The following is a 65,457-nucleotide window of genomic DNA, read 5'->3' as shown; positions in this document are numbered from 1 at the left end:
ATATTTAAACGTTTTTTAGGCAGGGTTTGTTTTATTATGTGCCTGTGCCTGTGTATCTTGTACACACGTCTGTGTGAGTGTCACTGTGGGTGCCCTGAAAAGCCAGACTAGAGTTTTAGATTCCTTGAAGCTTGAGTTACAGGGTTGTGTGAGCTGTCCGACGTGGCTGCTGAGAGCCAAACTCTCAGCTCTTGATTAAGCAAAAGCTCTCAGCTGCTGAAGCAGAGCTCCAAATCGGCTGTTTGTTTGTTTTGTTTGTTTGTTTTCTGCTAAAGAATCATTGATTAGGGAGATTAAGGGGTTAAGAGTACAGACTGCTCTTTTAGAGGTCCTGAGTTCAATCCCCAGCAACCACAAGGTGGCTCACAACCATCTGTAATGGGATCTAATGTCTTCTTCCGGTGTGTCTGAAGACAGTGACAGTGTACTCATATAAATAAAACACATCTTTTTAAAAAAAAAAAAAAAAAAAAGAGTCATTGATTAACTTTTGTATTTTTATGGATTTAGTTTCTGTGCCTCTTAAACTATGATATTATTGATCTGTGTATATGTATGTGGGCAGGCCTATGGAGCTCATAACAAAACTTGCAGGAGTCAGTTCTCTGCGTGGTGTGGGTCTTTGGGATTGAACTTAAGTCAGCAGGCTTGAAAGCACGTGTCCTTACCCACTGAGCCACCTCACCAGCTCTGCAGTTTTAATTTTTGCAAGAGTGCCCACTGCATTTCTGCCACCGTGGTTTGATTATAGGTTTCCTAGTTTCCATTCTGTGTTATTAAGAGCATAGGAACTTAAATATTATATCTAGAGGTGGTTAACACTAGATAAATTGGGGGCTGAAAGAAATGGCTCGGTAGTTAATAATACTTGTTGCTCTTTTCAGAGAGCACCTTTTGTGTTCCCAGTTCACATATGGTGGCTCACAACAGTCCATGACTCGAATTCTAGGGGATCCAGTGCCCTCTTTTGGCCTCTGTGGACACCAGGCAAACATGGTGAATATGGATACATTTAGGCAAACATTCATACACATAAAATTATAAAACAATATTTTTAGTCATTAGATGAGGTCATTGGGATGGACCCTCTCACAGTTGATACAAGTTGCTTTAGAAGAAGTGAGAGAAAGGCCAGAAAAAAGACATACAAACACATATGTCCTGACTCTGGCACTCTGAGTTGACTTGGAACTTCGCCAGTAAGGTTCTGCTAGCCTAGTAGAATGGTGTCTGAGTCAGTGCGTTATTGCTGTGACGAGACACCATGAACAAAGCAACTCTTATAAAAGAAAGCATTTGATTGGGAGCTTGCTTACAGTTCCGGAGGATTTCTCCGTTATTGTCAGGGCAGGGAGCGTGGCCCTGGAGCCTGATCTGAAAGGAGAGGGGGAGGGGAGGAAGGAGAGGGGGGAATGGAGAGGGAGGGAGAGAGAGAGAGAAGAGAGAGAGGGGGAGGGGAGAGGAAGAAGAGGATGTGGAGGGGGAGGGGGAGAAGGGAGAAGGGGAAAGGGAAAGGGGAAGGAAGAGATAGAGAGAGAGACTGAGCCTGGTGTAGGCTTTTGAATCTTCCAAGCCCAGCACCACAGTGACACACTTTTTCCAACAAAGTCACACTGTTGATCCTTCTGATCCTTTCAAACAGTTCCATTCCCTAGTGACTAACTATATGATCCTATGGTGGCCATTCTTATTCAAACCACCACAGACAGCATGCACTGATAGCTTCTGCCCTGGAGAAGTTGAAGCAGGAAGATAGTGACTTTGAGGCTATAATATGGTGCCTCAAAAGCTCTCCCCCACCTTAAAGCAAAGCTAAACAGAACAAACCCTGCTTTTATTGTAAAATTGAACAGGCCTTTCATGGGCTACACAGATATTACCAGTGACTCCTAGAGAAGAAGCTCTGAATTGACCCTCCAAGCCTGCTGCACAGCCAAGGATCATGTTGTATCATATTGTCTTCACCATCCCAGCGCTGCAGTATAAGCAACACTGCCATGCCAGGTTTAGTTCTGAGGACTGGATCCAGTCTCCCTAGGTAACAATCCTGGCTGTCATGGACCGTACTATGTAGACCAGGCTAGCCTCAAACTCAGAGAGATCTGAGTCACCAGGTCCTTTTACAATCTGCTCGCTCCTGCCATGTGGGTCACAGGCTGGGCAGCAAGCACCTTTTCCACCTGATCCATCTCACTGGCCCTTCAAACACACTTTGATCTGGAAAGTTGCCCAGAAACATCCTTAGACTCCCATAGCAAGGTTATAGACTTGGTTTACTATCCCCTGTGATACCACTCGTAGGAATTTTTCCTCTGCGGTCACCAACTGCTTCGCCTTATCTCTGACCAGTGCACCAGGACTTCCCTAAGCTCTGATCTACTTAAAAAAAAAAAAAAAAAAAAAAAAAAAAAAAAAAAAAACAGCTTCCTTAGAAACACTTTCAACACTATAACTCCCAGAGCCACCAAAACATACACTTGGCTATTGTTGGCAGGTAAGAACAGGTCTCTCTTGAGCAGCCCACACCCATGACTTGGGTGTGCACTGTTCTTTTCAAGGTTTCCTTCTCTCTACTAATGCCTTGTTTAAAGGCTTTCTTTTCTATCAGACTGACTTATTTGTGTGTGTGTGTGTGTGTGTGCCTGAATGTACATATATGCACCACATGTTTACACATATCCACCTATTTGCACACACCCATGGGGTCCAGATGATAGTCGGATCATCCCGGAACCGGAGTTACTGAGCCCGTGTGGATGCCGGAAGTGAAACTCTTGCAATCTGTGAACTGACATATCACAAGCTAAGCTAAGCTAAAGTGAACACTCCAAGGACGGGAGGAGTGGGCTGTCTGAAACACGAGAAGCAGTTTAGTCGGTTCTGTGTCAAGGATTTTAAAGAGGTTTCTGATATCTCTTTATCCATTTTGTGCGTGGGTGCACATGTGGAGGTCAGAGGATGAGGCTGCAGGAGGCTCACCTCTCTTTCTTGCTCAGTGGCTCCCAGGGATTGGACTCAGCCCATTTAGGCTTGAAAGCAAGTGCCCTTACCGGCTGAGCCATTCTGCCAGCCCTTTAAAGAAGCTGTCATGAATATTTATGTGGTGGATGGCATACTTGTGGTGACCCTTTTCTCTATCTAAAATTATGGTGAGGCTTTTGAGGTTCCCCTTGGATCTCCCTTTTGAGGCTACTTCCTCCCATGATCTCTACAGAAGGGAAGGAATATCAAAACCACAATGTAAATGAATGAGTGTAAATGTATGTGTGGGTGCCTGGATGTATTTATGTGCACTGGATGTTTACACATATACACACACCTATTTTGAACATTCCCATGGGGTCCAGACAATAGTTGGATCCCGTCTGGAAGTGGAATTAAGTTACTGGTGTTTATGAGCCCGTGTGGATGCTGGCTAACAATGACCAGTCTTTTGTGAACATAGTTCCAAGCGAATTAAATCTATCTATAGTTGCAAGGATGTTTAATCAGCAACCATCTTTTCTGACCCTCTGGGGACAAAGGTCTCAAAAAGTGGCTGCAGCATTGCTTGGCTTTCTCCTCTTTCCTCCCTGGGGTGATCTTCCTGGAATGGGTGAAGGCTTTCTTAGAGGGTGTTCTATCTCAAAGTTCTGTCTGTTCCAAGTCCACGCTTCAAGAGATGGGAAAGGGCAAAAGCACTTTGTGCTTGTGTGGGGCTTCCCCAGGCAGCTGGAGCAGGCCAAGACTGGCCTTGTTGTTTGTCTGTCCAGTCCCCACCCCACTCCCAAACCTTGTCCTTCCTCTTATCTGATCAACTGGGCGGGCTAATTACTAGCTACAAGCTTCATTTGCCTTTCTTCCTTGTTCTCAGACAAGGCAAACTTCAACATTCTTTTTAACACACATTGTCTCCACCCTGACACAGTCTCTACCAGGGATCACTCTAATAGACCACAGACAACTTGAAAATTGTTGCCAGCTTTTGGGAGGTGAAGGCAAGGGGATGAGGAATGTTAAGGTCACTCTCAAATCCAGCCTGGGTTAAAGGAGATTGTTTCAAACAGAAACAGCCCTGACCTTGGGGCTGGAAAGCTAGCTCAGCAGGTAAGCTCCCCTTTGCCAGGCCCTGTGGAGTGTGGCTCATCCCCACACAGAGCTCTAGGGGACCCCAACCCTCTTCTGAACTTAGGGTGCATCTACATTCACACATGGCTTGTCTTGACTGAGTTACCACTCTGAGTTTTAACTGAATGACAGTGCTCTGGGACAGATGAGGTGGCGTCGCTGAAGAGTCTGACATTGTGGGTCTTCCCAGGAAAAGAAGCAAATCTAAGAGGAGAGGTTTGTTAGAAAGAAAAGATGTGACCAACGGGCTGCCTATCCTTGCTGGTCCCATTACCTCTGTCCCAGCAGCAACGTTGAGCTGCAAACGGAGAATACGCCAGATGCCAAGAGTTAGATGTGGTTCCCAAGTTAAGGGACACAGTACCCCCAGGCCTTGCCTGGCCTCAGGCCCCACATACTGCTGAATACCTGCAAACCTTGGAGAGACTGTGATCAGCCTCCCATTCAGTCATTCGCTAGAACGCACAGGAGGCAGGACAATACCACATTTATGATTTGAACTTTATTCGAAAGAACAAGAATCAAAAAAGTCAAGCAAAGATACATACAAGACAAGGCCTAGAAGGGTCTGGAGCACAGAGCCTCACTATCCTGACATCACAGGATGAGAGAGCATCAGCCTGAAGCACAGCTATGTCTTCATCTGCAGGGAAGTTGCTCTGGGTCTCAACTGGAGCTAGAACTGAGCCATGTTTGTAGGCAGGATTCAGAGGTCTTGGACTGACCTCAACCCCCAGTTCCCTCTCCTTCCCTTCAGAGCTCCTTTGAGCTCAAGGCCTCAAGCCTGTAATCAGTCACCAAGCCGGTAGTGGCTAGCTACTGGGTCATCTGGACATAAATTCCGCTGTGACGCACAAGGCAGACAAATAACAATGACACTCCATCCTCTCAGGAAATTCTAAGGATTCTAAGGACTTAACGTGCACATGCATTTACACACACACACACACACACACACACACACACACACACACACACACACACAAGCCAGTGACAAAGGCAAGCTAGGCAAACTAAATTCTTTAATAGCCAACAAAGAATCTCTACTTCCTGAGACCTATTCCTCTGTAGAGAAGATCACCAATAGGGTCCACCTCGGGTCAGGGCTGTTTGCCATTTCACCATTTAATGGTCAAGTCTATGCAACAGCAAGAGAAATAAAGTGAGCTCTGGGCTCCTGCTACTGCTTGCCGGCTACCCACATGGGCTTACACGTCGTCACTGCTCCACCCTGGCACTATCTTCTTTTTTGTTAAAAGATTTATTTATTTATTTATGAGTACACTGTAGCTTTGTCCTCAGACACACAGAAGAGGGCATCAGATCCCATTTACAGATGGTTGTGAGCCACCATGTGGTTGCTGGGAATTGAACTCAGGACCTTTAAGAAGAGCAGTCAGTGCTCTTAACCACTGAGCCATCTCTCCAGCTCCATTGGCATTATCTTAAAGCTAAGTCCACACAGTGTCTCTCTCGAGTACTCTTTACCCAGAGTTTCCTGCGATCAGCCCTACAGTATGGCAGGCTTCTGGAGTGGAGCCTGAGCACCCGGAGGCTCTGGGCAGGAGTTTTTAGGGGGTGGTTACCTCCTCAGGGGATTCCAGCTTGAGTGGCATCTTCCACCCATACCTCAATCCAGAGAAAATGCTTTTCACTGCATTCAAAGTGAGGTACAACAGCCAGCCTTGCCCTGTATAATCTTAATAATGAATTACCTCTAAAACACTAGGTTCAAGAAGTCATAGCTTAAACATTAGTAATTAATAATCTATTAAAATCAATATTATAAAAGAAAACATATTGGTATTAGTAATAGATCAAAAATCAGTTTCTGAATGATCAGAAAGAATGGCCAGTCAGTCCAGAAAAATACAAAGACTTGACTTTTAGTTTATCACACCAGAGTGACTGAGACAAGTCCCCAGTACCATGGTCTAGGACAGGATTTTACATCAATGTTTCTGGAAATTTCTGTTATGTTCACAGTGCCCTGGGGCTTTCTTGTCATCCATGTAAGGAGTCTCTTTCATGGTGGGATGACAAGAGTAGTGAAAATAGCCATCCTCCACCTTCCCCCCTGCCCAACTCTGCAGAGTTCAGTGAGATGCGCACTCTGATGTATGCTAGTACATCAACCCAGAAACACTTACGGTTAAGGTAAACAGAAAGGTACCAAACAGCAAGGGTACACCCCTCTGGGCTTTGGTTGCCTGCTTGGCTCTCAGAAACAGAGGGATGCATGCCTTCCTAGACTGAGCTGCACTCTTCCTGGGAAGTCTTGACTATTGGTCTTATTCTCTGCAGAAGAGCCCAAGCAGGACTACTGAATTATCCTTGGCTTTCCACTTCTCTGAACCGAGCTGTTCCCCAAGTCTGATTTGGCCTCAATCAGGCTTTGTTTCGGTAGACCAGCAAAGATGCTTTGGGACATCTTCAAAGTTGGAAAAGCATTGTCAGGAGTTTATATAGCCAAGGAAGAAACCTTCCAAAGCCCACATATCATCTATAGGGACATGTTCCCTACAAAGATGCTTCCAGGGAATAGAACATCCCTCTGGGAGAGGACACAGATCCCACGTCTGGCAGGAATGCCAATTTTAAGAGCCTGGAATTCCTAAAGACCTGAGATGTGCTGTGTTCTCAAATATCCATCATATGAAAAGGTCTAGGGGCCTATCTTCCCCCATGGTGACCTCTCTTCATAAGAATGCTTACAAGCAAGAGCTCCCCACTTAGAAAAGAGGGAGCTAGACTCCTGTCCCCAGAGGTCAAATCCTCACATCTTCTGGATTTGACATCATGACAGGAGGAGGGGAGGAGACCCTAGGCAGCCATCCCTTTAGTGGCCTGGGCTATTTTCACTGTGCAAAAGGCAACAGAGAAAACGGCCACTGCCTAGGCCCGTCTTGTTTTATTTTGTTTTGTTTCCTTATCCTTAAAAGTCTTCCTAACCTGTAGTTCAGTCTACATGAGCATCTGGAATTGGCTCAAAAATGAGGAAGAGAGCAGAAAGAGTCAGGGCAGGTGATGGGTCTGACTCATCACTGGGCCTGCAATCTGTGGCTGGAGATAAACAGGAATCCAACTCTCTCCCACGGGTCTGTCTTCAGGCCATAGGTAGTCCCCGAGTAGGTGATCTAACAAGGTTCCTGAAGCAACCACACACAGCCCATCTGCATGATAGCAGGCTTTGGGAATGTGGTGTGGCTGTCCACTTAACTGTGGTAGTAGCCACAAAGGGCAAACAGTGGCATTTATAGCCATCAACCCAATATCTACAATCTAGAAGAGGGGGACATTACTGCTGGGAACAGCTGTCAAGGCAAGACAACAGTAAGAGCAAACCCATAACCCAGCCAGGGTTCTGTTCCCCAACCCCCACTCCCAGCCTAAGCTGTGAGAGAAGAAAGGCCTCTAAACTCTATGACCACAGTCAACATGTCCCCGGAGAATTGTCTCTTGAAGAGGGAGAGACTTCCGTCTCAACCATGTCTACGCTACCTTGACAAAAATCAACACGGGCTGATTCAGAAGTATCTGTAGCCTTCAAAATTACAAAAGGTTCCCTGGGGGAAAGGGTTATACAGAAATTCAGAGTAGGGGTGAAGCTCAGCGGTAACCCACACACGCAAGGCTGGTAGATTCAGTCCCCAGCACTAAAGAGGTAATATATACACCAAACTCAAAAACTGGATTTTTGCTTGTTTTTCAGAGACACTATGTTTTTCAGAGGCACTATGTAGCTTTAGCTGTCCTAAAACCTACTATGTACACTAGGATGTCCTCAAACTAATAAAGATATGCCTGCTTCTACTTCCCAAAAGCTGGGATTAAAAGGCACATGCCACTACATCTGGCTTTTTTCTGAAGGCTACCCCAGAGAGCAGAACAGGGTGGACATCTGTCACCTGAGAAAGAACATGGTTCATGGCTACAGATGTTCTGTAAGAGGACCGGAACACTAATAATTTGACTCTCTGAAGCTCTGCCCAAGTACCTAGTAGCCTGGAGATTTCCCAGAACCCTGGGAGGAGGTCACCCCTCCCTCAGGGGCATGAGGTAGATATGCTTCCCCACCCCACCAAACAATCACCCCACCCCCTTCTGAGCCTAATCTCCCCTTTCACTCTTGCCGCCCCTTCCCCAGCTCCCCTCCCAATCTCCTATCTGTTAGAGACTCAGACGTTGTCCAAAGGAGTCTCTCCCACAGCCTTTTTACCGTAGGTCTTGGATGTCCCCCAGCAAACCCAGGTGTCTGTGGCTGGCCTAGTGGCCCGACTACTTGGAGCAGATGGAGAGCTTAGTACCCGCAGAGAACACCCAGAAAGCTGGGTACAGAGCTTCCGTGAAGTCCACCTTGAACTTGTACATCAGGTACACCTTTTCAGTGACGGCAAAGAAAATGACGAAGCCGTGGTCACAGTTGAGTAGCACGCCCACTCGCGTGGCCTTGGTGGAGGGCAGCGTTTTCTCCACATTGTTGTGCCAGGCAGAGACCTTGTTATTGAACCACTCCACACACCAGGAGCTGGGGTTCCGGCCCAGCCGGCTCTCCGGGCCCTGCCGTTCCATGCTGCCGTAGCAGACGCCCACCCCGCAGAAGTTGTTCTTCTGGACCTCCACCTCCCAGTAGTGGATGCCTTTCTTATAGCAGTGCAGCCCCAGGACCTGAGAGCAGTAGGTGAACCTCTGGGGATGGGACCGATAGTGCTGGAGCCCATCGGCCACGGAAGCAGTGGTGTAGTTGTCTGCCAGAGCCACTTTGTTGTGGGCGGTGTTGTAGTCGAAGATGACCTTAACGAAATCTGAGAAAGCATCCCCCAGGGAATCATGACAAGGGGCCCCAAGGTACCTACACATTGAAAGCTCTCCCGTCTATCACATTTATTTTCTTCATCCACATATCCACATCATCCATTCATCCATCCATTCACTCACCCACTCATCTTATGACCCATCCATCTACCCACCTCACCCTCCCATCCAACTAACAATTCATCTGTCAGAATACTTACTAATATACACACGTTATCTAGCTATCTACTCCTTGGTATATTGGCCACCCATTCATCTGTCTATTCATCCACCCACCTACCCACCCACCTACCCATGCATCCATTCATCCATCCATCCACCCATCCATCCATCCATTCATCCATCCATCCATCCAACCACCCACCCACCCACCCACCCATCCATCCATCCATCCATGCACCCAGCCACCCATGTATGCATGAAGCCACCCAGCCACTCTTCCATCCACCGAGCCAAACTACTTACACTCCAGAAGCTCCGTTCTGGTCTTGGCTAAGAAATTTTCTAGCATCTTAGCTTTGAGTGCTGCCGAGTTTGGCTGTGGAGCATTGGCTTTGGGTGTGGCTAGAAGACAACACAGAGAATAGTACTCAAGACGGGAACTCAGGACAAATGGTAGCTACTTCCCTGGTACCTGCCCACACCGACTCACCATCAGGGGTAGTTGCTTTAAAATCAACTGACTGTCCAGGAGCTCCAAAGGTGGGCAACTTGTTGGATGAGGAAGAGTAGGAGGTAGAACCAGTATCGCCAGCTGGGAGGCAAGGGAGGACAAACAGAACAGCAATAAACACATACGACTACGTGACTTCTCTTCCCTTCTAAGATGATGCTCAACTTCCACAGACACATCTGACCAGCCAGGGCCACACAAGGGAGTCCAGATGAGGCTTTTATGTCTCACTCATTTCCCATCCCCCCATTCAACTATCCATCCACACATCCACATCCCCATCCTCTATACCCTGCTCAGAGCTGTCCGCTCTCACGGCATACACGTATGAGAACAGGTCCATTGCAAAACCCTCATTAAAACAGCTCAATTGCTGCTGTCAACGTTAGCCCTGGGCTCACAAGAACACAAGTCACAAGAACAAAAAGATACACAGATGCACAACTTACAGGTTTTCTTGGTCTTCCTTTCCTCTAAAAAAGAAAGATTTTAGGATTAGGACATTTATTTATTTATGAGTACACTGTAGCTGTTTTTCAGAAATGCCAGTAGAGGGCATCAGATTCCATTACAGATGGTTGTGAGCCTCCATGTAGTTGCTGGGATTTGAACTCAGGACCTCTGGAAAAGCAGTCAGTGCTCTTAACCACTGAGCCATCTCTCCAGCCCAGGATTGGGATATTTTAAAGCATGACACCACACACACAAAAGACCATAGTAACATGCAGCAGCACACGCTTAACTCATACCAGCTAAGGAGGGATGGCTTAACTGGAGCTGTACGGCAGTGGCTGATAACATACGTCTACAAGTAGAGGAACCCCACCAGGGTCATGGCGGATATGCATTGTCTACTAGGAAATAGGAAATACATTTCTAGGAAGTATTTATTTTGATTTGGGTAATGGTAACATGGAACTCGTTTGTCAGAATGCATATACCTGGACATTTTAGGGTCAGTGCATTTTACTACAGGTGGATTAGAGCTCTACAAAAGAAAAACAAAGCAAGCAAAAAAGGAGGAAATCAGAAAAGAGGTCCTGCTTCAGTACTACAGTAGCGCTTTAAGAACATCCTGCGTTCCCACGGGCCTTCTGCCATCCATAAGCACACGCACTGTCGCCAAGTGTTCTAGCCCTCAGTGAGACGGATACCCAGCAGTGGTTTGCTGAAGACAACCCACACGTTATGGACAAACAACAAGTAATTAAGCCCACACAGAGTCCTCTCACTCCCCTGAAACCCACTAACATTAGGGCACCTTGATGTGATTTCATACTGACCTTGGGCAAATCATCACAGCTTCCCTGTTCAAGAATTATGAAGGGTTCTCACAACCAGTGTGTCCCATGGGAACCTCGCCTAACCCTAACCCTAACCCTAACCCTAACTATCATCCTGTGGGCTCCAATGTCACATTTTCCAAATGTGAGGGACAAGGAGACTCTTACTCCCAATTCCATGCCACATTCTCAATGACAGGGACACCACTATTGTTGGGGGAAAGGGAGCAGAGGTAAAATCTAATGCTTGAAGTATAGGGTGTAAAAAGTATTTGGTCTTTCTTTTTTTTTCTTTTCTTTTCTTTCTTTCTTTTTTTTTTCCGTTTTTTTTTTTTTTTTTTTTTTTTTTTTTTTTTTTGAGGCAGTCTAACCCTGGCTGTCCTAGAACTCACTATGTAGACCAGGCTGGCCTCAAACTCACAGAGATCCACCTGCCTCTGCCTCCCTAGTGCTGAGATTAATGGCGTGAGCCACCAGTCTGCTTACTGCTTATACATCTTATAAATCAACTAATATACTGTGCATGTATAGAATCAAATTTTCCCTGGTAGGGACAATTAGGGAAACATTTTCTATGGCTCATGGGGAGAGGACAATGGGGGAAAAAGAAACACAGGGCTGGGAAGATGGCTGAGTGGGTAAGGCAGTTGCCACACAAGCCTGAGGACCTGAGTTCAGATCTTCCGACCCCAGATAATGCTAGATGAGCTAGCATGCCTCTGAAATCCCAGAAGTCTTACAAGATGATGGCTGTCCATCACAGGAGAATTCCCAGAAGCTTTCAGACCAGCAAGCCAGAAATACAACAGCAATATCATGGCAAATATGAGGCCCTGCCTCAAACAAGGTGGAAGGTAAGGACCAACGCCCAAGGTTGATTTCTGATTTCCACATGTGCACCATGGTGCATGTGTACACACACACACACACACACACACACACACACACACACACACACACCTGTGAAAACCTGGGGTGGACTGTGACCATCTGGAAGCTTCAGTACCCTCTACGACAGTCTCAAACCATGCACTTGACAGCCACAGCCACACTGAGACCAGAAAAAAACGAGGAGCTACTTACGTGTGGTCTTCTTCTCAGGGCGTGTGGGTTTGGATGTGGACTCTGATTGGTCTCCCACGTGACCTGTGCCGGAGAAAAGGACACAGCTGTATGTGGATCCTCCCCACTCTGAGCCAGGTTTGTCAGGCTGTGGGCAGAACATCCACATGGACAGCTTTCCCATCGACTGTCCCATCCAGTCATTTGCAAGAGACAGAATTAGTGTGAGGTGGACCAATCCCATTTGTTCCTTCTCCCCTCTGCTTAAAGCACAGGCGGGAGAAAGTCTCTTCATCAGCACCCAGCCAGCTCTGGGGCTTCTCTGGTTTCTCTGGCCATCTATCAAATTGATGATGGCTGACACGACCCCTGAGTGAGTCAAGGTGTCTGGTGTGGAGTGCAAGCTAGGCCAACGTCAGGTTCTTGTCCCCTGGCCCTTTCTTTCCTATCTTGGCAGTCTCACAGGTTCACCCCATGTGAAGTACTTCCAGAACCTTCCACAAGATACCTCATCTTTACCTGTTTCAGAAGCCATTCTTCAAGGACACTGGGATGGATGGCCACAGTAAAGTTCAGGGCCATCATCTGCATCCCCAAAGAAAAGGCTCCTACTCCAATGAGTGGAAATGAGTCTATCAAGATGGCTCTGTGGGTAAAGGAGCCTGCCCCCAAACCTGAGTCCAATCCTCAGGACCCTCACAGCGGTAGGAAAAAATTGACTTCTATAAGATGTCCTCTGACCTCAGCCCCTACATCATAGTACACATGTCCACATACATTCACATAGACATACATGTATACATACTGAATAAATAAATGTGTGTTCTTTTTAAAGGAGTGAGAAGGTTTTAGGGGAACTTGGCAGAAAAATGTAACAGTTCAGTGATTTTCACACAGTGCATGTATGTGAGGGGTTGTAAAGATTACACTGGTTGAGGCAGGAGGAGCTCTGGGTGCTGTAGTCCTTGCCTAGGATGCTGGACTGTATAGAATGGAGAATGGAGCTGAGCACTAAGGAGCAAACATCCATTGCTCTTCTGACTGCAGAAGTCATGTGACCAGCTGCTTCAAGCTCTTCTCCCTTAAGTTGCTTTTGTCTGGATATTTTATCCCAGTCACAGGAAACCAAACACAGATGCCTAATAAAACTAAGATGGCATATGGAATATATAATCCCAGTTATATAGGGGCCTGAGGCAGGAGGATTGCAAACTCAAGGCCAGTCTAGGCAACTCAAGAAGATCCTTCCTCAGTGCCAGGTCTGGTGGTGCACACCTTCAACCCTAACACTTGGGAGGCCGAGGCTGAGGGATCTCTGTGAGTTTGAGGCCAGCTCGGTCCACACAGTAAGTTCCAGAACACCCAGAGCTACATACTAGAGAGACCCTGTCTCAAAATAAATAAATAAAATAAATGATCCTGCCTCAAAATAAAATCATTCAAAGGGGCCGTGTGGTAGGGCACCTGCCTGGCATATGAAGGCCCTGGGTTTGGTTGGCATACAGCAAAACCAAAAATAAAAAGACACAGTAGAAAGGGATTAGCTGGTGAAGAATCCCCAGGCAATGCGTGTTGGGAAGGATATATACAAAGGTCCTGTGGCAGGAAGCATGGCGCTGAGAGGCTGAATGGAGAGAGATGGTGTTAGGTGTTGAGGGGACCCAAAGATGAGAAGACAGCATCTAATTTGACTTGTCGGCCTAGGTCAAGGGTCTGGTCCACCATCTTAAAATAACTGGAAAGCTCCCAAAGGGGTTAGAAGGAAAACAAGGTGACAGCTACACCCTGAAAAACCCTCACCGGATTTTTACATCCTATAAAACCCTATAACAGCAGATGCAGGGCACCTTGTAGGAAGCTAGCAAGGTCATGGGCACAGGTGATGGAATCAGGCAGCAGCCAGATGGTGTTTCACTGGGCTCAGTTTCAGGGTCAGAAGTGAAAGGAAATATTTGACAGCTAGGTGTGGTAGTACCTACCTGTAATCCCAGTACTTGGGAGGTGACAGATGGCCCAGGCTACCAAGAGAGATCTTGTCTCAAAAAGCCAAGGGTTAGATATAGAGGTCTTTGGTATATATAGGTGATATATAGAGGTGTTTGCCTAGCATACATTGGGACCAGTCCCAGAATTGGGTGTTGGCAGTGAAGAGTGTGTGTGTGTGTGTGTGTGTGTGTGTGTGTGTATACGCACGTCTAAAGCAGAGAAACATGATGGTGGTTGGGATATGGAGGAAGGAATTCAAAGAAGTGTTAAGGAGGAATTTCAGATTTCTCTGATCCTGAAACTAGCCTCCTGTCCACCAAAGACGCTGGTGACCCAGAGTCTACTCCATCCATGCTGGCCTCCGGAGCCCATCAGAATACCAAGCCTCAGTCGTCTTTTGGAAAAGTAGCTGTGACCTCAGGACAAAGCAGAGGTGGTTTCAGGCCCCTCAAAATTCAACTCCCAACGCTCTGCATGACACCTCTCCCACCCTAAGGCACCAAAGGGCTCATCAGCGTTGGGCCACTGCCGGTTACCTGAGCCACAGGACTTCTCAGCCTTCTTCTCCTGTAGCTGGTTGAGGGAGAGCTTCAGCTCACTCTTGAGGTCCAATGCACCCTGGTAGATCCCCTTTATCAAATCATGATCCAGATCTATCTTAGGGATGAAGACTGGTTTTGTTGACACTCCTTGCAATTTTGCAGCTTTCTGGAACAAGCCAAGGTGTTAAGCACAGGTGACTGGAGGAAACCAGGATTGGGCCTCTGACCTCATCAAACCCAGATGTTTCCTCTGGCAACAATAAGTCCAACTTCCTGCCTCAGTCACAAGGCCAAGGTGAAACTAGCTAGAGTGCTCCTTTAAGAACTTCAGGAAGGGGGCTCAAACAAGGTCTCTGAATCCTTTCTCAGAGAACTCAGTGGTTCCTAGGAACAGGAATGAGCTCCCTGGGGTAGCAGAAAACCTCCACCTAGGTACCAGTAAACATCACAGACAGGGGACACACCATCATTCCCATACTGAGCAGGGTATCTGGGTCCTTAGGGCACCAAACCAGGTAGTTCAGAGATCTGGGCCCCGAACTACACAGATGAGGGAGAAGAGGTAAGTGACAAGATGTGGCTTATAGCCAAAGGATACACAGGACAAGCACATGTGAAATGACGCCATCAGCGCTACGGTGTGGGAGGGCATACTCTGCAACACTAATAAGGAGTAGCAGCGTGACCGGGGTAGCCCTGGAAAAGGGACATAAGGGGCATAATCCACTGGGCAGGGATCACATGGTGCTCCCACTCCGGGCTATGTGTGAGGAATGAAAAGCGGAGCACCTGCTGTGCTATGAGCACAAGGCATGGACAAAGGGTGCTGCCAAGAGGTAACCCTGACAGCAGAGACTGAGTGTGAACAGCAAGGTCCTCATTCATGGTCCATGCTAGGGAGCACAGCACCAGACAGGGAAGGAAGCCAGTGCCTCAGAAAGACATTTCCAGAGACTATGCAAGGGAGGACAGGATGAGAAGGAAGGCACCTATCCAGTGAGTGACACACTAAGATAAGATGCTCCCAAGAGTCCCCCATAACCAACCCATTCAGGGACATGGCTGCAGAGCACATGCAGTATGTCTCTGGGATCTTTCCAAATGACCTCTTAAAGCCCCGGCTCTATGAGGTCCAGACTCCTATCAGCTCTTCAATGCTAGGCAAAACACACACACACACACACACACACACACACACACACACACACACACACACACGCAGCACCCTTACCACAACTCACCTCCAGAAACTCAAACTCATCCCCTTTGGCCAGGACGAACTCAACCTCTGCCTTCAGATTCTGCATCTCGTTCTTCTTCTTGAGAAGAACCTGGTAGATGGTGTCAAGCTTTCCGTAGACTCTCTTCTCCTCCTCCTTCAACTTGTGCGTAGAACTGGTCTCTGCCGAGTCGATGACAGCCTTCATTTCCACGAATTCCTGTTTCAGCTGCAATACCTTCCTCTTCATAGAATCCTATGAGGCCAAGATGAAGGTGCTCCTGTCAGACTGCTGATAACATAATGCTAAGGCTATGCTCCGTCGATAGTGTATGCATGTGTGCACATGTGTGTGTGTATGTGTGTGTGTGTGTGTGTGTGTGTGAGAGAGAGAGAGAGAGAGAGAGAGAGAGAGAGAGAGAGAGAGAGAAAGAGAGAGGAGGGGAAAGCACCAGGAACTCCATGGCACTTCATACTGACACCCTAGGCAGCCACTTGGCAAAGTCCTGTCCATCTGGATGTGATCATACCCCAAGACCCAGCAACTCCAATTCCTAGGAAGGTACTTTAACTATCTGCCCTGAGAAACACACATAAGAAGTTCACAAGCACCGGGGTGGTGGTGGTGCACACCTTTACTCCTAACACTTAGAGGCAGACGCAGGTGGATGTCTGAGTGAGTGAGTTCCAGGACAGCCAGGGCTACACACAGAAACCCTGTCTCAAAACCCAGAAACCAACCAACCAACCAAACAGAATGTTAACAAGCAAATCCTGGTGTGGTGACTCACAACTATAATCCTAGCACTTGGGAGGCTAAGACAAGGAGGATCAGAAGTTCAAAGCCATCTTTGGCTACACTATATACTTGAGGCCACCCTAGGCTACATGTGACCCTTATCTCCAAATTGGGGTGGTGGAAGAGGGGAGACAACTGTTCACAAGCAAATTTTTTTGAAAAAGCAAAGAGTGAGTTGATCACATAATTTATTACTCCAGTTCCTCCAGAGACTGGAGGCAGGAGGGTCAATTGAGCCTAGGTCACTTGAGCCCAAGCATTTGTGGCTAGCCTGTAGGCATAAAACAATTTCAAAAAATTTCTAAAGATGATCATTCTCTAGAACTCTCCTTTGCAGTGTTACATGTGGCTTCTGAACTTTTTAAAGGTGTCAAGTCAGCTGGGCAGTGGTGGTGCACACCTTTAATCCCAGTGCTTGGGAGGCAGAGGCTGGTGGATCTCTGAGTTTGAAGCCAGCTTGCTCTATACAACATGTTCCAGGACAGACAGGGCTACTCAAAGAAACCCCGTCTCAAAAAAAAGAAAAGAAAAAAAGAAAAAAAGGACCATAACTTGAATAGATGTCAGTCAAAGGCTTAAAACCCACATCCCCCAAATTCATCAAATTCATTAAGACCTTTCACTGAGCTAGTTGGAACACTTGCCCGGCGTGCACAAGAACCTAGGCTCAGTCCCCAGTAATTTTGCATTGGTGTTGGAACTATAGTTCCATGGAAGAGTATTTATCTGCACGTGTGAGGTCATGGGTCCAAGGTTCAAAGCCTACCATCACACACGTAACTCAAATTCCTTTTAAATTACTAAGAGGTGTCCGGGATGCTTCTGGTAGACAGTGTTGCTTCAACTGTCATATTTTTGAACAAACTTCTTGGGTAACCTCAATAGTTCGGAATCAAACACGACAAACAAACAAAAATATACAATATACACCAAAAGAATTCAGCTTTCTAAAAACTGTTCACTTTGGGGCTGCAGAGATGGCTTAGGTTAAGAACACTGACTCCTCTTCTATAGAGGACCTGGGTTCAATTCTCAGCATCCACATGCAGCTCACAACTGTCTGAAAGTCCAGGATCCAACATCCTTACACAGACATACAAGCAGGCAAAAACACCAACCAATACATCCTCACACAGACATACAAGCAGGCAAAAACACCAATGCACAGAAAACAAAAATAAATGAAAAAAAGACTGTTAAATGTATGATTATTGTTCTTGTTGTTGTTGCTGTTATCATGTGTGCACACATCCCCAGGTACACATATGGAGGTCAGAGGACAACTTCTAGGAGTTGTCCCTCTTCTTCCATTGTTGGTCCTGGGTTTGAACTCAAGTTTTCAAGTTTGTTCAGCAAGTACCTTTACCCATTGAGATATTTCACTGACCCTCAACTTCTTTTTTTTTTTTTTAAAGATTTATTTATTTATTTTATTATATGAGTACACTGTAGCTGTCTTTAGACACACCAGAAGGCATTGGATCTCATTACAGATGGCTGTGAGCCACCATGTGGTCGCTGGGAATTGAACTCAGGACCTCTGGAAGAGCAGACACTGAGCCATCTCTCCAGCCCAGCCATTCAACTCTTTATCCACTTAGGTATCACTTCAGAGTATATACAGCTTCACAGACTACATTTCCCAGACTCCCTAGCAACTAGGCTTGGCCAGGGTAGCTAAATTACTGAGGCAAGGCAAGAAGTAGGATGTACAACATCACACTGATTGCTTAAAAGGAAACTGCTTGTTGCCAGTATCTTCCATCTTGTTCCTCTTTTTTGCTTGCTAGAGAAAGCAGGTGAGGGTGACCTAGTGTCTGAACTATTGAGGTTACCCAAGAAGTTTGTTCAAGTGACCCATCCAGCTTGGAATAAATTTAGCCATCTTGGTCATAACTTCCAAATGATTCTAAACACACGTCCCAAATCCTACAGGACATGTTAATAGTTGTTGTTGTTCTTCTTCTTCTTCCTCTTCTTCATCATCATCACTTTGGAAAATTAGATACACTCAGTTGGCCATGGGCCCTGCCTACCTTAGCACATAAACCCTTCTCCTGCCTTGGAACCCAGAGACTCTCTTGTCACTACCCAATAAATTCTCTTGTGCCAATAAATCCGTAACACAGTACAGCCTGTACAATCCTGGACTTGCCAGCCTCTTTTTTTTTTTTTTTTTTTTGTTCTGTATTACCTTCTGCCTCGACCACCAGCTATCCTATAATAGGCTTTGGCTTTTCAAAAAAAACAGTTTCAGAGATCGAGAGTATCACACTGTGGAGTCACATGTCCCAAAGCCACGCTATGCAAAGCCATGTTACACAAAGCCACTTAGGGTGCTACATTGAACAAAATGAGCTACTTATCGAAGTCCCTGCATTAGGAGGTGTCTTCTTCCTAGGAGTTTAGCCTGCCCTCCAACCAATATTCATAATTCTACCTTCACCCTGCAAGTCTTACAATCTCCTCAGAGGAGTTGTGGTTCCACTGTGCCGGCGGGAGCTCCACCAACTCACCCGCGGCCGCATTTACAGTCCTCATAGAGTTGGTATCAGAACCCAGACTTCAATGAAGCCACAGTTGCCATGGCAAAGTGGGTGCTGCAGCTCAACAATTGTATTTAAAACAAATTAAGCTCCTTTCTTTCTCTATAAAAGGTACTTTGGCCCTAGAGAGATGGCTTATCAGTTAAGAGCACTGGTTGCTCTTCCAGAGGACACAAGTTTGATTCTCAGCACTCACATGGTAGGACTCCAGTCCCAGGGGACCCGACACCTTCTTCTGGCCTCCACAGCACCAGGCACATATGTGATACTCAGACATAAAAACAGGCAAGACATCGATACCCAGAATATACATTTTAAAAAAAGGTAATTTAATATTTTTTAAAATGGAAAGTGGATAACAAATCTGCCCCCGATTTAATGGAAACATGTCCCTAGCCTATGATGCTTCCTTCTTGGTGTTTTCCCCTGTACATCCTACGAGTTGTCGTCAGACAGCCAAAAAAGATGCACCGGCATCCCAGAGCCTGTAAACAAGGCCTCAGTTAGAACAAGGGCCTTTGCAAATGTACTTAAATTAAGAGTGAGATCATTTGGGCACTAGAGAGAAAGATGGCTCAGTGGTTAAGAGCACCGGCTGTTCTTCCAGAGATCCAGGGTTCAATACCTAGCACCCACACGGCAACTCACAACTTTCTGTAACTCTGACTACAGTCAAAACATAAATGCACATGAAATACAGATAAAAAAGGGGGTGGGAGGGCTGGAGCAATGGCTCAGAGGTTAAGAGCACTGACTGCTCTTCCAGAGTCCTGAGTTCAATTCCCAGCAACCACATGGTGGTTCACAACCATCTATAATGGGATCCGATGACCTCTTCTGGTGTGGGTGAAGACAGCGACAGTGTACTCACATACATTAAATAAATAAATATATTAAAAAAAAAAAAAGGAGATCATCTTGAGTTAGCCAGATAGGTCCTGAGCCCAACAACAATGGTCTCATTGTAGATGGATGAAAGGTACAGGAAAGAAAGACGGAAGCAGCCACAAGACAAGGAAGACTTAAGCTCCTGGAAGCTGGAAGAGGCAGGAAGAATGCTCTCCGACATGTCATCATCATCACTTCTCCTTCCTTCTTCCTCTTCCTCCTTTAGATCAGGTCTCACTATGTAGTCCTGGCTAGCCTAGAACTCACAGAGATCCACCTGTCTCTAGTTCCTAGGTGCTGGAATTAAAGGTGTACACCACCATGCCTGGCGTGTTTATTTATTCTCAGCTTTTTATTTACTGTCAGAACAAAGGCCAGTACCACAGCATGAGTTTGGAGATCAGAGGTCAATTCTGTGTTTCTATTCTCACCTCCTACCTTAGCTCAGATTCCAGGGATTGACTCAGGGCATCAGGCTACAGAACAGTCACCTTTACGAACTGAGCCATCTTTTTAAGCCTCTTACCCCTTCATTTTTAAGGATTCTCCTAAGGCCAGGTTTACAAGGAGTTTTTCGATGTGTGTTTATAAAAGCTATCCTTGGACATATAGTTTTCTGAACGCTTGGCAAAGCTTTTTTAAGACAGGAGTTTCAGGTTGGGCACAGGGGTGCACGCCTCTAATCCCACAACTCAGGAGACAGAGGCAGGCAGATCTCTCTGTGGATTCAAGTCCAGATTAATCCACATAGTGAGTTCCTGGACAAGCCAGGGCTACATAGTGAGACCCCGTCTCAAACACAAAACGAAACAAAAGCCAGGATTCCGGGTACCCGTCCAGGCTGGTCTGGAACCGACAATGGAACCAAAGATGACCTAGAAGGTCTGATCCTAACCTACCCACGTTTTCTGTGGTATCAGGTCAGAATCCAAGGCTTCATCAGTTCAAGTGAGCCACAGAAGCCCTCTGCTGACAGCTAAATTCCCAGGCACGTCTAGGCCATGTCCTCCCGGAAGGAGGAGGGTCACTTACCTGCACACTCTGCTGCTTGGATCTCACATCCTGCATCGCTTTGTTTGCCCCACTGATATGACTGTACATGACAGTGAGTTTCTGCCTCAGTTTGTTCTGTAGAGGAAACGCACAGGGTGAGAGAGCCCCTCTTTAGCCTAGTGTCCTAGCCTCCCCACCCCCACTGAGGACCACTGTCTCCCTCCATTCCGCTGCTCCATCTGCCTACCCCGTGCTTCTTGTATTTGATGCTTCCCTGTATCCCTTTAGGAAGACCATACAGAAACGTTAAGACTTGGAACCAAAATGACCATGCTTGAAATCCTGTTCCCAGCAATGTGTCTTCTGCCTGCTTCCTTGGCCATGAGCTGATTCAGGTGGTAGGTCGGTGGTTACAGGGGTAACCAGGAGGACGAACCAAGGGTTGTGCTTGGAGCCCTGCCTAGATCTGTCGTACTAAATGTCAGCTTCTATTCTAACACATTTCTTTTCCTGCTACTCATTTTATGGCTCATGAAATCCAAGCGAGAGGGATAGCAAGTGGCCAGGCTCACAGAGGCATAACGATCTGGAACAGCTGCTTCGGTAATGGCCTTGAAAGCAGACAAAATATCAAAGGCTAACACTGGAGAGCTAACAAAACAGTACATTTTCCAGGAGGAGGGAACCCAGCGAAAGAGCCCAGCACCCAAGGCTGTCCTCCCTCCCCAGAGATGACTTCCAATGGTGGAAGAAGTTAGGTCAGGCTTTGTCACCTCCAGCGAGTCAGGGACAAATACTCAGTTGAACTTGGCCACCCCAGGCCAGAGCCACTGAGGGCTGAGAATCAAGGTAAGCTGGCCACTGAGGCTTGAAAGAGCTACGCTGATTCAAAACTGTCTTGCTCTTAGCCATCTTCCAGGAGCGGCAGTCGATGGCGTGCAGAGATGCGAGGGAACACTCACCGCCAGTCACGAGGGCTGTCATGAAGTGCTCACACACTCTTCTAGCACCTGACACCTATTAACTTCTAGAGCAACTCGGAGAAACAGACATCACTCAGACTTTGCAGAAGAACATCACGTTATCAGGTGACTCACCCAAGACCACATTGTTAGTAACTGGCACAGGTTAGGTTCTGGTACTAAACTTAAAAACAAAGTGACCAAACTGCATATGCTAGAAATTTCTACTAATTAATTAATTAATTAATTAAAAAAAAACAACATTTCCTTCCCCTAATCAAGTAGCTGAATACACAGTAGCCCTCTCTTACTTTCCTGATTTCTCTACTCCATCAGAGCTAGACCTAACCTTGGGGCTGGATTTGAACCATCCACTGGCACATGTAAGGGCCAGACACAAGAATCAAGGCTGCACAAACTGTAGCCAGAAAGCCCAGGTCAGGGATGTTTGGCTCAACCGCTGTGACACAACCCTTCCCCCGCCCCAGGCTTCCAACAGTGGCTGAGATAGATTTGGGTCAAAGAGCAAGGGCAGCGTCCCTGAGCTGGAAGAGACTCAAGAACACACAGGTGCTAGAACTGCACGACTAGCCCTCCACCAGCAAACACAGCTAACAGTCCCCTCCTTGTGGGTGGGGGTCCACTCCGCCCCACTCCAAATCAAACAGAGGCAGCTCAAGAACTTAGGTGGTGACAACAGTCCACTCACTGACCACGGATAGAGAAGTTTGGGAACTTTGGGAGACTTGGGTCCTCCACATGGGAGAGTGTGCACCCCCAAACTAACAGCCACGATGCTCCGAACTGGGTGCTGCCTGCCAGGGCCTGACACCGTGACAAGAGAGGCAGCTAAGCTGAAAAAGACATGGGCACGAAGTTGGCAAGAGGGATCCTGCCATCAGGATTAAAAAGTCAGCAGGAATGGTCACTCACTCCAGCTCTGGACAGAAAAGCCGAAAGGGACAGAGGCTCAGGCCAGGCTGCGGAGGCTCCTCATGCCCCCACCTCTGCCTTGGTAAATATGTACATATGCAACAGGCTAGTACAGCAGAGATTGATGGCAAGTCCACTTTACTGAGACAGAGACCATCTGGACATTTGTCCTCTCTGGGGCTACCCCAGAGCACAGAGCAGGGTGCCCAGGCCCAACAACAGAAATGGTAGGGACCTATATGGAGGATTTTGCAGAAAACTGCCTTACCCGTTTTCTCTTCCTTTTATTTTATTACATTATTTTCATGTGCCCACGCACATGCGTGATGGCATGCATACAGATGTCAGAGAACAGATGGCTGGAGTTGGTGGTTCTCTTTCTACCACATAGGTCCCAGAGATCAAACTCAGGCCACAGCCTTGGTGACAAGTCCCTTTACCAGCCGAGCCATCTCGATGGCCACTGGTGATTTTTGTTGTTGTCTTTGTGAGACCAGAGTCTCACCCTGTAGCTAACCTGTAGTAGTCCAATCTGGCCTCAAACTCATGATGATTATCTGCCTAAGCCTCCCAAGTGCTGGAATTATAGGCATGAGGCACTACACCAGCTTCACCCAAGACTCACTATAACCTGAGACCATCTCGTCCCCCATTTTATCATTTGTAGCTGGAAGCTCCGAGTGGGGTCAGGATTTAAACCTAGATCTCAGCACTGAATCTGGTAGGAGTCTCATAAGTTCCAGGCCTGGCGACACTGGATCCTGCCTCTGTAGCACTTCCCAGTTGGCTCTCAACCTACTCAGAGAACTGTAGTGACTTGCCTCAAGCCAAACAGCTAGCTCTGTGGTAACAAAGGCAAAGGCTCCTAACGCTGGGCAGACTCTCCCAGAACAACTAGACTTGGAGGTATCCATACCTACATGGGGTATACTGAAGAGGTGGACACAAAAGATGTTACCTATAGATGCAGGTGCCAAGATCCAGGGGTATGAGGGTGGGGGGAAGTCCTGAGGAACCTAAGACTCAGAGAGACAGGCAACACCAGGGAAGGACTGTGGCCAGAGGGAACGGAGCTGGAAATCTGGTCCTGGCACCACTGCAAAGCTTACCAACCTCACCCAGCTTCTGATTCCTTCTCCAACACTGGGACAGGCCTCAAGTCCACATAAGTTTGTGAGAGAAATGAGATCAGATCACAGTTTGACAGATGTACCAAAGAGGCAGCATCTGCCTTGAGTCCCTAAGGGGAAGATGGCTCTAAAGCCACTAAAATCATTGCAACCCCTACAAAGCCATTAGGAACCCGACTCCCTGACATACACACACACACACACACACACACACACACACACACACACACACACACACACAGAGAGAGTCTTTATCAAGGTGGACCCAGGTCCAGAGGCCAAATTCCTGCTCAGTTTCACACAGCAAGATGGACCACACCAACTGAGCGGCGGTGACACTCGAAGGCAGAGACAGGCAGGTCTCCGTGAGTTCAAAGCCAGCCTGGTCTACAGATTGAGCTCCAGAACAGCTAGGACTACATAGTGAGGCTGTCTAAAAACAAACAAAAACAAAAAGATGGGGCCAACACCACCACGGTGCCAAAGTCCTGGCTCTCCCTGTAGGTCACGAGCAGGGATTCCCCAGGCTCTCTGCTCACACTCCCTCTCCATGGAAATTGTCCAGACCAACAGACCAGGCTTCTGTTACTCATGACCTCAAGCCTCCAAGAATGCTCCAACAGATCTGGTCTACAGGGGAAAAGGAAACTAGAACTTGTGAGTCAAAGCAGTCTGGTTCCTGCTTACGAACGTCTCTGGGCCTGTTTTCTTGAGCTGTGGAATGAACTAGGCACACACAGCCCTTACATGCAGCCAGGATCTGGAGGGGGAGGAGAGGTAACCCCAGGGTTCATAGTTAACATTCAGGACAACTGAACTCCACTGGACAAACACAGGCTTGAGGCAGGCACTCTACCTTGTGCCTTCAGTTGTCTGCTATGTAGACATGAGAGGGGCTGGAGAAGGCGGGCAATAATGGATGAGGGGGAGGCTCTATTTAATCTACTTGCTCTCTGTTTGGTCCGTGGGGATGACCCCTTACTGCCCAACTCAGCGGCCCACGGAGCCTAAGGCCATTAGGTCTTGTGAAGGAAGGGGTGGAATATGGGATCTCTGGCCCAATCTCCTCCCAACAACCCACTGTACTGCACATGGATACCACAATTCAGCTAGCTGGCCCAGGCTGTCCTCTATACCCTCAACCTACCTCCAGGTCGGCGCTGGCCTGGCTTAGGGGCGTCGGGGAGCAGGTCTTGTGCTCTACCAGGCAGATATGGCAGATGCACTCGCCGTGCTCGGGACAAAACAATTCTCGAAGGCGGTTGTGCTGGGAACATTTGCGGCGCAGCAGGTCACGGACGGGTGACTGCAGGGGGTGGTCCAGGAAGGCAGGACTGTCGAAGTGAGGCCGCAAGTGTTCCTGGCAGAAAGAGGCCATGCACACGAGGCACGTCTTCACCGCGACCTCCTTCAGGCAGTGGTCGCAGGCCACCTGGGTGGCTGAGTTGGATGTGGTGGAGCGGACGGGTGCGGTACAGTCGTCCACGGGGATCCGCGCCTGCTCGGCCTGCAGGAACTGCTCCACCACTGCGCACAGCACCGTGTTCTTGTGCAGCTGCGGGCGCACCTGATACACGGTGCGACACTGCGGGCACCGGTACGGCGAGCCCTGGACGAGCCACGTCTCATTCAGGCATGACCTGCAGAAGTTGTGGCCGCACGGGGTGGTGACGGGTTCCTTGAAGGGCTCCAGGCAGATGGAGCAGGACAGCTCCTCGGCCAGAGGAAACAGCTCGGCCATCGTTCTCCTGAGAGCACCCGACGGGACACGCAGAGACAGCTAGTTGCACACTCCACCACGCTGGACTAGGGGAGAGCAGAGGAAGGAATCGAAACTGGGCAGGAGGGGCGGCGCCCTGGGCTTTCAGGAAGTCACGTGGGGGCCAAAGGGGCCGTACGATGGGCGGGAGGCTTCTCGCCTGTTGCTAAGAGCCAAAGGTGAGCAGATGCGGAGAACTCCGATGCTCCCCGTACCCCGCAGGTCCGAGCACTGCACGACCCCGAGGTGCAGTTGCAGAGGCACACTGCTGATGAATTGTCACAGGGGTTGGAGTATCCCTCCCCTCCTGGTTGGGGCCCATGTCCTACCAGAAGGGCAGCAAGGCTTTGGAGAACATTCATTCGTGTCCCCAACTGCTCCTCCAGAACAGGATGGGTCTTATCATTAAAACTTAAAACCAAACAGGAAAACCTTTGATGGTACATGATCTTTAAAAAAAACAAAACTAATATTACATAAGTTGGGTGTCACAACCTGTGCCCCAGGTTAGCTCCAGCCACTGGCCCTTAAGACAACAGAAAAAGAGACCCAGGAAACTCCTCAAGTCCATCTTCCAGGTTCTGAAATGAGATCAAAATTAAAATAGACGGCAATATGCAAGTCTAAGTGCCAGTCAAGACCTGGTTCAGCCCATCAGGGATTCAGTTTCATTCTGTAAGCTGCTCTGTCCCACAAGCTGTTATAACTGTGAAACCTCTTCCCACGAGACAGATTCTCCCTCTGGTCTCTCCCAGCATGAGATTCCAAGGAAATTCCCATTTCTTTGGGGACCACTGTTTCAGTAATCCGATAGATTTAGACACAAGTGTCCCTTAGGAATTTCTTCACCTGGGTTGGAGAGATGGCTCAGTGGTTAAGAGCACTGACTGTTCTTCCAGAGGCCCTGAGTTCAATTCCCAGCAACCACATGGTGGCTCACAACCATCTGTAATGAGATCTGATGCCCTCTTCTGGTGTGTCTGAAGACAGCTACGGTGTACATTATATATAATAAATAAATCTTTAAAAAGAAAAAGAATGTCTTCACCTAAGCCAGATTGGTTATAGTATTTCTAAAGTGGGTAGGTGGGGCACACCTATAATCCCTGAACCCTCTTTGGGGAGACCAAAGCAGGAGGATTTCAAGTTTAAGGCCAGCCTGGGCTATGTAGCAAGACCCTCCCCCCTTAAGTAATAAGGGTCTGGGGCTATAGCTTAGTAGTAAAGTCCCTGGCCTAGCAATTTTAAATACTGAAATAAAATTAGAAATTTTTATTCACTTGAGATTTGGGGACTACCAAATTTAACAAATGTTTTGTCTCTTATATGTGCACACACAGTATTGGAGCTTCAATATTTTTTTTCTCAAAATCATTCATTTAGGCTTACGTTGTTTTTAGTACTGTAAGTCAGTCCCCCAATCTGGGCCGAGTACAGAACAGATAGGTGGGCAGGAGCCTACAAGTGTCAATGGGAAATGTGACTCTGGCAAAGAGAAGCTTCTAGAGGAATTATAGGAGTTAACCTTGGATGATGAGGTTAAGCAGTCAAGAGGACTAGGTAAATATCTCATGGTATCTAATAAACCACTATTTATGAGACACCTACTGTATGCCAGACAAATGGAGTATATTATCAAAACACCTATAAAAATAGGATTCTAAGTGCTGGTTCCTCTAATTTTCATTACAGGGACTTCTGTTTCCCTAAGACTTATCACATCTGCTCTCGTTGTATTTTGGTGGTAGTCATCTGCATGGGAAAAGGAACACTGGGGTGGAACGCTGAGAGTCCTTACAACAGCCTGAGACTGAGACGTAGCTAAAACCATCTGGTGTTACGCAGAAAAACCAAACAAACAAAAAAAAAAAAAAAAAAAAAAAAAAGGCTTAGAGAAACCCAACAATCCAGCCAAGACAATGGATGCTGGCACATGGCCTATCTGGTTCCAGAAGGCAAATATTTCCTGCTACAGAATGCTGCCTGCCTCCCAAGGGAGGGGGGGAAGCAGTTTCCAGGAAATGAACAGTATAAAATCCACCTCTAACCTAATTATCATGGGTGGAGGAGTCTGGTGACTCATAAGAAAATGTGGAATTCTCTTTCTAGGCTGAATAGTTGAGAAAGGCTGGTCGGCCAATGAAGATCATTCAGAAAGTCACGTTCCATGTTTATCAAATTCCAAGGGGGAGATAGTCACAAAGACCAACTACACGACAGGTATACTATAGTTCTGCCTTCCAATACAGAGAGCATTGAAGGGGAGTGTCCTGGGAGGCATGGATTTCTCATCTGTGAAGCCAGGAGCCCCAGATGTCTCCCCCACCTTTTAGTTTATAGAAACACGTCGTATGTAGGTGGTAATGAGCATTTTGGATCCTAACCCTTACGAGTGGGCTGATGGGAGGCCAGGGACTGCTCTTGGCTGGCAGGGTGTGTTTGTTTTTCAGGATATTTGCTAGCTTCCGTCTGGCAATGTTGCAAAGCCAAATGGGATTCGGTTGGTCAAGAGGGAACTAAGTACAAGGCCTGATCCAGGTGATGGCTACCAATCATTATTGGATTCCTGCTCTGTATCTAGAGGTTGGGAAAAGTGGTGGAGGAAGAAGCCACATTTAATTATTCTCACCAGGGCAGGGCAGTCCTCACTAAATGTCCGACTGTAGTTTGAATGCATGCCTTTGAATGAATCCTCACACCCTAGCGAAGGACATTGATTCTCATCTGAAAGAGAGACAGAGAGGCTGAGGATGGAGCTTAGTGCTAGAATGTGTAGTTAACCAGATCAAAGGTTAAGGGGTTGGGGGCGGAGCCAGGGGCCTACTGTGCAACATTGGGCACAAATGACCAAAGACCTTCTGTACAATAGGCTGGGGGGGGGGGGGGGGAGAAGGTCCCAGAATCTAGGTCTCTTAGCTTAGGTTTTTTTGGTGGTAGTTTTGGTTTTTGTTTTTTTAATTTTAATTTTTTTTTTTTGTTTGTTTTTAATGCACTGTCATGTCTATGCCCCAAAACCTTTAAAAACAATCTCCTGCTGTCTCGATTTTGAAAGAGATTCTTACTATGTAGCCCAGGCTGACCTCAAATTCCCCCAGCTTCCACCAAGGTTATTTCTAACCATAAAATAAATGTAACCGAGTCCAACAAACTTCTTTTTTTTTTTTTTTTTTTTTTTTTTATTTCCAAAGTATGATCCTGTTTTGGTGGAGGAACTCCTGTTGGTTTAATCAGCACTAATCAGGTGGCTTTTCTGCCTTATTTGGTTAGCATCCCCACTGTTGGAGTGGAATGCACTCACACACTCCTGGGACAACCAAAGGGTATGAGCTACTATCATTTTATATATTGCTGGATTTCATTTGCTAATTTTTTTCTTTAAATTTTAAAAATTAAATTGTGTGTGCATATGTCCATGTGAGGGTCAGAGGACAACTTGAGGGAGATGGTTCTCTTTACCATGTGGGTTCTAGGGGTAGAACTCTGGTTGTCAGCCTTGGCCAAAATCACCTTTACCTGCCTGATGAACCATCCTGGAGGCCTGCCTTCCTTCTTTCCCTTTTTTCTTTCTTTCTCTCTTTCTTTTTCTTTTTCTTCCTTTCTTTCTCTCTTTCTTTCCTCCTTCCTTTCTTCCTTCATTTTTCTTTTTCCTCCTCCTTCTCTTTTTGAACAGGGTCTCCTGTAGCCCAAAAGGACTTTCCCATGTAGCAGAGCATAACCTTGAACATTTGATCCTCCTGCCTCCACCTCCGAAGTGCTAATTATAGGCATGTGCCACCAATTTCAATTTATGTAGTGTTGGGGATCTAACCTAGGATTTTGTGTGTCTTAAAGCATGAGACTGAGTTCAGAGTCAGGAACTGCTCATGTTTTTTAACAGATATTATGTTAGTTGGCATCTCATGATGATGATGAATACCAGAAATGACAGTATGACAGGAAAGGGTGAACCTTGACTCCGTTTTGGGGGTGCTACTTTATGATCAATTGATCCCCTTGCTTTGAATCTGTGGAAGCACATAGTAGCTAGCATGCCTGGCAGAGCAAAACCTCTGCATGCCTCAGGAAGCCTGTCAGCACAGGGAACCCTCCCTCAGTAACACTCAGGCCTTCAAAGGCCTCTCAACATCACCACACTGTGGACATAAACCTTACCACAAAGCTGCTGGAGAGACAGTGGTCTATAAACTAATTAGGATATTGGAGTCAGGTCATCTTTGAAAGGGAACTGAGAACGTCCTTCACTCTGAAAGATCTTGTGCTTCTTCATTTGAAATTTTCTCCAAGGTAAAGTTGAACTGTGGATTCCATTTCTTTATAACTTTTTAAAAAGATTTGTTATGCCTATTGATTGCTGTGCTGCATGTACCTGTACACATGTATGACTGGTGCCTGTATGTGCCTGCATGTCCCTGTATCCATGTATGACTGGTGTCTCTGGGGGTCAGAAGGGGGCATTGGAGCCCCTGGGACTTGAGTCACAGATGCTCTGGACAGCTGAACCTTCGAGCCATCTCTCCAGGAGGTAGCAATATTCAGAATTTGGAGCTGGAGGGTTGGCTCAATGGTTAAGAGCACTTGTTCTCGCAGAGAATGTGGAGTTCAATTCTCAGCACCCACATGGCAGCTCAGTTTGTCTGTTACTCCAGTCTCCAAGAGATTTGGTGCCCTCTTCTGGCCTCTGTGGGCATCACACATGCACATGACACACACATGCAGATTAAAAGGTCAGATTTTTTTTAACTTGTTCTATGTCTCCTTTGTTATGTTTTTCAATGCATTTGCCCATTTCTTTATATTAATACATATTTTACCATGTGGCTGCAATCTTGCCATGCTGGTATTTTCCCTATTTTTATTTGAGAAATAATTCATTTATCATAAAAAGTGACTGGGTATATATACAAGTCTCCACTTTCCTTTTCCTCTTTCTAACTTTAACATTTTTATTTTCAACCAGGTGTGATGGCTCATATCTTTAATCCTAACACTCAGGAGGCAGAGGCAGAGGCAAGCAGATCTCTGTCAGCACAAGTTCAGCTTGGTCTACACAAGAGTTCCAGACTCATCAGGGCTACTTAATTAGACACGGTGTCAGGAATATATATTTTTTAAAGACTAATTTAAATGATGTGTATGTCTGTGTCGGAGTATGCTCATGAGGTAGGTGCTCAAGGCATCAGACAGAGATGCTGGGACTTGAATTCATGTCCTCTGTAAAAGCAGAATTTGTTCTTAACCACTGAGCCATCATTCCAGCATGTGTAAAGAAACACACAAAGACTTTATAGCAGACCCAGCTGGCACATGGCTGTGTATCTATAAATAAAGCAAAAGTCCATAAAACAAATTTTAATTCACTGGACATCATACATGTGTTTTTCTAAACTCTTGAATTTTTCAGAGAGCTGCTTATGAACCCTAAATAGGTTTTTGTTATCCTTCTGAGCATTCTATCAGCATATAGAGAAGAGCTATTCATAAGGTGATTGTGTCTGAAAACACAGCCCGAGACAAACACTTCTGGGCTGAGTCAATACTGACTTCTTACCAAGGACCTGTTTCCTAGGACAGTGTGCTGCACAGATCCCACTGCTGAAGCCCACTGAGGGCTGAGCTGTTCTAGAGTGACACCACCACAAATCAGCAAACACACATTTTGACACACTTTCCTCTTATACAGACTAAGACTAGCCAGCATCTTCTGTGATCCATGATCCATGGAACTTAGTCAAACCAGACTTTGTGACACTTAGAATCAAGCCAAACAAAACAAAACAAACAAACAAACAAACAAACAAACAAAAAACCTCATAAACCTCGTTAGCCTCCCAGGTGCAAAGCAAGAAAGCAAGCCTCCTTGTTATAAAACTTATTTTAAACCAAGATAACTATTTGCAGAACTAAAACATAACTCAGAATGGACACTGAGTTTGGTATGATTTTATTTAAAAATTTCCAAGGTTGAAGTAGGGATCTGAGTTTTCGTTAAAAGAAAGCAATTTACAGTTTATATTGTCTTTAGCTTTATGCTGAATCATAACAGAAAAGGAAATTTCTGTTTAAGATCCTCACTTCAGTATGAGAAGCCAAGTTCCTGGAATTGTGCGGTGGCAAGGTCACTTGCCACAGCCTGGTCTGAGGCTCACGGCCAGCCTTCGGGCAGTGGGGAGCCAGCTCTCCTCCAGAGAACACAAGGATGTTCCCCACTGCCGTCTGCACAGGGTCCTAAGGGTCCTGTATTTTCAGCTGGAAAACGTGAAAGGACTCTTTAACTCGTCACCTCCGACAAATCCAACTCCACTAAGTCTCGAGGACAGCAAGTATAAAATGTGTGAATGTGGGAGGTGCTCCATGCTTAGAACAGCTCACATGTTAAAAATTAAGTCAAGAAGCATGCCTTAGTATTTTAAAATGTGACTTGAAGAAAACAAAAAAAGACGCACAGCACATTCTTGCGTGTGGCTCTGTAAACTTCTACTGATGATCACTACTGGTAGCCGAACAGGTGTGAAGGAGCCAAGGGCACCTCCATATTGGTCTTCACTCAGGTTCTCAAATGGGTTACTCAATTTAGCCTGAAGGAAATAAGGATCTACAAACTAACAACTTTGTTACTCTAAATGATGAGGTAGATTTTTTTACCCTACTATGGTAAACAAAAAGTCTAAACAACATTTAGTCTTCTTTTTAAAAACTTCAGGCTATAACCACTGTCACAAACAATGCAATTTTAGACTTCGAGGTGGCGAGGTCAGAGGTTATATGCAGACACATTATTTACTTGAGATGCTACTTGAAGAGTCAATAATCAGTCTTGGATCGATCAACTCTTTCCAGAGCACAGTGATCTAAGGAAAAATACAAAACACCAAATTTAACTCATTTTTGACATCACATAAGCTAAAAATTGTAGGTTAGTTAAGTTTCTTTAAATAGCAGGATAATGCTTTCAGAGTTAGTAAAACTTAATTTAATCACATGAAATGCAGCTAACTTTTATGTTAAACATATTTCAACCTTTGATTTAGAGCAAAGACTGCGGTGGTGAAAAGGAGATTCTGAGGTGTCAAAAAGATTCGATTTATAGATGGGTGGCTCTGGAGCTAAGGCAGGGCCTGGCAGCTGGCACAAAGTGGCTGATGTCCTTTCTCTGCCACCCAGTAGTTCTTACCCTAACCTGCCTAAAACAGAACTACTACCACACAGTGTACCAAGGCAAGGGTGAGTGATGAGAGCCATCTAGTGTCAACAGGGGAAACTACAGATTTTCTGTTTCCAGTTTTCTACATGGGGGGGGGGGGGGATTGGCTCAGTGGGCCCTGGGTTCAGCCCTCAGCGCTGGAAAAGACAACAAATTAACAAACATAGAAGCACAGGAAATGAGGCCAAACCATCTGATGCTGCCACAAACTCTAAGAACCCATTTCTAGGAGAAAAAAAAAACCCTAAAAGGATCTTATACCTTAAAAAAACACAGGCAAGTGTAGGGCATGATGGTGCAATCCTTTAATCCCAGCACTCGGGAGGCAGAGGCAGGAGGATCCCTGTGAGTTCAAGGCCAGTCGGATCTACAAAATGAGCCTGGAACAGCCAGGGCTCTGTAACCCTGTCTCTAATCAAACAAACAAAACAGGTAAGCTCAAAGTCTGATTGAGAGTTCAAACAAAATGTGAATTTTCAGCACTGAAATATAATAGCAAATAAACACAATGTTTCAATATAAGCACAAGAAGGAGTGTTGTCTTAGCCATGATCACGCTGCCTAGAAGTTACCACCAGCAACTGACTGCTGGCTTCCAGCGCAGGGAAACCATGTGCTTTTCAGGAGATTAGGGCCGGCAAGATGGCTCATCAGGAAAAGTGCCTCCTGCCAAGCCAGACAGTCTGATCCCCAGGATCCACAGAATGGAAGAAGAGAACAGACAATTGGAAGTTGTCTTCTGACCTGAACATGCATGTAAGCATATACAGACAGACGAATGGATGCGTGCACACACACATAAATCTAATTTAAAAATTAAAATAAAATGGAGCATCAGAGGGCAGAATCGCCATATTTTGTCATTCTTTATGCCATCTATGCTACTGCAGGTCAGCAGCTCAGGACTGGGGAAGCTGAGGGGCAGAAACAACTTGCAAGGCACAAGCCCCAGAGCTCACATTTCTTCTTGATAAAGTCTGGTCTCATGGCTAAGCTCAAGCTATAGCAATAGCTGTATTTGGCACTATAATGTCCGACAAAAGCCAATGTTCTCTATGGATATGGTATTTTGTGAATGATCTTTTAAATAAAAGAGGACCTTACATAACAACAACAAAAGCCAATCTTCTAAAGGATTTGAAAGCAGTGCTGTGTTTTGAACTGAGGACATAGTGCTTGTGCATGTCAGGTGGGCTCTGGGAGGTCCATGATGGCATGTTGCTTTGAAACTTGGCACCTGTTGGCTATTCCAAAGGAAGACTAAGTGCCCCAGAGCCCTGATCCTCTAGGACTTTAACACAAGCAGTTCAGGAAGCGTCAAGAGTAGTGGACCTACCCTCTTCTCCTGCGTCACGGCGTATTCTACCACCTCCGTTCCGTTTTCATTGTGATAGACCAAATCAAACTTCCCAGGTTCTTTCAAAGCTGAAACCAGAGGGTAAAGACAGTAAGCCATTTCTCTACGGTTAAAATGTTCTTCATGGGGATTTCAAACCACTGGGAAACTGCTGTGTAAACTGGGCACATGTAGGAAAGGGTAACACACTGCTAAAAAAGGCATGACTGCCCTAGCATTTCTCCGAGATGAGTTTGCTTCATCTGAATGAAACAGGCTTGATAAACACACTGAGTACACCACAGAGAATGTGCAACACAGGTACTCCCGGAGGTATCCCCAAAAGGTATTCCAAAGGGAAGGTATAGAATGTTGCTATAATCAAAAGTCATGCATGCCTAAACTTAGAAACACAAGCAGGCCTCAGCCTGTACAACAATCTGGGATCAGAAAAATGTTGATAGAAGCTGAAACGATTCAAACAACTGGTAACTGATGGGCAAAATTATCAACATTTGAAAAACATTCTAAAAATATTTACCAAAACATTGAAAATCGGAGGCTGGTTCAATGGTTAAGAGCACTGACTGCTCTTCCAGAGATCCTGAGTTCAATTCTCAGCAACCACATGGTGGCTCACAACCATCTGTAATGAGATCTGACGCCCTCTTCTGGTGAGTCTGAAGATAGCGACAGTGTACTTACAGATAATAAATAAATCTTAAAAAAAAAAAAAAACCCCAAAAACATTGACAATCTTGCCAGGGATGCAGCTCAGTTGGTAGACTGTTTCCCCAACATGCAGCAAGCCCTGGGTTCAGTCCTTTGCACCCCATAAAACTAGGTATGGTTGTGGTCATCCGTCATTCCAGCACTCAGGAGAAGAATCAGGTCAAGGTCATCATGGGCTACACAGCAAGTTCCATACCGAAATCCATGAAACTCTAACTCAAAGGGGTCTGGGGAGCAGTGAAGGGGCTCAGCAAGCAGAGGTGCTAGTAGCATAAGCCTGAAGACCTGAGTTTGATCTACTGCAAGTTGTCCTGACTTCTACATGCCTAAACATACACATAGCATATACATGCATACATATGTAATACAAGTTTGTTTGTTTTTTTAAAAACTGGGGGGGGCACATAAGTTAGGGGTAGAAGAGTAAAAATTATGTGAATATAGTACTCATGTATCAAATTCTCCAAAAAAATTAAAACACAATAAACTCCCAAATATTAATAATCATTAATGTATTTAAAAAAACAACAAATGTATATTGTGTATTTGGACGTAGAAGAGCAGACACTGAAAAGTTTTTTGTGTGTGGGATTGACACCTGCCTCCTGAGCTTTCCCACTTCCTTCCTGTGCCTTGTGGGAGGGAGGCCGCGCTCCTTCATGGCCTGGATGCTTTGAGCGGCTAACACTGTGCAACAGCTCTGAGAAGTTTCTTTTTTCCGCTTAGCAGGCTTTTTGTTTTGGTTTGAGCCCTACTGCCTCAGTGTCAGAATGCCGTGACTTGAGTCACTTTAGAAAGCTTTTGGCTGGTGTCGCATGGAACTCCTTCGTCCTCGTCACAGCGAGCTCCATCCACTAACTTCAGGAAGTTCACAGGCAAAATGTCACCATTCCCACTGCTGGCCAAGCCGCACACAATTCCACTCACTTCAAGCATGGTCCCTCTCTGTTTCTTTGCCCCAGTTTAGTTCCTCAGTTCAATGTTGTTTTGAGACACAGATTCTTATTGGGCTGGTTGGGCTGGCTGGTCCCCAAGTCCCAGGACTCTACCTGTCTCCACTTCACCAGCACTGGGATTCCAGGCTCCCACCACCCTGCCAGGCTCTTGTCTAACATGGTTCTGAGGTCAACCTCAGGTCCTCATGCCTGTAAGGCAATCCTTCTACCTTTATCTGAGCTTCCTCCAAGAACTCCACTATCTACTTATCCTGCTTCCTCGTTAGGCACCCAAGCCATACACAGTAAAAGCCCCATTCTAGGCTTTCAGGATCAATAGGTGTAGCTAACCAGGGATAAAGGAGTGCCATTTACAATAGTATGTCACCATCTAGCACATTCTGGGCCCTGGGTTCAGCCAATCCTCAACAAAAATATAAGCAAAATGTATAAACTTATGCATATAAAATGTCTAAAGTGTATATTTAATACCCAAAAGTATGTTCATTTGCCAACCTTCTGAGTGGATCTTGTTCACTGAAATGATGGAATACACACACACAAATCCCTATTATTTGTAACTTTCTCTTTCTGGTTTGTTTTGCTTTGTTGTGGTTTTTTGAGACATGGTCTTACATAATATAGCCCAGGTTGACCTCTCTAACTTTGTGACTCTTTGAGGATGATCTTGAACTTGTAATCTTCCTGTCTCAGCCTCCTGAGTGCTGGGATCACAGGAATGTCCCACCAGTTGTAGGCTGTGCTGGAGCTGTGCGAGGCAAGCACTCCATCTCCAGTCTGCTCTCCATACTTCATAGCTTTAAGTTATCTCGCTTGACAGCTCAGGCTGGCCTCTTCCACCCTCGGGAGCCTGGGGACAGAGGTGAGTGAGCAAACCCTAGTGTTTCTCTTCAAGCCGATCTGAGAGGACAGGGGTCGGAACGCAGCCGTAGAGCACTGGGCTCTGTCCCACCTGTCCAGTGGGCAGACTCTGATCCCTAACACGAGACACCAAAACGTATCGGTTCTCAGGGTTATCTAGGTGTAGATTCTTCTTAGCAGTTTTTATTGTAACCCCCTTGAGTGCACATTCAGTTTAGGTTTCCCAGGAGCAATTGCTTTTGCAGTTCACATTCACCGGTATGTGAGATCTGCCAGAGTGTGGAATGACGGGATAAGAGCAACCAGCCCAACAGCTCTGACAGCCAGTCCAGCATCTCACCCACGGAGTCGGCGCAGAGGCCCCGGAGGCCACAGTGTGCTGGCAGTGGAGAGCGGAGAACGGCTCCTAGTCCCAGGTGAGTGAAGGCCAAGGAGAACTCTTCTAGGAGGAAAGGCTGTGCAGAAGCCACTGTGGATATGTAGTCCCATGCCCCACATTCACTCCTAAAGACTCACCTGGTAAGGAGGAGAGGACTTCTATATCCACTTGCTGGGTCTCTGGATCGTGGCTCAATATTTTTCCTTCCTTCCAAAAATAAAAGACCACGTCAAAAATCTCTATGTAAAACATTGTTATAATCTAAAGGTCAATAAGTAAGTAGACTTTAAAATGGCTACTTTTATTTAATATAAATTTATCTCCATAAATCAACACGTTACGGGAAGAATAAAAACAACAGACTTATAAGCTCTCTCTACCTGAATGTACAAAAAAACCGTTAGAGGTAAAACACGTTAGTCAGACTGGTAGATACCTACAGCACTTGACGAGAGGCAAAAACTATTGTAGGTCCCCAGAATAGATGGGGTGTTGGAGGCAAAGCAGACTAAAGCCATGTGCTCAAGTGAGGAGTAGAGGTCCAGGTTCACTGGGAGAGCCACACACAAACACTGGTGCTTCCAAGCCAGCACTGCTGGAGCCACTCCAAGCCAGCGGTCCCCAGGTTTCAAAGCAGGCTTGCAGATGCATGAAGACACACTGAATCTGGCTGTGGTGGTGCATGCCTGTAATCCAAGCACTCGAGGCAGAGGCAGGAGAGTTATGAGTTCAAGACCAGCTTGAACTACACAGTTAAAACACTGCCCCTCAAAATTATAAAGTCGGGGAGGGACTGGAGAGATGACTCAAGGGCTAAGAGCACTGTCTGCTCTTCCAGAGGACCTGGGTTCAATTCCCAGCACTCACAACTGTCTGTAACCCCAGCTCCAGGGGATTTGACACCTATGCATGCATACATACATTCAGGCAAAACACCAACATACATAAAATAAAAACAAGTCATAAAAAGAAGTTAAAAAGAAGACCCACCGCCCTGTGGTCAACAATGGAAGACAAAGGCAGCTGTGGGACCATACTGAAGCCAACCAATGAGATCTTTTTCGTTGTCGGACTTCAAGACAAAGTTTCTCCAAGTAAAAGCCCTGGCTGACCTGGAACTCCTTTGTAGGCCCTACTGTCCTCAGACTCACAGAGAAAGGTTTATTTTGCGTATGTATGTATTATGTATGCATGTGTTAGTGTGTGTACATGCATGCTGGTGCCTGTGACCAGAAGAGGATGCTGGATTCCCTGGAGTTACAGGCCAGTTTCAGATGGGTTTTTGAGCCAGTTGACATGGATGCTGAGAACCAAACTCCCGTTCTCTCTAAGAGCAGCAAGCAAGTACTCCGTAAAGCTGAGGTATCTCTCCAGCCTGGCACTCGGCACCTACCCTTACCCTCTGGGCACAGAGGTGCTTTATTTTCTTGCTTGTTTTTGTCTTTGTGTAGCTATGTATTTATTCTTGGGACAGGCCCACAGTTTGATCCTCAGAAGGACAACAGTCCCGTGTACACCCCACATGGAGCTTGCCATTCTCATTTGGTTTTCTCCTAAGTGTCAGCAACGAGACTTCACGGTGACACATGTAAATGTCCACGGGACTCTCATCTTCAGTTTTTGACAGTGTTTACCATTAGGGTCTATATCATCCGCAAGCATTAAAGTATAATTTAAATACATCAGTACTTCACTTATTTAAAAGCTTCTCGAAAGGATCTTTGTTAGCCCAGCTGGCTTTGTATTCAAAACTCTCCTGCCTCAGACTCCTGAGTGCTGATGTCATAGGTCGGTGCTACTACACTAGACACGTTTCTGATATGCTAAATTTAATCTTTTTTTTTTAAGAGAATAATAAAGCTCATTATACTGTCCAAGCTAGCTGTGAATGAACTCCTGCCTCTGAGGCCTGGGTGACTTGGACAAGTCCACCCCACACCCAGCTAACTTCATTATTTTCATACAAACAGCCTTACCTTGTAGTCAGAGACATCAGGGGAGTAGTCAGATGTGAGTTCCAAAAGCTAGAAGAGAAGAAAAATCCTTCAAGTGCACAAATCCCCCTTATATCCTCAACCTCCTAGGACTCCTCTTTCCTACCCCAAGAACACAGGCTATGCAGAGGTCCCCACTCCCAGCCATCTGAGGCCCCACCAGGACTCCTCACAATTGCAGACAGTTTTTGTAAACATTACTTAATAAGGAAGCTGGGGTGGGGGGTAATCTTGTTTTCATTACGGTCAGTGCTATCTGAACATATACCTTAAATGCAATCTTTTCTCCGACTTGAGGGGCAGCTGCCAACAGTGGTAATAGACTATAGTCCTTCTTGGGGCTCTCTACTGGATTCTGGAAAACAGACATGTGCCTTCATTACTGGTGAGAAAATGAGAGCCCATGCCACGCAATGCCACCGGGTGGAGATGAGCTGCATGGGGAAAGGGAGGAGGCTGACTCGCAAACGTTAAACGCTTACCTGGATCACCGTGGATGAGTTTGTTAGAATATCATTTAACTGTTTCTGCTTCTGGCTCTCAGAGCTTCTATTTAAGATACAGGAAAGAGCTTGCCCTCGCCCTCGCCCTCGGCCCCGAACGCCCCGGCCCCTCAGTCCCTTTCCAAACAAGAAGTCCTCTCCTCGCCCCCATCCTCTTCCCAAACTGGTGGGGACGGTCACACTGGGAGGACCAGGAGCTTGTCTGCCTCTGCTTGAGTCAGAAGGCTTCCATCCCATAGTACCCGAAGTCTCCAGGGAGAGCCCTGGACCGGAACATCCTTGCCCTGCAAAGAGGCCTGTTGTCTTTAAGAAGTCAGATGTGCCCTCAAGCATGTTCTTGGACACCAGGAACTGGTCTTCCGACTCTGAACTCGAGTCTGAACTGGAGGATGAAGTTCTGGAGGTCTTGCCCTTGCTGGAGCTGAAGGTAAAGCCAGGCTTTGAGGCCTGTCTGTTGGCAGCTGCAGTTTTTGGAGCAGGTCCATCTTTCAGCAGCTCAGATGACAGTTTCTCTGAAAAGGTGAGCTCCTGCACCGTGACACTGCAGTGGCCATCACTGACTGACTCTGGACAGGACTCAGACTCTGACAGGTAGCTTGAACTCCCTTTCGGCCCCGTGCTGCTTCTCCTCCGGGCTTTAGCAAGGCTGCTTCTGGAGGAGGCCCTGGGGAAGCTGCAGTTCTGTGAGCCCCCCTCTTTAGGCGTCTGTTGTTTGGGAGATTTGGGGGCCCTGGTCTGCTTCTTCTGTTCACACTTCTTTCTTTTTGAAGACTTCTTTTTGGTCTCTTCCTCGTCCTCCTCAGCCGGGCTGCTTGTCACTTTGCTTTTGCTCTTGCTCTTTGTCCGCCCCGTCTCATCCGGGAAGACTTTTGTCTCCAGGTCTGAGGCCTTCTCATTATGGCTGCTGTCCTCCTGCCTCTTGCAGTGTTTCTTGGAACACTTGTAACCCTGATCCATTTCCTCGTCCTCCATCAACTTAAAAGCCCGCTTCTTCGCTTTCCTACATGGGAAATTAGAGTTGCCACCATTGCTTACTATCAAATTCTCAGGGAGTCCTTGATCTTCTAACTTAACCCTGTTGGAAGAGGAGAGAAGGCTCAAATGAGCAGCTGGTAAGCACTGGTCTGGCAGGCACTCGTACATGGCCAAGACTGAAGACGGTCACATAGCTAAGGATGAGACTCCACAGCATCACCCACACAACACAGCTCTCTCATGTGGCTGGTTTGTTTTCTCTTTGTAGTTTTGAGACAGGGTCTGGCTATGTCACCCTAGGTGGCCTGGAACTCACTGTGGAGTCAGGCTGGCCTCTGACTCACAGAGATCCATGGTCTCTTCTTCCTGAGTGCTGGGATTAAAGGTGTGTGTCATGCCTAGTTCACTGTGGCTAGTTTTATTAACTTAATGTATATTGGGGCCCACACATTTTCTTCTCTAACTTATACATTACCAACAAACTAGGTAATCTTTCATTTCTGAGGTCCCAAAATACAGCTCAAACAGGTAACTTGCCAAGACCCACAGGTGATAAGTAACAGGTAGGATAGTCTGACCTTGGCTTGCCTAACTTCAAAACTAACGATCTTTTTTTACAATATAAGTTTTAAAAATGTATTGAGCATTTCATACATACAAAATTTATTTCAATCACACATACAAACATCAGCTTCCATCTTCTCTCAGATGCCCCTGATTTCATGTCCCATTTTCTTAACTCACAATCTTGTTACTGTGTGTTAGCCATCTTAACATCATCTTTATAAGAGATGAACATATTAGCCATCTGGTTTTGTGTTAGAATGAGTAAAAACAGAAAATGAATCTGAGTGTTAAATAAGGAAAATGTGCTGCACATAGACATAATGAAATATTATTCAGCTGTATAAAGAAGGTACATAATTTCCATTAGTATAGAGACAGCTGGAGGACAGCATGCTATAGGGGGACAATCGGCTATAGGGGGACAATCAGCTATAGAGAGACAAATGCCACACATGTTCACATACATGAAGACTTAAAAATCAAGAATCACAAAGAAGTATAAAATAGAACAGTAGTTATCAGAACCTAAGAAGGTTATGGGGGAAGGTAAGAACCTCCTGTACACTCTGATAGAAAGACTAAATTCTAATGTTCCTCTAATTAACTGCCACCAAAGAACTACAAGAGAGGTTTTCTCTTTGTCTTTCTTTCTCCTTCCTTTCTTTTTTCTTTCCTTGTTTGGAAGATACTGGTATCTTTGGCTGGCTTGAATTCAGAGATCTACCTGTGTCTGCTACCCAAGTGCTAAGATTAAAGGTGAGTCTGAGAAAGGCTTTTCAATGTCCCTCAAATAAAAAACCAGTATGAGGAGTATGCACGAGCGTATGTATGCACGCACATGCGTGCACGCGCTCGCGCACGCACATACACACACATACACACACATACACACACATACACACATATACACACACACACACACACACACACACACACACACACACACACACACACACATTCTCTGGGAACAGAAGAGACGGTTGGATTCCCTAGAGTTGAACATAAAGATGGTTGTGAACCACTGTGTGTGGGTGCTGGGAACCAAACTCAAGTCCCTTACAGAGCAGATAGAGCTCTGGACTGCTGAGCTGTCTCCCCAACCCCTCTCCTCAATATACATCACTGGCAATGGTCCACTGTCCTCAACCCTCAGTCCTTGCAATAGTGAGATCACCGGTGAGTCTAGCTCTGACTCAGGAAACTGACATGCTCATCTGGCAACATGTCTACTAAAACTACAATGACACCGAGAAGATTCACATGTTCCTGTATAAGGATGACACACAATCGTGTCCCATCGCCCCCTCCAAGGCTCAGGGAACATCAGAGAGGAGAGGGGACGAAATAACACAAGAGCTGACATAGCCACTGCACTCAGGAGTGGCTATCTGCAAACGAGCTACACAGGACTGGGCCCCTCAACAGTTCACTGGGATGTAAGAAGGCCCCACCCCTCCCTCACAACTATTAAAAATAAACAGTAAATTGCTGTGCTCAGTGCCTCAACCAATAGAGTACTTGCTGGGCAAGCTTTGGAGCCCGAGTGTGCTGCTGTGTATCTGTAATCCAAGCACTGGGAAGGTGGAGACAGACTGCAATAGACAGACCCTGGAGCTCACTAGCTAGGCCAGCCTAACCTAGCTCCAGGTTCAGTGAGAGACCCTGTCTCAGAAAGCTGAGGTGATTGAGAAAGGCATTAGGCATCAACCTCTGGCCTCCACACATAAACTTACACATATGCCTGCACACCCAATGCTATGTGCACACACACATTCAAGCTGTAGACAAATATACATACAATGAATCTTTCAGGGGAAGAAAGTTATAAGGAGAAAGAAACAAACAAATAAAAAAACCTTTCACACTTAGTTGCTCTTTTTATTCTCTTAATGTTGAGATTTTATTTATTTTTCTTTATATGGGTGTTTTGACTGCATGTATGTCTGTGTGCTGTACCCATGATAGGGACCTGAACCCTGAACCAAAGATCAGTCAGTGTTCTTAACCACGGAGCCATCTCACCATCCCTTGCATGTAGTTTTTTCCTATGTTCTACACCATTTACCACCAGGGCTAGCAGCAATCCACCTCCCTATCACCCTGGACTGAATCCAGGACCTCAGGCACCCTAGCTAGGGAAGCACTCATTCACTTACTGAGCAACATTCTCAGGGCCACAGAGGTAACTTCTTTCCAGATGCAATTGTTACATTTGAGGCATTTAGGAGAAACTTCTCTGTCATTTGCTGCAATTACTGCTTGAAATAGCTTTAACAGTTTTTTTTTTTTTTTTTTTACATCATTAGCATCACTATAAGAATGTAATTCCTGGGTGATTCATTGATTTAAGTAGTAACTGTAGCCAGCAGCAAGTTATTAAATCATTAGGTAAGGAACCATTTGGGAAGTAAACTTAACAGGTGGGGACACAGGCCTTTCTCTTGTTTAAATAGCCTTTAAATTGCACTGAAAACGGGCTTATTTCTGCTAGAAGAAAGGGAAAAACGCCTTGGCTGGTTTTAGCCCCAGCATCTGGGAGACAGAAGCAGGCAGACCCCTATAGCTTCAGCCTGGTCTACACAGAGAACTTGCCACAAAAAAGAAAGGGGAGGGGGAAATTGGGAAAGGAGGGGAAGGGAAGGGGAGGGAGGAAAGGAGAGGGGACAGGAGGGGAGGGGAGGGCACAGGAGGGGAGGGGAGGGGACAGGAGGGGAGGGGAGGGGAGGAGAGGAGAGGAGAAAAGAGGGAAGGAGAGGAGAGGTTTGAAATTTGTACTATCTCAAGTTTTTACCTGAAGCAGAATAACCAACAAATCATAGTATTCCTGATTTAAGAGAGATGCAAAGATATGATTATTGTTTCTATTCATTTCCCTGAAGTTCTGAAGGAATCTCGCAAATGTGACACTCTACAGAAAGCATTATTAAAGACAAGCAAGAAATAGCCTGGTTTATAATTCTGAATTTGATTCAACATAGCTGAAGTTCAAAGGTGTGTGGGGGGTTGAGGGACATAGATTAAATCAGCCAAGTATGAATGTCAACTGGAATGACCAATCACATCATCCCACCATCTGTAATAACTAAGCCACCTGCCAACTAGTCACACTACAGTCGCTCCTGGATACTCACTGAGTGTCAACTTTTAAAATCGTTTTGAGACAGGGTTTTTCTACCTAGCCATCACTGTCTCACTATATGTAGAAGAGGCTGGCTTCAAATTCAGAGATCTGCCTGCCTCTGTCCTTTGCCTCCTGAGAGTTACGATTAAAGGTATACACTACTACGTCATATTTTTCCTTCTCCCATCTCTCATTCGTTTTTCTGTGTAGCCCTGGCTGTCCCCGAACTCACTCTGCAGACCAGACTGGAATCAAACTCACAGAGATCCGCCTGCCTCTGCCTCCCGGCTACTGAGAGTAAAGGCGGGCACCACTACTTTTACTTTTTTCTCCTTTTTAAACAAGTCTCACATATGCCAGGCTGACCTATGTAGCCAAGGGAACTTTGAATCCCTGAACCTCCTGTCTTCACCTCCCCAGTGCTGGGATTCCTTTTTAGACAGCTGGGAATCAAATCTAAGTCTTGGAAATAGTCAAGCAGTCAAGCAACGAACTGAAATACACACTCAGCTTCTGTGTCCCTATACACAATTGAAATGCACTCAAATACCAATTCAAAGGGACCCAATGATACCTGAATGAGACACAGAATGACATCCACCAGAAGTGGACGTTGCCAAGGTGCTAATTCCATACATTACTAAGAAAACATTTCTGTCTTCCTGCCCACTTTCGTTTCCTGCCCCTGACACCAAGTGCAGCTCAGAGAAGGCGGGTCTGTGGCACATCTGCGCCATGCGCACACCACCCAGAGCCTGGCTGAGTGAGCACCGGCTCTGCTCTTGAGCACCGGAGCTGCCTCAAGTCTAGGCCCCTTGGCATGAGAAGCGTCCTGGGGAAGGATGCTCCATCCCAGGCTGGACCACTTAGGAGGATCTTTCGCACGTGACTTTCTGCAGCTAGCTCGCCACCCCTGTCCTTGATAGTGCGGTCCAGGAAGCGCGCCCCACCCCAGCCGCGCGCCCCCACCCTTCACCCCACCTCCCACCCACCCCCACCCCGCGCGCTCCCGCGCACCTGAGACAGTCGTTGTCTCTCACCAGGCGCGCGCTCTCGGCAGGGGGCAGTAGCCCCCCTTCCAGATAGAGGCCCAGGAGCGCCCCGGAACTGAAGCCGAAGCGCTGGCGGATGAGACTGATGAGATCCGTGACAACTCGGCATCTGTTCAGGTCAACCAGAAGCCAGAAGACCGTGCAGTGTGGAGTGGCCGGCGGCGGGTAGTCAAATTGAAGCCGTAGCCTAACCGTCTCGGAGGCTGCCATCTTGCTCATGCTCAACGGAAGCCGAGATGTTCCACGGGGCTACGGAGAGGCGAGCTCCGGCGGCCCGCCCCCGGCAGCAGCTAGCGGGCGCCGCCTAGGGGCGCAAGTCGGTCTGCAGCCTCCCAACACAAGCGCCCATTCTTTCCCAGAACTGAAAAGGGCTGAATATATGCAAGCGACTGTCAGGATAGCCTCTAGGATATTGGTTCGTGTAATTAAACAGAAATAAACCAAAAATCTGCAAAACTAGTAAGCAGCAAGCCTGACTCAAACCCTGTAGGTCTTTGGGATTAAATCACTGCTACTTTCTTTTGATGTTAGGGTCAAAGTCAAAGACTTATATCACGCCTGTTATGGAAATGCCCTACCCCATAGATATGCCCCAGCCCTACATTGCCATTATAGCTAATCAAAATATCGTATAAAACGACACACACTAGTCACCCAATAATTAAACCTAGAAACGCACACAGATTTATCTATCTATTAAACAGATAGATGAGCCTTTATGTGGGGATATTTAATCCACTAGATGAGATAATTCATTATTAGTTTGGGATTGTTTTGTTTGTATTTATAGATGTAAACTTCTGAGAAATTAATTGTTCAGATAATATGGAAGGATTTATGTTTTTGACTATCAGGAATTCCTTACACTTCAAGTTAAGTGCTACAATTAAAGGCTTACTTTTAAGTATCTTAGGGGAATACAGAGATGGCTCAGGAATTAAGAGCACTGGCTTCTCTTCCAGAAGATGCAGACTCTGGGATCCACCCCATATGCAGCCACCAAACCCAAGAGCTATTGCTGATGCCAAGAATTACCAGCTGACAGGAGCCTGGTATGAGTGTCTCACAGAGTCTCCTGTGAGGCTCTGCCAGAGTCATACAGATACAGTTGAGGATGCTTGCAGCTAGCCATCGGACTGAACACAGGGACCCCAATGAAAGAGCTAGAGAAAGGACTGAAGGAGCTGAAAGGTTCTGCAACACCATGGGAAGAACAACATTATCAACCAACCTAACACTCCAGAACTCTCAGGGACTAAAACACCAACCAATGAGCACACATGGAGAGACCCATGGCTCCAGTTGCATATGTAGCAGAGGATGGCAGTGTCTGACATCAATGGGAGAAGAGGCCTTTGGTCCAGTGAAGGTGCATTTTCCAAGTGTAGGGGAGTGCCAAGGCACTGAGGTGGAGAGGGTGATTGGAAGAGGGAGCACCTTCATGGAAGCAGGAGGAGGGGGAGGGTGGATGAAAGTGGGGGGAAGGGGATTACATTTGAAATGTAAATACAGAAAATATCCAATTTTAAAAAGTGGAAAAAAAAAAAGATGCAAACTCAATTTCCAGCACACACATGGCAGCTCACAACTGTAACTACAGGTCTAGGGGATCCAACACCCCCACAGAGATATAATTGCAGGCAAAACACTAATGCACATAGAATAAAATTAAACACATCTAAAGAAGTATTTTTAACATTCTAGAAACCAAAAGCACAGATTCTTCTTTCCTCCTGTTGAAAACAAAGAGCTTTGGAGCTGGGGAGACGGCTCCAAGGTTAAGGAGGATTGCTACCAAGGCAGACAACCTGAGGTAGGTCCCTGGGACTCACATGGTAGGAGTTGGTAGAGGGGACCAACTCCAGCAAGCCATCCTCCAACTTCCACACATGTCATAGCATGAACATCCCCCTACAAAAAATAAATAGAATTAAATTTTTTTCTAAAATGTTTTTAATGGTTTTTGTTTTGGTAGTCGAGACAAGGCTTCTATGTGTAATCCTGGCTGCCCTAGAACTCTTCCTTGTAGACCAGGTTGGCTTGGAATTCACGGATCTGCTTGCCTCTGCCTCCCGAGTGCTCCAGTTGAAGGCATGTGTCACCACAGCTGGGGATTTGTTTATATTTTATGTGTTCGGGTGTGCTTCATTCATGAACTGCCTGAGGGCCCAGAAGACAGTGGCAGAGGCTGGGGAATAAACGTACAAGCTGGGAGTTGAAAACTGAACCCAGATCCTCTGGAAAAGCAGCCAGAACTCTTAACTCCTAAGCAATATTTCCAGCTGCCTTTTTTGTTTTGTTTTGGCTGGAAACAGTATCTCACTATGTACCTCTGGATGACCTTGAACTCACTAAGATCCACTAGCTTCTGCCTCCCCATTGCTGGAATTTAAGCACACACTATTGCAACCAAACATTTTTTTTTTGCAACCTATTTTTTTTCTTTATAAAAAGATTTATTTTATGCATATAAGTACACTGCCACTGTCCTCAGAAGAAGACACAAGAGGTCATCAGGTCCCTTTACAGATGGTTATGAGCCACCATGTGGTTGCTGAGAATTGAACTCAGAACCTCTGGAAGAGCAGTCTCTCCAGACCCCAAAAGAAGTTCTTGAGCCAGTGTCCCTCAATGTCAATACGACCACAAGTTGAACTCAACAACTCTATGGAAGGCAAACCAGTGCATGAATGTCATTAGCAGAGAATTCCTAGCAAACCAAACCAAGTCTCAGAGCTCATCTCCACTGTCTCTGGGGTCATATTTATTATGTTCTTCATCATGGGTCCTTCTTGCGGCTGCTGTAGCAAAACTTCCCTTCAGCTGTGTCTGCTTCACCTATGTCAGGAAAACATACTTTCACCTGTCTGCTCCAGCAAGACATCTTCCACCTGTGAGCCCCCAGCAAAACATCATTTGACAGTAACTAACTCCTCAAAGAAACTAGAAGCTTCCACTTCAATGGTTTGTGTCTGAGATTGGAGGAGTCTGTTTTCCACTGATGCACCAAATCAAGTCCCCATAAGTTCATGGCTCTATTAGCCACATATGGCTTTAAGTTACCTATTTGCCCTTCTGGCCCCAAACACCTGACCCATGTTGCACTTTGTGTTAGCTAAACAAACTTCAGTCCCTAGAGGTTACATATTTACCTCCTCAAGAAGCCAATCTGGAGGTCAAGGTTGTGGTGAATTGTTACACCTGCTCCTGTGGTTACTAAACCTCCACTTCAGTTCCATGGATTGTATTTTCTGCTCAGGTCTCAGATCATTTAGCAGTTTGTGAAAATGTATTTTCTATTCTCTCCTGAATTTGAAAATTTCAGGTTATGTACTGAAGCTGTTCTCACCTTAAACACATCCAGGGTGTAGGGAATGAGGGACCATGCTACCAGACAGGCCCAAGAACTGGTCAGGCTGAGCGAGGTCAAACCCTGGGAGTTTTTTTGAGAACTGCAAGAGCAGAGTCGCTTCCTGCTTGTTTCTGTACCTGCCCTGGAACACAAAACCAGGACACCCAATCCAGACGACTGCAGAGGGCACACAGTTCTGTAGTACAGGACTTCTCCATGCTAATGAGATGGCATGAGCCTTTAGCCAATGACCTTCCCTTCCTGGGTATTCTCATTCTCTTCCAAGATATGTATATATTTTCAAATAAAATATGTGCCCACATCTACCCCTCAAAAAGTAATATGAACAGGAAATGACTTTCTCAAGAGAGCTACTTCATTAGAGATGGCCTCAGACAAGCCTTCATCTAAGAGACACAAGGCTCTTCTCCCAGGCCTCCAGTACTGGGCACTGGCTCTCAATCAGACCAGATCCTGGTCTTCTACCCTCTGCTTCCCCGTTCATGCTTGGCAAATGTAGACAGATACCCCACCCCTGACTTTCTCTCCAGGTGGTACACCAGCAGTGCCTGGGCACCCAGAGAGGAGACTGAGAACCACACTCATCCCAGACCTCTTTCCTCCCCAACCAGTTCCAGGTATAGCAGGTCTCGACATTATCCCGAAAGGAAACATTGATTGTGGACTCCCTGTTCTGGCCTTTGTTATGCCTGCTCAGGGCTGGCATGGTGGTGGCTTCTGGACACCCCCAGCAGAGCACAATGTGGTATGACATCACAGCAGTACTTTTTAAAAAACAAGTAACAGACAGCCAAATCTTTTTTTATTGGGGAATAGGTCCTTTAAGAGGTGGGCCTGGGGCCCTTACTGCTCAATTTTCTCAGCACTGTTTCTGGAATCCTTTATCAGATGTTGTCCAAATCTTGAATGAAAATAGGGGTAAATGTGCAAGCCTTCAAAGGGAAAGTGTGTTCTGAAGGCCAGGCTGACTGTGGCTGGGGAGTGTGGCTCTGCTACCTGGCTAGAAAAGCCACATTCAGCCATATTTGTTTCATCAAGGAGCCATTTGCTTTTGAACAGTAGCTGCTCCTCAGGAGGCCCAGAACACTCAGCTTGAGTTCTAAGACAGTGCTCCACTCCTTGACTTCAGCGAAGATGGTGAATCTTCTCGTACCAAACCATGAGAAACACATCACACCGCGTGGCTGCTCCTCTCCTGATGCTCTAGACCTGAGCGGTGTCAACAACAGGCATTAATCTTTAATCATACTGAGGCTGAGTTTCTCTGGCCCTGACAAGAGTGAGGAGGCCCCTTAGGGTGTTGTTAATCTGAATTCATTAACCCAACACTGCACCTTATACATACTGATGGCTAAGGCATTCTTTTGGATTATTTCTAGAGGGAAAAACTGTTTCTACGATGCCTGGCCTATAATCCCCCTTATGATGACCTTTGTTACCACAGTTAAAACATATGACAGTCTGATTAAGAATTTTAGAAAATATTTCTATCAGATTAGCATGATAAGTGTGAGATTCGATATCCCTAATCCATTCCTTGATTGGTACTGATGGTGCATTTAAAGGTCCAATCGCCATTTTGAATTCAGACTTGGCATTTTGAAAAGTCAAGGATTCAATTAATATGTTTTCACACATCTGAATCTGATGTGATTCTTTTTACAGCTGAAGTCAATTTTGCTAAAATTCAGGGAAGGCTGACTTTGGGGACTTGTGTGATTTTAGTAAATGACTCAGAACTCTTGATTCTTCAACCTCCTCTCAAGCATTTAAAACTGCTAAATAACATAGCACCAAGGTATGATCATCCAGTTCAAGCTGCCTTGGTAACTCAGCATTGTGACCTTCCCCTAGCAAGTAATCTTTGGAAATATCAATACCTCTAGCCCAATTTTGTTGTTAGCTCCTAGCTCCCTCTATCTACCAAGGTCACGATTGTAACCAAGGTTACTAATCTTTCCAGTCTTGGGGGGACAATTCTGTTTTGACTTGTCCATGATTTAATATCCACTTCAAGTAGGATGAATGCAATTCATAGGAAACAATCTATTCCTTGAATCTCCTCAAATCCAATTCACATTTTTCATAACCTGGGGGTTGCTGACTGTCTCCTGCTATGTCTTGTATATAGTAACTGGATAAACTAAGGTTGGTTTTCTACTAACCTTGGGCCAGCCCTATTCAGTTTCCTTATGTGGCTGGGGGCATGGCAGGCTCTTGCATAAATTCCTCCATTTGTGTCTGTCTGTTTACTTAGTTAGGTCTTTCTAAATTTAGGTTGTCTAAGTTTCCTGTCTTTCACTATTTTTCTTATTTTTTTTAAGTCTAATAATTTTCCATCTATGGCTTGTATCTTATCAATCCACTGTTTTTGATCAGGTGCAGAAAGCCATTATGCCCATTAAGAATAAAGTATAAAATACCAAAATGATAATAGCCATAATCTAGTCAAGCCAACTGGAGTTGAGTTATTTAGCTTTTCATTTTCTGCCTCTATTTTCAAGCCATCTCCAGTGGCACTAAGTGGGGTTCTAAGGCCTTCTTTATGGGACTTTCCATCCTTAACTCTCTCCTTGAAAACTTCCCGGGTGACTTACCAAGTCTGAGGCTTCTCAGGTTGTCCTCAGCAGAAGTGATCTCTCAGTGTCCTTGGGGCCTTGGTACAAGTTGGAGAGCCTAAAGGTCTTCTTAAAATGAAAAGGCCCAGCTATTTGCGCAATGATGATTCAGTTGGTAGATGCTGGAGTGGAACCTTCTAGCTCAGAGAGGCAGAGAGAGCACACAGCTGGCCTCTGACTCCACTGATGTCCCAGAAGGAAACAGCTGCTTCTGCTTTCCCACACCTTCTTAAATACCCTTCAATGAAAAGACCCTCCTTCCAGTTTTCTTAAGTTCCCTCCCTTTCAGCTGGTTGCTTTTTCAGACTTATAACCGGGGGTTGACTTTATTTAGCTCTTGGGTTAAAGGTGTGTGCTAGGGCTGAGCCACAATGAGAAACAGGGGTTTTCAGTTCACAATCTTCGGGTTCACAATGTGATCTAATATCCTGCAACATTTCTTCTGTTTTGTCTGAAATAAAAGACTGTTCCATTAACATTAATAAACTATAGACTTGCAGGTAAGAATTACATTCACAATGTCCAGTCCATTTGTATTTAGCAACCTTGGATAAAGTACTCCACTATTGATCTGCCTTGGTGAGTCCACAATTCTGTACCTAAATCAATCATAACTGGCATTTTTTCAACCTAAAAACATTTTTTAGAGCTTAAAAGGTTTTCTTAAATTCTAAACACCTTAGGCTTAACTTTGAGACTATCTAGTCTTCAACATCATCAGAGCTGAGAATAATAAATATTACCTGAATAAACAGGAAGTGCAAAGCAAGCAGCTTCCAAAGCTATAGAACAGAGAGACTGCTGACCGCCTGAACAGTCCCCCAAGATTCCTCTGCAATGTTGGAGCAGCCATGTCTTCAGTCTACTGTCCCAGAATATAAGACAGATTTTTGTTTGAAGCAGGACTTATGAAGGACTTTTCTACCTTGTGCTGGCAGAATTCCTCAATCCACTTTCCCTGTGGCCTGCCTGTCTTCAGCTTGGACGGCACACAGTGAGCACTTGGAGCAAGGGCAGGCCCTTGTCCAGAGGCAGCCACAGTTGAAGCAAAGGCCACAAGGAGGTTCTCTGATGCTCACCATCCTCCCTGAAGCAGCTTGGGGATGCTGCCAGGACCTGACAGCTCTCCTTGCCACAAAAGTCTTAAGTTAATAAAGTATCTATAAAGGCCATATTCTACAGATTGCTGATGTTTCTGAAGACCATCTAACTATCTCAGTACATTTAAACAGGCAAGTGTTACTTGTCTCTAGCTATTTATTATCTGATTAACTTTGAAAACATCTTCAACTAAATAAACTAGTTCCTAATAAAACCACAGGTTTGACTGACTGTTAACTGGCATTTCTTAGTTATCCTACACAATGCAAAATGGTAGCTTTTAAAAGGATTAAATCTTTACAGTGCATTTTTAAGAATTACAAATTACACAGGCACACTATCTTAAAGAGTTGATAATGTTGGAGTTCCAGAATCACCACTCAAACAAAACAAACTCTAATGACAGTAGAGCAAGAGAAGTTTATTGAACACACACCATAATGCCGGATGTCCAGGACCTCACAACGGACTGTGCTCCTAGGCTGCCCTCTGGAAAGGCTTTTTATAGAAAAAAAAGTTTCAAAGATAAAAAGGCAGGGAGGGGAGTAGTTGGCTTACTAGGCAAAGTATTTTCAGCTAACCTTTAGGCTAATTGGTAATAGTAAGGTAAGGGGTGGTGGATGGGAGGTGACAGGGGAATTTCAGAATATTGAGATAACAGAGCATGAGTATTATAATCATAACTTTCTGGCTTATTAGTGTCATTCTTCAGCGTCATCCCCAAAAACCACAATAAGCTCACACATAGGTGCAGGAAGTGGTACCCAGTGGTCAGTTCTGAGTCAAGCCATTGTAGACATAGCAGTTCATACTGGCCTTTGATTTGATGGCTGCTACAGAAGGCTTTGTGGAAGCTGGTAAGATCAGCAAACCTCATACAGCACACACAGAATGTACAGAACAAAACAGGTTATATGTCAGCATGACTTGAGCCTTTTCACTTCTCTGTAACAGTGGCTGACAGGCGTGTTACAGCAACAACATGAGAGACCAAGTCTCTCATCTTGTTGTATATATATATATATATATATATGTATATGTATATGTATATGTATATGTATATATATACACACACATATACATACATACATATATACATACATACATACATACATATACACTAGTGTGTTTGGGGTGAGGGTCAGACATTAACAGATACATAGTAGGTTGTAATCGTGTTATAACCTTTACTTTGTACCAATATACAGAAATATACACCAGTGTAACCAAATAAAATCTTATTTTTAAATCAATATACAAAGATGTATAAGACTAGAAGATTAAATAACCTATCTTTTTCCAATTATTGATATATTCCCCATTTTATTTTTGGTTGTGAGCCTAGCCTTTAATGGCTGAGCCATCTCTCCAGCCCTATTCCCCATTTGATAATGGAACTAATTACAGTACTGAAGCTATTTCTGCCAAGTGTTCAGAGTTTCCAGCTTGGTTGTATTTGATAGTTTTTTTTTTAAGATTTACTTATTTATTATATATAAGTACACTGTAACTGTCTTCAGACACACCAGAAGAGGGCATCATATCCCATTACAGATAAGCCAACATGTGGTTGCTGGGATTTGAACTCAAGTCCTCTAGAAGAGCAGTCAGTGCTCTTAACAAATGAGCCATTTCTTGAGCCTGTATTTGATAGATTTAAGACTAGAAAGTTTTCATTTCAAAGTTCAGTAGAATGTTTAGTCATTCTCATACAGACTCAGGAATTTGAATGTCCTGAGTGGCTTGTAGTCCAATGCTGAGCTTTGGGTAGTCTTTGTCAGCTTAGTAACAGTCCTGGCTAGGTAGGACTTAGAGTCACCCCAATGGTATCCACTGTTTGCACAGAACCTGGCAGCAGAAGGGGCACAAGGCAATTCTGCACAGTGGTAGCATTGCCTACAGGTGGTTTCTTAATTGCTTTGGGGCCTCAATCTTTTTGAAAACCACTTGGCCAATTTATTCATTAACATGGGGCATGTGGTCTTGATGATCCATCCTTTTTCTTCATGTGGTTAACTTGTTCAGTAGAATCTGAGTTCCTTTGTTGGATGCTTTCATTCTCCTGGAAAGATAATAAGAAAACCCTGCCCCAACCCTAACTCTAGTGGGGTTCATTTTTTGGAAGGTTATACCTTTCCTTGGGCAATTTTTTTTTCTGGCAATAGAAAGAAACATTTTTAATTAAAATTTGAAAATCATATCGAATTTTTAAAACTCAGGATACCTAGCAGAATAGATATGTTTCAGGGGTTACGCACATTTATTTTTAGAACACAAAAGACATTCACTTTGGATTTCAATATGCCTTTTGCTTTTGCTGGTGGCTTTTACATTTTACTCATTGTAATTCCTGTTTCTGCCTCTGCCTCCCAGTGCTGGGCTTCAGGGTGTGAACCACCACAGCACTGCTCCCTGGAACTCTAGAATCTAGAAACCAACTAATTTACAGAGATCTTCCTGTCCTGGGGGTATTAAAGGCATGGTTTTTGAGCCACCCTGCTCAAGTATTTTATCTTAGCTCCAAATCACTTCAACACTTAGAGATCTAGAAAACAACCTTGAACTATTGTAACCCTTGATTTACTTAAAACCCTGTAAATCTCTTATCTGTTTTTAATACTCAACAAAGAAAGTATCCATTATAAGAAGCACATTCAAGGCTGATGCCCCACAGGTGTGCTAGTTAGCCAATTTAAAGTTAGGTGGTTGGAGCCTTTTAAGACTGACACCTGCCATGTCCTGCTTATGCACAACCTGCTGTTTGTTCCTGTTCCTGATTCTACCTTTGAATAGTTTCTTTAAAAACATTATTGAAATTATGATTTGTAGGCATACATTTTGTGCTACGTGGTTTTAGTAAGGGTTCAACCTGTCCTGTACCCCAGCACCCAGCAGAGGAAATGAAAGAGAAAAGTTATTAGGATATGGGAGAAGTGGACCTGTTCAGCTCTTCGGGGCTGAGCTTGATCTTCTTTATCAGCATCTTAGTTCCCTATTAAACACCAAATATGAACAACCAGCCCTCTAGGCAGGCAGATACCACACACCAACTGGCAGCCACAGTCCTTTCAGAAGGCTGACACCAAGAAAAAAATGGCAGGTTCCACAGCAAAGGCATGCTGTTGCAGGAACCACAGGAGCACTTGTCTGGCCAGTGTCCCTCAATGACAGCATGACCACAAGTTGAACTCAGCAACTCTATGGAAGGCAAACCAATGCATGAATGTCATTAGCAGAGAATTCCTAGCAAACCAAACCAAGTCTCAGAGCTCATCTCCACTGTCTCTGGGGTCATATTTATTATGTTCTTCATCATGGGTCCTTCTTGTGGCTGCTGTAGCAAAACTTCCCATCTGTGTCTGTCTCACCTATGTCAGGAAAACATACTTTCACCTGTCTGCTCCAGCAAGACATCTTCCACCTGTGAGCCCCCAGCAAAACATCATTTGACAGTAACTAACTCCTCAAAGAAACTAGAAGCTTCCACTTCAATGGTTTGTGTCTGAGATTGGAGGAGTCTGTTTTCCACTGATGCACCAAATCAAGTCCCCATAAGTTCATGGCTCTATTAGCCACATATGGCTTTAAGTTACCTATTTGCCCTTCTGGCCCCAAACACCTGACCCATGTTGCACTTTGTGTTAGCTAAACAAACTTCAGTCCCTAGAGGTTACATATTTACCTCCTCAAGAAGCCAATCTGGAGGTCAAGGTTGTGGTGAATTGTTACACCTGCTCCTGTGGCTACTAAACCTCCACTTCAGTTCCATGGATTGTATTTTCTGCTCTGGACTCTGATCACTTATAGCAGTTTGTGAAAATGTATTTTCTAGTCTCTCCTGAATTTGAAATTTCAGGTTATGTACTGAAGCTGTTCTCACCTTAAACACATCCAGGGTGTAGGGAATGAGGGACCATGCTACCAGACAGGCCCAAGAACTGGTCAGGCTGAGCGAGGTCAAACCCTGGGAGTTTTTTTGAGAACTGCAAGAGCAGAGTCGCTTCCTGCTTGTTTCTGTACCTGCCCTGGAACACAAAACCAGGACACCCAATCCAGACGACTGCAGAGGGCACACAGTTCTGTAGTACAGGACTTCTTCATGCTAATGAGATGGCATGAGCCTTCAGCCAATGACCTTCCCTTCCTGGGTATTCTCATTCTCTTCCCAAGATATATATATTTCCAAATAAAATATGTGACCACATCCACCCTCCAAAAGCAGTATGAACAAACAATGACCGGGATCTCCTTAATTAAAAGATGGGCCTGGGGAAGGCCCTCACCTAAGGACACACCTAAGGCTTTACCAGCCCTCCGGTACTGGGCACTGGCCACCATCAGACCAGACCCTTCTCTGGCAAATTTAGACAGCCATCACTGAATACTCTCCAGGTGGTACACCAGCAGTTCCAGGGTACCTAGAGAGAAAACTGGGAACCACACCATTCATCCCAGATCCTGTTAACCTTCAAGTACAGGATGAAGCAGGTTTTGACATCATCCAGAAGGGAAACATTCACTGTGGGCTCCCTGTTCTGGTCTTTGTTATACCTGCTCAGGAATGGCATGCTGGTGACTTCGGGCCACCTCCATCAGAGCACAGGATGCCGCAAGACACCACAGCAGTGTTTGAATTTTATGGTTTTGTTTTATTTATTGGGAGTTGTCTCTAGGATGGCCATGGACCATCACTACATAATATGGTTTTCAACACCGTTCATAACACCTGGCAGTGGTGGAGGAGTAGAAAAGGGGGTGATATGCAGGCCTCCCGAGGCATATTCTGATTGGAAGGCCAAGCCCACTGTGACTGGGGAGAATGGCTTTGCTACATGGCTAGTAAAGCCACATTCAGCCATAGTTCTTCTGTCCTCAAGCTTCCAGATGTACTTGAACAGTAGCTGCTCCTCAGGAGGCCTCTTCATGATGCCCTGAATTATGTGCTTGAGGTCCAAGACTGTGCTGGACTCCTTGACCTGAACGAAGATGGTGGTCTTCTCGTGCCGGATCATGAGAAACACATCACGCTGTGGGGCTGCGTGTATCATGATGCTATAGACCTGAGCGGTGTCAACAACAGGCATTAATCTTAATCATACTGGGCCCAAGTTTCTCTGGCCCTGACTGGAATGATTGAATTCAATTTGATATCAGGGGCTGAGAAGACCCCTTAGGGTGTTGTAATCTGAATGTATCAGTCAGCAGATGGGCCTTGCCACATCTGAAGGCTGGGGCTTTTCCCTAGATTATTTCTAGAAAAAGAAACAAGACACTGTATCTAGGAATGCTTCACCTGTAATCCTTTTTCAAATGATCTTGTTTACTACAGTTAAGACATCTGTAACTTAGAATCTAAATGTTTTAATAGAAATCAAACTTAGCATTTTGAAAAGCCGAGGATTCAATTAATATTTAAGACATCTGAATCTGATGTGATTCTGTTTACAGCTGAAGTCAATTTTGCTAAAATTCAGGGAAGGCTGACTTTGGGGACTTGTGTGGTTTTAGTAAATGACTCAGAACTCTTGATTCTTCAACCTCCTCTCAAGTATTTAAAACTGCTAAATAACATAGCACCAAGGTATGATCATCCAGTTCAAGCTGCCTTGGTAACTCAGCATTGTGACCTTCCCCTAGCAAGTAATCTTTAGAAATATCAATACCTCTAGCCCAATTTTGTTGTTAGCTCCTAGCTCCCTCTATCTACCAAGGTCACGATTGTAACCAAGGTTACTAATCTTTCCAGTCTTGGGGGGACAATTCTGTTTTGACTTGTCCATGATTTAATATCCACTTCAAGTAGGATGAATGCAATTCATAGGAAACAATCTATTCCTTGAATCTCCTCAAATCCAATTCACATTTTTCATAACCTGGGGTTGCCGACTGTCTCCTGCTATGTCTTGTATATAGTAACTGGATAAACTAAGGTTGGTTTTCTACTAACCTTGGGCCAGCCCTATTCAGTTTCCTTATGTGGCTGGGGGCATGGCAGGCTCTTGCATAAATTCCTCCATTTGTGTCTGTCTGTTTACTTAGGTCTTTCTAAATTTAGGTTGTCTAAGTTTCCTGTCTTTCACTATTTTTCTTATTTTTTTTAAGTCTAATAATTTTCCTTCTATGGCTTGTATCTTATCAATCCACTGTTTTTGATCAGGTGCAGAAAGCCATTATGCCCATTAAGAATAAAGTATAAAATACCAAAATGATAATAGCCATAATCTAGTCAAGCCAACTGGAGTTGAGTTATTTAGCTTTTCATTTTCTGCCTCTATTTTCAAGCCATCTCCAGTGGCACTAAGTGGGGTTCTAAGGCCTTCTTTATGGGACTTTCCATCCTTAACTCTCTCCTTGAAAACTTCCCGGGTGACTTACCAAGTCTGAGGCTTCTCAGGTTGTCCTCAGCAGAAGTGATCTCTCAGTGTCCTTGGGGCCTTGGTACAAGTTGGAGAGCCTAAAGGTCGTCTTAAAATGAAAAGGCCCAGCTATTTGCGCAATGATGATTCAGTTGGTAGATGCTGGAGTGGAACCTTCTAGCTCAGAGAGGCAGAGAGAGCACTCAGCTGACGTCGGACTCCACTGAAGTCCCAGAAGCATCAGCACCTCAGGCTGCCTTATGCTGTTTTAAATACCCTTCAACTCAAAGTACCTCCTTTATGTTCACTTCTGTCTCCTCCCCCTCACCTGGTTGCTTGCTCTGCCTCTGGACCTAAGGTTGAGGTTCTTATCTCTTGCAGTAAAATTGTGTCCTAGGGCTGGAACCACAATCAGAAATAGGGGCTTTTCAATTCACAATCTTGTGGTTCACAATGTGATCACAGATCCTGAGAGAGCAAGGCACTTCTTCTACCAGTCAGCAAAGAAGGAATCTGCCCTCATTCTTTCTGCAGGCTTCACTCTTCGACACTGTCAGCCCTGGTTCCTGAACACTCATTCGGCCTTTATCAGTGTAATAAGGTAGCCAGGCCCGGGGAGGCCTCTCAGTGGTTCAGTGCTTGCCTGGTGTGTAGTAGGCCTATGTTCACTCTTTAGTTGTACATTACAGGCCCAGACTTCCAGGTTTGACCTCGCTCAGCCTGACCAGTTCTTGGGCCCGTCTGGTAGCATGGTCCCTCATTCCCTACACCCTGGATGTGTTTAAGGTGAGAACAGCTTCAGTACATAACCTGAAATTTTCAAATTCAGGAGACAACTAGAAAACACATTTTTAGAAACTGCTATAAGTGATCAGAGTCCAGAGCAGAAAATACAATCCATGGAACTGAAGTGGAGGTTTAGTAGCCACAGGAGCAGGTGTAACAATTCACCACAACCTTGACCTCCAGATTGGCTTCTTGAGGAGGTAAATATGTAACCTCTAGGGACTGAAGTTTGTTTAGCTAACACAAAGTGCAACATGGGTCAGGTGTTTGGGGCCAGAAGGGCAAATAGGTAACTTAAAGCCATATGTGGCTAATAGAGCCATGAACTTATGGGGACTTGATTTGGTGCATCAGTGGAAAACAGACTCCTCCAATCTCAGACACAAACCATTGAAGTGGAAGCTTCTAGTTTCTTTGAGGAGTTAGTTACTGTCAAATGATGTTTTGCTGGGAGCTCACAGGTGGAAGATGTCTTGCTGGAGCAGACAGGTGAAAGTATGTTTTCCTGACATAGGTGAAGCAGACACAGCTGAAGGGAAGTTTGGCTACAGCAGCCACAAGAAGGACCTATGATGAAAAACATAATAAATATGACCCCAGAGACAGTGGAGATGAGCTCTGAGACTTGGTTTGGTTTGCTAGGAATTCTCTGCTAATGACATTCATGCATTGGTTTGCCTTCCATAGAGTTGCTGAGTTCAACTTGTGGTCATGCTGTCATTGAGGGACACTGGCCAGACAAGTGCTCCTGTGGTTCCTGCAACAGCATGCCTTTGCTGTGGAACCTGCCATTTTTTTCTTGGTGTCAGTCTTCTGAAAGGACTGTGGCTGCCAGTTGGTGTGTGGTATCTGCCTGCCTAGAGGGCTGGTTGTTCATATTTGGTGTTTAATAGGGAACTAAGATGCTGATAAAGAAGATCAAGCTCAGCCCCGAAGAGCTGAACAGGTCCACTTCTCCCATATCCTAATAACTTTTCTCTTTCACTTCCTCTGCTGGGTGCTGGGGTACAGGACAGGTTGAACCCTTACTAAAACCACGTAGCACAAAATGTATGCCTACAAATCATAATTTCAATAATGTTTTTAAAGAAACTATTCAAAGGTAGAATCAGGAACAGGAACAAACAGCAGGTTGTGCATAAGCAGGACATGGCAGGTGTCAGTCTTAAAAGGCTCCAACCACCTAACTTTAAATTGGCTAACTAGCACACCTGTGGGGCATCAGCCTTGAATGTGCTTCTTATAATGGATACTTTCTTTGTTGAGTATTAAAAACAGATAAGAGATTTACAGGGTTTTAAGTAAATCAAGGGTTACAATAGTTCAAGGTTGTTTTCTAGATCTCTAAGTGTTGAAGTGATTTGGAACTAAGATAAAATACTTGAGCAGGGTGGCTCAAAAAAACATGCCTTTAATACCCCCAGGACAGGAAGATCTCTGTAAATTAGTTGGTTTCTAGATTCTAGAGTTCCAGGGAGCAGTGCTGTGGTGGTTCACACCCTGAAGCCCAGCACTGGGAGGCAGAGGCAGAAACACAGGAATTACAATGAGTAAAATGTAAAAGCCACCAGCAAAAGCAAAAGGCATATTGAAATCCAAAGTGAATGTCTTTTGTGTTCTAAAAATAAATGTGCGTAACCCCTGAAACATATCTATTCTGCTAGGTATCCTGAGTTTTAAAAATTCGATATGATTTTCAAATTTTAATTAAAAATGTTTCTTTCTATTGCCAGAAAAAAAAAATTGCCCAAGGAAAGGTATAACCTTCCAAAAAATGAACCCCACTAGAGTTAGGGTTGGGGCAGGGTTTTCTTATTATCTTTCCAGGAGAATGAAAGCATCCAACAAAGGAACTCAGATTCTACTGAACAAGTTAACCACATGAAGAAAAAGGATGGATCATCAAGACCACATGCCCCATGTTAATGAATAAATTGGCCAAGTGGTTTTCAAAAAGATTGAGGCCCCAAAGCAATTAAGAAACCACATGTAGGCAATGCTACCACTGTGCAGAATTGCCTTGTGCCCCTTCTGCTGCCAGGTTCTGTGCAAACAGTGGATACCATTGGGGTGACTCTAAGTCCTACCTAGCCAGGACTGTTACTAAGCTGACAAAGACTACCCAAAGCTCAGCATTGGACTACAAGCCACTCAGGACATTCAAATTCCTGAGTCTGTATGAGAATGACTAAACATTCTACTGAACTTTGAAATGAAAACTTTCTAGTCTTAAATCTATCAAATACAGGCTCAAGAAATGGCTCATTTGTTAAGAGCACTGACTGCTCTTCTAGAGGACTTGAGTTCAAATCCCAGCAACCACATGTTGGCTTATCTGTAATGGGATATGATGCCCTCTTCTGGTGTGTCTGAAGACAGTTACAGTGTACTTATATATAATAAATAAGTAAATCTTTAAAAAAAAAAAAAACTATCAAATACAACCAAGCTGGAAACTCTGAACACTTGGCAGAAATAGCTTCAGTACTGTAATTAGTTCCATTATCAAATGGGGAATAGGGCTGGAGAGATGGCTCAGCCGTTAAAGGCTAGGCTCACAACCAAAAATAAAATGGGGAATATATCAATAATTGGAAAAAGATAGGTTATTTAATCTTCTAGTCTTATACATCTTTGTATATTGATTTAAAAATAAGATTTTATTTGGTTACACTGGTGTATATTTCTGTATATTGGTACAAAGTAAAGGTTATAACACGATTACAACCTACTATGTATCTGTTAATGTCTGACCCTCACCCCAAACACACTAGTGTATATGTATGTATGTATGTATGTATGTATGTATGTATGTATATGTGTGTGTATATATATACATATATATACAACAAGATGAGAGACTTGGTCTCTCATGTTGTTGCTGTAACACGCCTGTCAGCCACTGTTACAGAGAAGTGAAAAGGCTCAAGTCATGCTGACATATAACCTGTTTTGTTCTGTATGTTCTATGTGTGCTGTATGAGGTTTGCTGATCTTACCAGCTTCCACAAAGCCTTCTGTAGCAGCCATCAAATCAAAGGCCAGTATGAACTGCTATGTCTACAATGGCTTGACTCAGAACTGACCACTGGGTACCACTTCCTGCACCTATGTGTGAGCTTATTGTGGTTTTTGGGGATGACGCTGAAGAATGACACTAATAAGCCAACAAGTTTGGGGCTATGTTCCGGTGGCCCCACATGGAGACTTCTGTTCAGGAAGGGGAAACGTTTCTGCTGCCTCTCCTGCTGGGTTTGGCTAGGTGTGTGGGTTCAGGCTAGTGGGAGATAGACTGTAGTAGGGGTGCGGGGTGTGTGTGTGAGTGTGTGTGTGTGCATGTGCAGAAACTGCTTCTCTTGTCTCAGCTGCTGGTGCTGTCTCCTCTGTTTCCTCTGCTGTCTGGAGATGCTAGGCTGGGCCAAGGCAGCAGTGGTCTGGCTAGACAACAAGGTATACTGGAAAGCATCTTCCGTCGATTTCGGGAGAGCAGGTCTCTTCCCATGAGCAGGTGTTACAGCTCTTATCACAGAAGCTCTCAGATCGAATAAAACCTGTACACCTTTAATTTTGTACAGGCCTCATATATACAATTTGGAGGATGGGTCAGAGTGTGCTTCCTATTGGCTTGGCCTGAGGGCTTAGGAATACCTCATCTACATATTTTGGGGTGTGGTCTTGCTTCAGTCTTAAATGTGGTCAAGTCCTCACCTGTGGAGGAGAGTCTTGGGCTTGACTGTTCTGTCCTGAGCCTGTCTGGCTTGAGTCTAAGTCATGTCCTTGCCCGCAGAGGAGGGACTTGGAGAACGTTCTCTACAGGGGTCTCTGGGAGACTGTAGATGCCTGAGGAAGGCCTGATCTCCCAGAAGACTAGGAAGCACCAGCTGCCCCTTAAGGTCTCCAGGCTTCTACTTATCTTGACCGAGAATCAGGGTACCCTTCACCACCAATTGCCCCACAACAACAACAACAACAAAAAGTTAGGATTATAATACCCATGCTTTATTATCTCAATGTTCTGAAATTCCCCTGTTCACCCCCCATCCACCACCCCTTACCTTACTCAAGACCAATTAGCCTAAAGGTTAGGTTAGCTGAAAATACTTTGCCTAGTAAGCCAACTACTCCCCTCCTTGCCCTATAAATTATGAAAAAAAATTTTTATTTTTAAAAGTCTTTCCTGAGGGCAGACCAGGACCACAGTCTGTTGTGAGGTCCTGGACATCCGGCATTACGGTGTGTATTCAATAAACTGCTCTTGCTTTATTGTCATTAGAGTTTTTTTTTGTTTGAGTGGTGATTCTGGAACTCCAACATTATCAACTCTTTAAGATAGTGTGCCTGTGTAATTTGTAATTCTTAAAAATGCACTGTAAAGATTTAATCCTTTTAAAAGCTACCATTTTGCATTGTGTAGGATAACTAAGAAATGCCAGTTAACAGTCAGTCAAACCTGTGGTTTTATTAGGAACTAGTTTATTTAGTCAAAGATGTTTTCAAAGTTAATCAGATAATAAATAGCTAGAGACAAGTAACACTTGCCTGTTTAAATGTACTGAGATAGTTAGATGGTCTTCAGAAACATCAGCAATCTGTAGAATATGGCCTTTATAGATACTTTATTAACTTAAGACTTTTGTGGCAAGGAGAGCTGTCAGGTCCTGGCAGCATCCCCAAGCTGCTTCAGGGAGGATGGTGAGCATCAGAGAACCTCCTTGTGGCCTTTGCTTCAACTGTGGCTGCCTCTGGACAAGGGCCTGCCCTTGCTCCAAGTGCTCACTGTGTGCCGTCCAAGCTGAAGACAGGCAGGCCACAGGGAAAGTGGATTGAGGAATTCTGCCAGCACAAGGTAGAAAAGTCCTTCATAAGTCCTGCTTCAAACAGAAATCTGTCTTATATTCTGGGACAGTAGACTGAAGACATGGCTGCTCCAACATTGCAGAGGAATCTTGGGGGACTGTTCAGGCGGTCAGCAGTCTCTGTTCTATAGCTTTGGAAGCTGCTTGCTTTGCACTTCCTGTTTATTCAGGTAATATTTATTATTCTCAGCTCTGATGATGTTGAAGACTACATAGTTAGTCTCAAAGTTAAGCCTAAGGTGTTTAGAATTTAAGAAAACCTTTTAAGCTCTAAAAAATGTTTTTAGGTTGAAAAATGCCAGTTATGATTGATTTAGGTACAGAATTGGACTCACCAAGGCGGATCAATAGTAGAGTACTTTATCCAAGGTTGCTAAATACAAATGGACTGGACATTGTGAATGTAATTCTTACCTGCCAGTCTATAGTTTATTAATGTTAATGGAACGGTCTTTTATTTCAGACAAAACAGAAGAAATGTTGCAGGATATTAGATCACATTGCGAACCCCAAGGTTGTGAACCGAAAACCTCAGTTTCTCATTGTGGTTCAGCCCTAGAACACACCTTTAACCCAAGAGCTAAATAAAGTCAACCCTCGGTTAAGAAGCAGAGAGCAGCCAGCTGACAGCAAGGGAACAATAAGGAAGGCCTTGGAGGTGAAGGGCACTTAAGACAGCGTGGGGAAGGACAAAAATTTTTACTTCTGGGAAGTCAGAGGAGTCGGAAGGCCAGCCGAGTGCTTTCACCCCAGCATCTGACTCCTGAGTCTTCATTTGGCAAAATCGAATGGCTGGGATTTGGTTTTGTATTTAAATAAAGACCTTACTCTAGGTTTCATGCTGGCTTGTGTGCAAACAGGCTGCAATGAACTCACTAGGCTCTGGGTCCTGGTTTACTCTCATGGGGGTCTGGAAATGCAACAACCTAACTATATTTGAATATACCTAAATATAGGGGTAAATTATTTAATATTGCACCTATAACCATTTAA

At 45.2% G+C, this 65,457-nt stretch overlaps 3 protein-coding genes across 3 annotated transcripts; all 3 read right to left on the bottom strand.

Moving 5' to 3' along the window:
• Positions 1-8,339: 8,339 nt before the first annotated feature.
• Positions 8,340-25,695, bottom strand: TRIM25 (tripartite motif containing 25). Its single transcript, XM_080923846.1, has 9 exons — positions 25,086-25,695; positions 20,953-21,048; positions 15,710-15,943; positions 14,463-14,634; positions 11,962-12,024; positions 10,045-10,068; positions 9,575-9,676; positions 9,388-9,486; positions 8,340-8,912 (listed from the first exon to the last, which is right to left on the bottom strand). Exons 1-9 carry the CDS (start codon positions 25,677-25,679, stop codon positions 8,386-8,388), a joined length of 1,911 nt encoding a protein of 636 aa, XP_080779972.1. The 5' UTR covers positions 25,680-25,695; the 3' UTR covers positions 8,340-8,385.
• Positions 25,696-31,757: 6,062 nt separating this feature from the next.
• Positions 31,758-45,593, bottom strand: COIL (coilin; the record flags this gene model as incomplete). Its single annotated transcript, XM_080922909.1, has 7 exons — positions 31,758-32,545; positions 34,235-34,323; positions 37,300-37,369; positions 39,139-39,186; positions 39,425-39,511; positions 39,639-40,734; positions 45,340-45,593. 7 exons carry the CDS (start codon positions 45,591-45,593, stop codon positions 32,471-32,473), a joined length of 1,719 nt encoding a protein of 572 aa, XP_080779035.1. The 3' UTR covers positions 31,758-32,470.
• Positions 45,594-57,157: 11,564 nt separating this feature from the next.
• LOC308425203 (elongin-B-like) lies at positions 57,158-57,514 on the bottom strand (the record flags this gene model as incomplete). The annotated part of the gene is made up of 1 exon (XM_080922427.1): positions 57,158-57,514. One exon carries the CDS (start codon positions 57,512-57,514, stop codon positions 57,158-57,160), a length of 357 nt encoding a protein of 118 aa, XP_080778553.1.
• Between the last annotated feature and the right edge of the window lie 7,943 nt (positions 57,515-65,457).

The sequence above is a fragment of the Micromys minutus genome (assembly GCF_963924665.1).
Source record: "Micromys minutus genome assembly, chromosome: 10".
NCBI classification, from domain to species: domain Eukaryota; kingdom Metazoa; phylum Chordata; class Mammalia; order Rodentia; family Muridae; genus Micromys; species Micromys minutus.
Note: the sequence above shows the minus strand (reverse complement) of the source record. Positions and strands in the feature narration are given on the sequence as shown.

Excerpts from the sequence above, each read along its gene's own strand:
- TRIM25 (XM_080923846.1), bottom strand. The coding sequence starts at position 25,679 with ATGGCCGAGCTGTTTCCTCTGGCCGAGGAGCTGTCCTGCTCCATCTGC. Across the intron at positions 10,069-11,961 it reads CCCTGAGAAGAAGACCACAC|AGGAAAGGAAGACCAAGAAA; the intron begins GTAAGTAGCTCC and ends TTTCTTTTTTAG. Across the intron at positions 9,677-10,044 it reads AAGGAAGACCAAGAAAACCT|CTGGCGATACTGGTTCTACC; the intron begins GTAAGTTGTGCA and ends CTTGCCTCCCAG.